Source organism: Octopus bimaculoides, chromosome 22 (assembly GCF_046866305.1).
Source record: "Octopus bimaculoides isolate indiv1 chromosome 22, ASM4686630v1, whole genome shotgun sequence".
In the NCBI taxonomy this organism is placed as follows: domain Eukaryota; kingdom Metazoa; phylum Mollusca; class Cephalopoda; order Octopoda; family Octopodidae; genus Octopus; species Octopus bimaculoides.
Genome location: NC_142949.1, coordinates 524,890 through 596,978, shown reverse-complemented (window position 1 = coordinate 596,978; position 72,089 = coordinate 524,890).

The window sequence follows — 72,089 nt, the reverse complement described above, 5'->3', positions numbered from 1 at the left end:
TCCTTTGCCTATACAAACGATCTTTTCTTTTGCTATACAAACGATCTTTCCTTTGGCTATACAAACGATCTTTCCTTTGGCTATACAAACGATCTTTCATATTGCTATACTAACGATCTTTTCTTTGCCTATAGAAACGATCTTCCCTTTAGCTATACAAACGATATTTCCTTTGGCTATAGAAACGATCTTTCCTTTTGCTATACGAACGATCTTTCCTTTGGCTATACAAACGATCTTCCCCGTGGCTATTTAAACGATCAGTCCTTTGGCTATACAAACGATCTGTCCTTTAGCTATACAACCGATCTTTCTTTGGCTATACAAACGATCTTTTCTTTATCTTCCCTTTATCTATACAAACGATCTTTCCTTTGGCTATACAAACGATCTTTGCTTCAGCTATACGAACGATTTTTCTTTTGGCTATACAAACGATCATTCTTTAGATATACAAACGATCTTTCCATTGGCTATACAAATGATCTTTCCTTTAGCTATACAAATGATCTTTCCTTTAGCTATACAAACGATCTTCCCTGTGGCTATTTAAACGATCAGTCCTTTGGCTATACAAACTATCATTCTTTAGATATACAAACGATCTTTCCATTGGCTATACAAATGATCTTTCCTTTAGCTACACAAACGACCTGTCCTTTAGCTATACAACCGATCTTTCCTTTAGCTATACAAACGATCTTCCCTTTAGCTATTCAAACGATCTTTACATTGGCTATACAAACGATCTTCCCTTTAGCTATACCAACGTTCTTCCATTTAGCTATACAAACGATCTTCCCTTTAGCTATAGAAACGATTTTCCCTTTGGTTATACAAACGATCTTCTTTTGCCTATAGAATCGACCTCTCAGTTAGCTATACAGACGATCTTTTCTGTAGCTATGCAAACGATCCTTCCTTTGGCTATACAAACGATCTTTCCTTTGGCTATACAGACGATCTTTCCTGTAGCTATACAAACGATCTTTCCTTTGGCTATACAAACGATCTTCCCTTTAGCTATACGAACGATCTGTCCTTTGGCTATACAAACGATCTTCTTTCTCGCTATACAAACGATCTTTCGGTTACCTATTCAAACGATCTTTCGTTTGGCTATGCAAACATTCTTTCCTCTAGCTATACAAACGATCATTCGTTTACCTATTCAAACGATATTTCCTTTAGCTATACAAACGATCTTCCCTTTATCTATACAAACGATCTTTCCTTTGCCTATACAAACGATCTTTCCTTTTGCTATACAAACGATCTTTCCTTTGGCAATACAAACGATCTTTCCTTTGGCTATACAAACGATCTTTGATATTGCTACACTAACGGTCTTTTCTTTGGCTATAGAAACGATCTTCACTTTAGCTATACAAACGATCTTTCCTTTGGCTATACAAACGATCTTTCCTTTGGCTATAGAAACGATCTTTCCTTTGGCTATAGAAACGATCTTTTCTTTGACTTTAGAAACGATCTTCCCTTTAGCTATACAAACGATCTTTCCTTTGGCTATACAAACGATCTTTCCTTCGGCTATAGAAACGATCTTCCCTTTAGCTATACAAACGATCTTTCCTTTGGCTATACAAACGATCTTTCCTTTGGCTATACAAACGATCTTTTCTTTGACTATAGAAACGATCTTCCCTTTAGCTATACAAACGATATTTCCTTTGGCTATACAAACGATCTTTCCTTTTGCTATACGAACGCTCTTTCCTTTAGCTATACAACCGATCTTTCTTTGGTTATACAAACGATTTTCCCTTTATCTATACAAACGATCTTTCCTTTGGCTATACAAACGATATTTGCTTTAGCTATACGAACGATCTTTCCTTTGGCTATACAAACGGTCATTCTTTAGATATACAAACGATCTTTCCATTGGCTATAGAAATGATCTTTCCTTTAGCTATACAAACGATTTTTCATTTGGCTATACAAACGATCTTCCCTTTAGCTATACCAACGTTCTTCCATTTAGCTATACAAACGACCTTTCGTTTGGCTATACCAACGTTCTTCCCTTTAGCTATACAAACGATCTTTCCTTTGGTTATACAAACGATCTTCCCTTTAGCTATACAAACGATCCTTCTTTTGCCTATAGAATCGAACCTTCATTTAGCTATACAAACGATCTTTCCTTTAGCTATACAAACGATCTTTCCTTTGGCTATACAAACAATCTTTCCTGTGGCGATACAAACGATCTTTCATTTAGCTATTCAAACGATCTTTACTTTGGCTATACAAACGATCTTTCCTTTGGCTATGCAGACGATCTTTTCTGTAGCTATCCAAATGATCTTTCCTTTGGCTATACAAACGGTCTTTCCTTTGGCTATACAGAGGATCTTTCCTGTAGCTATACAACCGATCTTTCCTTTGGCTATACAAACGATCTTCCCTTTAGCTATACGAACGATCTTTCGTTTACCTATTCAAACGATATTTCCTTTTGGTATACAAACGATCTTCCCTGTGGCTATTTAAACGATCATTCCTTTGGCTATACAAACGATCTTCCCTTTAGCTACACAAACGAACTGTCCTTTAGCTATACAACCGATCTTTCCTTTAGCTATACAAACGATCTTCCCTTTGGCTATACAAACGATCTTCCCTTTAGCTATACAAACGATCTTTCCCTTAGCTATACAAACGATCCTTCTTTTGGCTATAGAAAGGACCTTTCAGTTAGCTTTACAAACGATCTTTCCTTGAGCTATACAAACGTTCTTTCTTTTGGCTATACAAACGATCTTTCCTGTGGCTATACAAACGATCTTTCCCTTAGCTATACAGACGATCTTTTCATTAGCTATACAAACGATCTTTCCTTGAGCTATACAAACGTTCTTTCCTTTGGCTACACAAACGATGTTTCCTGCGGCTATACAAACGATCTTTCATTTAGCTATACAAACGATCATTACTTTGGCTATACAAACGATCTTTCTTTTGGCTATACAAACGATCTTCCCTTTAGCTATACGAACGATCTTTCCTTTGGCTATACAAACGATCGGCAATTTCGCGATGCAAACGATCTTTCGGTTACCTATTGAAACGATATTTCCTTTGGCTATACAAACGATCTTCCCTTTATCTATACAAACGATCTTTCCTTTGCCTATACAAACAATCTTTCCTTTGGCTATACAAACGATTTTTCCTTTGGCTATAGAAACGATCTTCCCTTTAGCTATACAAACGATCTTTCCTTTGTCTATACAAACGATCTTTCCTTTAGCTATATAAACGATCATTACTTTGGCTATACAAACGATCTTTCCTTTAGGTATACAAACAACCTTTCCTTTGGCTATACAAACGAGCTTTCCTTTAGCTATTCAAACGATCTTTCGTTTGGCTATAGAAACGATCTTTCCTTTAGCTATTCAAACGATTTTTCATTTGGCTATACAAACGATCTTCCCTTTAGCTATACAAACGATCTTTCCTTTGGCTATACAAACGATCTTTCCTTTAGCTATACAAACGGTCTTTCCTTTGGCTATACAAACGATCTTTCCTTTCGCTATAGAAACGATTTTTCCTTTAGCTATACAAACGATTTTTCATTTGGCTATACAAACGATCTTCCCTTTAGCTATTCAAACGATCTTTCCTTTGGCTATACAAACGATCTTCCCTTTGGCTATGCATACGATCTTCCCTTTAGCTATACAAACGATCTTCCCTGTATCTATACAAACGATCTTTCCTTTGCCTATACAAACGATCTTTCCTTTTGCTATACAAACGAACTTTCCTTTGGCTATACAAACGATCTTTCGTTTGGCTATACAAACGATCTTTCATTTTGCTATACAAACGATCTTCTCTTTGGCTATAGAAACGATCTTCCCTTTAGCTATACAAACGATCTTTCCTTTGACTATACAAACGATTTTTCCTTTGGCTATAGAAACGATCTTTCCTTTGGCTATACAAACGATCTTTCCTTTAGCTATACAAACGATCATTCGTTTGGCTATACAAACGATCTTTGCTTTAGCTATACGAACGATCACTCCTTTGGCTATACAAACGATCATTATTTAGATATACAAACGCTCTTTCCATTGACTATACAAATGATCTTTCCTTTAGCTATACAAACGATCTTTCCTTTAGCTATACAAACGATTTTTCATTTGGCTATACAAACGATCTTCCCTTTAGCTATTCAAACGATCTTTCCTTTGGTTATGCAAACGATCTTCCCTTTAGCTGTACCAACGTACTTCCTTTTAGCTATACAAGCGATCTTTCCTTTGGCTATACAAACGATCTTCCCTTTAGCTATACAAACGATCTTTCCTTTGGCTATACAAACGATCTTCCCTTTAGCTATACAAACGCCCTTTCGTTTGGCTATACCAACGTTTTTCCCTTTAGCTCTACAAACGATCTTTCCTTTGGCTATACAAACGATCTTCCCTTTAGCTATACAAACCATCTTTCCATTGGCTATACAAACGATCTTTCCGTTGGCTATACAAACAATCGTTCGTTTCGCTATAGAAACGATCATTTCTTTAGCTATACAAACGATCTTTTCTTTGGCAATACAAACGATCTTCCCTTTAGCTATACAAACGATCTGTCCTTTACCTATACAACCGATCTTTCCTTCGGCTATACAAACGATCTTCCCTTTAGCTATACAAACGATTTTCGCTTTCGCTATACAAACGATCTTCCCTTTAGCCATACAGACGATCTTTCGTTTACCTATTCAAACGATCCTTCTTTTGGCTATAGAATCGATCTTTCATTTAGCTATACAAACGATCTTTCCTTTGGCTATACAAACGATCTTTCCTTTGGCTATACAGACGATCTTTCCTGTAGCTATACATACGATCTTTCCTTTGGCTATACAAACGATCTTTCCTGTGGCTATACAAACGATCTTTCATTTAGCTATACAAACGATCTTTACTTTGGCTATACAAACGATCTTTCCTCTCGCTATACAAACGATCTTTCCTTTGGCTATACAAACGATCTTTCCTTTAGCTATACAAACGATCTTTCGTTTGGCTATACAAACGATCTTTCCTTTAGCTATACAGACGATCTTTTCTGTAGCTATACAAACGGTGTTTCCTTTGGCTATACAAACGATCTTCCCTTTAGCTATACGAACGATCTTTCTTTTGACTATACAAACGATCTGCAATTTCGCTATACAAACGATCTTTCGGTTACCTATTCAAACGATATTTCCTTTGGCTGTACAAACGATCTTCCCTTTATCTATACAAACGATCCTTCTTTTGACTATTGAATCGAACTTTCATTTAGCTATACAAACGATCTTTCCTTTAGCTATACATGCGATCTTTCCTTTGGCTATACAAACGATTTTTCCTGTGGCTATACAAACGCGCTTTCCTTTGGCTATACAAACGATCTTCCCTGTGGCTATTTAAACGATCATTCCTATTGGCTATACAAACGATCTTTCCTTTAGCTAAACAAACGATCCTTCTTTCGCCTATTGAATCGACCTCTCATTTAGCTATACAGACGATCTTTTCTCTAGCTATGCAAACGATCTTTCGGTTACCTATTCAAACGATATTTCCTTTTGCTATACAAACGATCTTTCGTTTACCTATTCAAACGATATTTCCTTTGGCTATACAGACGATCTTTCCTGTAGCTATACAAACGATCTTTCCTTTGGCTATACAAACGATCTTCCATTTAGCTATACGAACGATCTTTCCTTTGGCTATACAAACGATCTTCAATCTCGCTATACAAACGATCTTTCGGTTACCTATTCAAACGATCATTCGTTTACCTATTCAAACTATATTTCCTTTAGCTATACAAACGATCTTCCCTTTATCTATACAAACGATCTTTCCTTTGCCTATACAAACGATCTTTTCTTTTGCTATACAAACGATCTTTCCTTTGGCTATACAAACGATCTTTCCTTTGGCTATACAAACGATCTTTCATATTGCTATACTAACGATCTTTTCTTTGCCTATAGAAACGATCTTCCCTTTAGCTATACAAACGATCTTTCCTTTGGCTATACAAACGATCTTTCCTTTGGCTATACAACCGATCTGTCTTTGGCTATACAAACGATCTTCCCTTTATCTATACAAACGATCTTTCCTTTCGCTATACAAACGATCTTTGCTTTAGCTATACGAACGATCTTTCCTTTGGCTATACAATCGATCTTTCCTTTGACTATAGAAACGATCTTTCCTTTTGCTATACGAACGATCTTTCCTTTACCTATATAAACGTTCTATCCTTTAGCTTTACATACGATCTTTCATTTGGCTATACAAACGATCTTCCCTGTGGCTATTTAAACGATCATTCCTTTGGCTATACAAACGATCTGTCCTTTAGCTATACAACCGATCTTTCTTTGGCTATACAAACGGTCTTCCCTTTATCTATACAAACGATCATTCCTTTCGCTATACAAACGATCTTTGCTTTAGCTATACAAACGATCTTTCCTTTAGCTATACAAACGATCTTTCCTTTGGCTATACAAACGATCATTCTTTAGATATACAAACGATCTTTACATTGGCCATACAAACGATCTTTCCTTTGACTATACAAATGATCTTCCCTTTAGCTATACAAACGATCTTTCCTTTAGCTAAACAAACGATCCTTCTTTTGCCTATAGAATCGACCTTTCATTTAGCTATACAAACGATCTTTCCTTTAGCTACACAAACGATCTTTCCTTTGGCTATACAAACGTTCTTTCCTGTGGCGATACAAACAATCTTTACTTTCGCTATACAAACGATCTTTCCTCTCGCTATACAAACGTTCTTTCCTTTGGCTATACAATCGATCTTTCTTTTGTCTATACAAACGATCTTTCCTTTAGCTATACAAACGATCTTTCCTTTAGCTATGCAGACGATCTTTTCTGTAGCTATACAAACGATCTTTCCTTTCTCTATACAAACGATCTTTCCTTTAGCTAAACAAACGATCCTTCTTATGCCTATAGAATCGACCTTTCATTTAGCTATACAAACGATCTTTCCCTTAGCTATACAAACGATCTTTCCTTTGGCTATGCAGACGATCTTTCCTGTGGCGATACAAACGATCTTGCATTTAGCTATACAAACGATGTTTCCTTTAGCTATGCAGACGATGTTTCCTTTAGCTATGCAGACGATCTTTTCTGTAGCTATACAAACGATCTTTCCTTTGGCTATTCAAACGATATTTCCTTTAGCTATACAAACGATCTTCCCTTTATCTATACAAACGATCTTTCCTTTGCCTATACAAACGATTTTTCCTTTTGCTATACAAACGATCTTTTCTTTGGCTATACAAACGATCTTTCCTTTGGCTATAGAAACGATCTTCCCTTTAGCTATACAAACGATCTTTCCTTTGGCTATAGAAACGATCTTCCTTGTGGCTATTTAAACGATCATTCCTTTGGCTATACAAACGATCTGTCCTTTAGCTATACAACCGATCTTTCTTTGGCTATACAAACGATCTTCCCTTTATCTATAGAAACGATCTTTCTTTGGCTATACAAACGATCTTTCCATTGGCTATACAAATGATCTTTCCTTTAGTTATACAAACGATTTTTCATTTGGCTATACAAACGATCTTCCCTTTAGCTATTCAAACGATCTTTCCTTTGGCTATACAAACGATCTTCCCTTTATCTATACAAACGATCTTTCCTTTGCCTATACAAAAGATGTTTCCTTTTGCTATACAAACGATCTTCCCTGTGGCTATTTAAACGATCATTCCTTTGGCTATACAAACGATCTTCCCTTTAGCTACACAAACGATCTGTCCTTTAGCTATACAACCGACCTTTCCTTTAGCTATACAAAAGATCTTCCCTTTGGCTATACAAACTATCTTCCCTTTAGCTATACAAACGATCTTTCCTTTAGCTACACAAACGATCTTTCCTTTGGCTATACAAACGTTCTTTCCTGTGGCGATACAAACAGTCTTTCATTTAGCTATACAAACGATCTTTACTTTCGCTATACAAACGATCTTTCCTCTCGCTATACAAACGATCTTTCCTTTGGCTATACAATCGATCTTTCTTTTGGCTATACAAACGATCTTTCCTTTAGCTATACAAACGATCTTTCCTTTAGCTATGCAGAGGATCTTTTCTGTAGCTATACAAACGATCTTTCCTTTGGCTATACAAACGTTCTTTCCTTTGGCTATACAGACGATCTTTCCTGTAGATATACAAACGATCTTTCCTTTGGCTATACAAACGATCTTCCCTTTAGCTATACGAACGATCTTTCCTTTGGTTATACAAACGATCTGCAATTTCGCTATACAAACGATCTTTCTGTTACCTATTCAAACAATATTTCCTCTCGCTATACAAATGATCTTTCCTTTGGCTATACAATCGATCTTTCTTTTGGCTATACAAACGATCTTTCCTTTAGCTATACAAACGATCTTTCCTTTAGCTATGCAGACGATCTTTTCTGTAGCTATACAAACGATCTTTCCTTTGGCTATACAAACGATCTTTCCTTTGGCTATATAGACGATCTTTCCTGTAGCTATACAAAAGAACTTTCCTTTGGCTATACAAACGATCTTCGCTTTAGCTATACGAACGATTTTTCCTTTGGCTATACAAACGATCTTTTCTTTAGCTAAACAAACGATCCTTCTTTTGCCTATAGAATCGACCTTTCATTTAGCTATACAAACGATCCTTCCTTTAACTATACAAACTATCTTTCCTTTGGCTATACAAACGTTCTTTCCTGTGGCGATACAAACGATCTTTCATTTAGCTATACAAACGATCTTTACTTTGGCTATACAAACGATCTTTCCTCTCGCTATACAAACGTTCTTTCCTTTGGCTATACAATCTATCTTTCTTTTGGCTATACAAACGATCTTTCCTTTAGCTATACAAACGAAATTTTCCTTTCGCCATGCAGACGATCTTTTCTGTAGCTATACAAACGATCTTTCCTTTGGCTATTCAAACGATAATTCCTTTAGCTATACAAACGATCTTCCCTTTATCTATACAAACGATCTTTCCTATTGCTATACAAACGATCTTCCCTTTATCTATACAAACGATCTTTCCTTTCGCTAAACAAACGATCTTTGCATTAGCTATACGAACGATCTTTCCTTTGGCTATAAAAACGATCATTCTTTAGCTATACAAACGATCTTTACTTTAGCTATACAAACGATTTTTCATTTGGCTATACAAACGATCTTCCCTTTAGCTATTCAAACGATCTTTCCTTTGGCTATACAAACGATCTTCCCTTTAGCTACACAAACGATCTTTCCTTTGGCTATACAAACGTTCTTTCCTGTGGCGATACAAACGATCTTTCATTTAGCTATACAAACGATCTTTACTTTCGCTTTACAAACGATCTTTCCTCTCGCTATACAAACGATCTTTCTTTTGGCTATACAAACGATCTTTCCTTTAGCTATACAAACGATCTTTCCTTTAGCTATGCAGACCATCTTTTCTGTAGCTATACAAACGATCTTTCCTTTGGCTATTCAAACGATATTTCCTTTAGCTATACAAACGATCTTCCCTTTATCTATACAAACGATCTTTCCTATTGCTGTACAAACGATCTTTCCTTTGGCTATACAAACGATCTTTCCTTTGGCTATATAAACGTTCTATCCTTTAGCTTTACATACGATCATTCCTTTGGCTATACAAACGATCTTCCCTGTGGCTATTTAAACGATCATTCCTTTGGCCATACAAACGATCTGTCCTTTAGCTATACAACCGATCTTTCATTGGCTATACAAACGATCTTCCCTTTATCTATACAAACGATCTTTCCTTTCGCTATACAAACGATCTTTGCTTTAGCTATACGAACGATCTTTCCTTTGGTTATAAAAACGATCATTCTTTAGCTATACAAACGATTTTTCATTTGGCTATACAAACGATCTTCCCTTTAGCTATTCAAACGATCTTTCCTTTGGCTATACAAACGATCTTCCCTTTAGCTATACAAACGATATTTCCTTTGACTATACAAACGATCTTCCCATTAGCTATACAAACGATCTTTTCTTAGGCTATACAAACGATCTTTCCTCTCGCTATACAAACGTTCTTTCCTATGGCTATACAATCGATCTGTCTTTTGGCTATACAAACGATCTTTCCTTTAGCTATACAAACGATCTTTCCTTTAGCTATGCAGACGATCTTTTCTGTAGCTATACAAACGATCTTTCCTTTGGCTATACAAACGATCTTTCATTTAGCTATACAAACGATCCTTACTTTGGCTATACAAACGATCTTTCCTGTCGCTATACAAACGTTCTTTCCTATGGCTATACAATCGATCTGTCTTTTGGCTATACAAACGATCTTTCCTTTAGCTATACAAACGATCTTTCCTTTAGCTATGCAGACGATCTTTTCTGTAGCTATACAAACGATCTTTCCTTTGGCTATACAAACGATCTTTCCTTTTGCTATACAGACGATCTTTCCTGTAGCTATACACCCGATCTTTACTTTGGCTATAAAAACGATCTTCCCTTTAGCTATACGAACGATCTTTCCTTTGGCTATACAAACGATCTGCAATTTCGCTATACAAACGATCTTTCGGTTACCTATTCAAACGATCTTTCGTTTGGCTATTCAAAACAATATTTCCTCTCGCTATACAAACATTCTTTCCTTTGGCTATACAATCGATCTTTCTTTTGGCTATACAAACGATCTTTCCTTTAGCTATACAAACGATCTTTCCTTTAGCTATGCAGACGATCTTTTCTGTAGCTATACAAACGATCTTTCCTTTGGCTATACAATCGATCTTTCTTTTGGCTATACAAACGATCTTTCCTTTAGTTATACAAACGATCTTTCCTTTAGCTATGCAGACGATCTTTTCTGTAGCTATACAAACGATCTTTCCTTTCTCTATACAAACGATCTTTCCTTTAGCTAAACAAACGATCCTTCTTATGCCTATAGAATCGACCTTTCATTTAGCTATACAAACGATCTTTCCCTTAGCTATACAAACGATCTTTCCTTTGGCTATGCAGACGATCTTTCCTGTGGCGATACAAACGATCTTGCATTTAGCTATACAAACGATGTTTCCTTTAGCTATGCAGACGATGTTTCCTTTAGCTATGCAGACGATCTTTTCTGTAGCTATACAAACGATCTTTCCTTTGGCTATTCAAACGATATTTCCTTTAGCTATACAAACGATCTTCCCTTTATCTATACAAACGATCTTTCCTTTGCCTATACAAACGATTTTTCCTTTTGCTATACAAACGATCTTTTCTTTGGCTATACAAACGATCTTTCCTTTGGCTATACAAACGATCTTTCATATTGCTATACTAACGATCTTTTCTTTGACTATAGAAACGATCTTCCCTTTAGCTATACAAACGATCTTTCCTTTGGCTATAGAAACGATCTTCCTTGTGGCTATTTAAACGATCATTCCTTTGGCTATACAAACGATCTGTCCTTTAGCTATACAACCGATCTTTCTTTGGCTATACAAACGATCTTCCCTTTATCTATAGAAGCGATCTTTCTTTGGCTATACAAACGATCTTTCCATTGGCTATACAAATGATCTTTCCTTTAGTTATACAAACGATTTTTCATTTGGCTATACAAACGATCTTCCCTTTAGCTATTCAAACGATCTTTCCTTTGGCTATACAAACGATCTTCCCTTTATCTATACAAACGATCTTTCCTTTGCCTATACAAAAGATGTTTCCTTTTGCTATACAAACGATCTTCCCTGTGGCTATTTAAACGATCATTCCTTTGGCTATACAAACGATCTTCCCTTTAGCTACACAAACGATCTGTCCTTTAGCTATACAACCGACCTTTCCTTTAGCTATACAAAAGATCTTCCCTTTGGCTATACAAACTATCTTCCCTTTAGCTATACAAACGATCTTTCCTTTAGCTACACAAACGATCTTTCCTTTGGCTATACAAACGTTCTTTCCTGTGGCGATACAAACAGTCTTTCATTTAGCTATACAAACGATCTTTACTTTCGCTATACAAACGATCTTTCCTCTCGCTATACAAACGATCTTTCCTTTGGCTATACAATCGATCTTTCTTTTGGCTATACAAACGATCTTTCCTTTAGCTATACAAACGATCTTTCCTTTAGCTATGCAGAGGATCTTTTCTGTAGCTATACAAACGATCTTTCCTTTGGCTATACAAACGTTCTTTCCTTTGGCTATACAGACGATCTTTCCTGTAGATATACAAACGATCTTTCCTTTGGCTATACAAACGATCTTCCCTTTAGCTATACGAACGATCTTTCCTTTGGTTATACAAACGATCTGCAATTTCGCTATACAAACGATCTTTCTGTTACCTATTCAAACAATATTTCCTCTCGCTATACAAATGATCTTTCCTTTGGCTATACAATCGATCTTTCTTTTGGCTATACAAACGATCTTTCCTTTAGCTATACAAACGATCTTTCCTTTAGCTATGCAGACGATCTTTTCTGTAGCTATACAAACGATCTTTCCTTTGGCTATACAAACGATCTTTCCTTTGGCTATATAGACGATCTTTCCTGTAGCTATACAAAAGAACTTTCCTTTGGCTATACAAACGATCTTCGCTTTAGCTATACGAACGATTTTTCCTTTGGCTATACAAACGATCTTTTCTTTAGCTAAACAAACGATCCTTCTTTTGCCTATAGAATCGACCTTTCATTTAGCTATACAAACGATCCTTCCTTTAACTATACAAACTATCTTTCCTTTGGCTATACAAACGTTCTTTCCTGTGGCGATACAAACGATCTTTCATTTAGCTATACAAACGATCTTTACTTTGGCTATACAAACGATCTTTCCTCTCGCTATACAAACGTTCTTTCCTTTGGCTATACAATCTATCTTTCTTTTGGCTATACAAACGATCTTTCCTTTAGCTATACAAACGAAATTTTCCTTTCGCCATGCAGACGATCTTTTCTGTAGCTATACAAACGATCTTTCCTTTGGCTATTCAAACGATAATTCCTTTAGCTATACAAACGATCTTCCCTTTATCTATACAAACGATCTTTCCTATTGCTATACAAACGATCTTCCCTTTATCTATACAAACGATCTTTCCTTTCGCTAAACAAACGATCTTTGCATTAGCTATACGAACGATCTTTCCTTTGGCTATAAAAACGATCATTCTTTAGCTATACAAACGATCTTTACTTTAGCTATACAAACGATTTTTCATTTGGCTATACAAACGATCTTCCCTTTAGCTATTCAAACGATCTTTCCTTTGGCTATACAAACGATCTTCCCTTTAGCTACACAAACGATCTTTCCTTTGGCTATACAAACGTTCTTTCCTGTGGCGATACAAACGATCTTTCATTTAGCTATACAAACGATCTTTACTTTCGCTATACAAACGATCTTTCCTCTCGCTATACAAACGATCTTTCTTTTGGCTATACAAACGATCTTTCCTTTAGCTATACAAACGATCTTTCCTTTAGCTATGCAGACCATCTTTTCTGTAGCTATACAAACGATCTTTCCTTTGGCTATTCAAACGATATTTCCTTTAGCTATACAAACGATCTTCCCTTTATCTATACAAACGATCTTTCCTATTGCTGTACAAACGATCTTTCCTTTGGCTATACAAACGATCTTTCCTTTGGCTATATAAACGTTCTATCCTTTAGCTTTACATACGATCATTCCTTTGGCTATACAAACGATCTTCCCTGTGGCTATTTAAACGATCATTCCTTTGGCCATACAAACGATCTGTCCTTTAGCTATACAACCGATCTTTCATTGGCTATACAAACGATCTTCCCTTTATCTATACAAACGATCTTTCCTTTCGCTATACAAACGATCTTTGCTTTAGCTATACGAACGATCTTTCCTTTGGTTATAAAAACGATCATTCTTTAGCTATACAAACGATTTTTCATTTGGCTATACAAACGATCTTCCCTTTAGCTATTCAAACGATCTTTCCTTTGGCTATACAAACGATCTTCCCTTTAGCTATACAAACGATATTTCCTTTGACTATACAAACGATCTTCCCATTAGCTATACAAACGATCTTTTCTTAGGCTATACAAACGATCTTTCCTCTCGCTATACAAACGTTCTTTCCTATGGCTATACAATCGATCTGTCTTTTGGCTATACAAACGATCTTTCCTTTAGCTATACAAACGATCTTTCCTTTAGCTATGCAGACGATCTTTTCTGTAGCTATACAAACGATCTTTCCTTTGGCTATACAAACGATCTTTCATTTAGCTATACAAACGATCCTTACTTTGGCTATACAAACGATCTTTCCTGTCGCTATACAAACGTTCTTTCCTATGGCTATACAATCGATCTGTCTTTTGGCTATACAAACGATCTTTCCTTTAGCTATACAAACGATCTTTCCTTTAGCTATGCAGACGATCTTTTCTGTAGCTATACAAACGATCTTTCCTTTGGCTATACAAACGATCTTTCCTTTTGCTATACAGACGATCTTTCCTGTAGCTATACACCCGATCTTTACTTTGGCTATAAAAACGATCTTCCCTTTAGCTATACGAACGATCTTTCCTTTGGCTATACAAACGATCTGCAATTTCGCTATACAAACGATCTTTCGGTTACCTATTCAAACGATCTTTCGTTTGGCTATTCAAAACAATATTTCCTCTCGCTATACAAACATTCTTTCCTTTGGCTATACAATCGATCTTTCTTTTGGCTATACAAACGATCTTTCCTTTAGCTATACAAACGATCTTTCCTTTAGCTATGCAGACGATCTTTTCTGTAGCTATACAAACGATCTTTCCTTTGGCTATACAATCGATCTTTCTTTTGGCTATACAAACGATCTTTCCTTTAGTTATACAAACGATCTTTCCTTTAGCTATGCAGACGATCTTTTCTGTAGCTATACAAACGATCTTTCCTTTGGCTATACAAACGTTCTTTCCTTTGGCTATACAGACGATCTTTCCTGTAGCTATACAAACGATCTTTCCTTTGGCTATAAAAACGATCTTCCCTTTAGCTATACGAACGATCTTTCCTTTGGCTATACAAACGATCTGCAATTTCGCTATACAAACGATCTTTCGGTTACCTATTCAAACGATCTTTCGTTTGGCTATTCAAACAATATTTCCTCTCGCTATACAAACATTCTTTCCTTTGGCTATACAATCGATCTTTCTTTTGGCTATACAAACGATCTTTCCTTTAGCTATACAAACGATCTTTCCTTTAGCTATGCAGACGATCTTTTCTGTAGCTATACAAACGATCTTTCCTTTGGCTATACAAACGATCTTTCCTTTGGCTATACAGACGATCTTTCCTGTAGCTATACAAACGATCTTTCCTTTGGCTATACAAACGATCGGCAATTTCGCTATACAAACGATCTTTCCTTTGGCTATAGAAACGATCTTTCATATTGCTATACTAACGATCTTTTCTTTGGCTATAGAAACGATCTTCCCTTTAGCTATACGAACGATCTTTCCTTTGGCTATACAAACGATCATTCTTTAGATATACAAATGATCTTTCCTTTAGCTATACAAACGATCTTTCCTTTAGCTATACAAACGATCTTCCCTTTGGCTATACAAACGATCTTCCCTTTAGCTATACGAACGATCTATCTTTTGGCTATGCAAACGATCTTTCATTTAGCTATACAAAAAATCTTTCGTTCACCTATTCAAACGTTCGTTCCTTTGGCTACACAAACGATCTTTCCCTTAGCTATTCAAACGATCTTTCGTTTGGCTATGCAAACAATCTTTCCTTTCGCTATACAAACGATCTTTCGTTTACCTATTCAAACGACATTTCCTTTGGCAATAGAAACGATCTTCCCTTTATCTATACAAGCGTTCTTTCCTTTGGCTATACAAACGATCTTTCCTGTGGCTATAGAAACGATCTTTCCTTTAGCTATACAAACGATCTTTCCTTTAGCTATACAAACGATCTTTCTATTGGCTATACAAACGATCTTTCCTTTAGCTATAAAACGATCTTTCTATTGGTTATACAAACGATCTTTCCTTTAGCTATACAAACGATCTTACTTCAGCTATACAAACGATCGTTCCTATAGCTATACAGACGATCTTTTCTGTAGCTATACAAACGATCTTTCCTTTGGCTATACAAACGATCTTTCCTTTAGCTATACAAACGATCTTTCGTTTACCTACTCAAACGATTGTTCCTTTGGCTATAGAAACGATCTTCCCTTTATCTATGCAAACGATCTTTCCTTTGCCTATACAAACGATCTTTCCTTTTGCTATACAAACGATATTTCCTTTGGCTATACAAACGAACTTTCCTTTGGCTATACAAACGATCTTTCTTTTGGCTATACAATCGATCTTTGTTTTGGCTATACAAACGATCTTTCCTTTAGCTATACACACGACCATTCCTTTAGCTATACAGACGATCTTTTCTGTAGCTATACAAACGATCTTTCTTTTGGCTATACAAACGATTTTTCCTTTGGCTATACAAACGATCTGCAATTTCGCTATACTAACGATTTTTCCTTTGGCTATAGAAACGATCTTCCCTTTAGCTATACAAACGAGCTTTCCTTTGGCTATACAAACGATCTTTCCTTTGGCTATAGAAACGATCTTTCCTTTGGCAATACAAACGATCTTTCCTTTAGCTATCCAAACGATCCTTCATTTGGCTATAGAAACGACCTTTCATTTAACTATGCAAACGATCTTTCCTTTAGCTATACAAACGATCTTTCCTTTGGCTATACAAACGATCTTTCCTGTGGCTATACAAACGATCTTTCATTTAGCTATACAAACGATCTTTACTTTGGCTATACAAACGATCTTTCCTCTCGCTACACAAACGATCTTTCATTTAGCTATACGAACGATCTTTCCTTTGGCTATACAAACGATCATTCTTTAGATATACAAACGATCTTTCCATTGGCTATACAAACGATCTTTCGTTTGGGTATACAAACGATTTTTCATTTGGCTATACAAACGATCTTTCCTTTAGCTATTCAAACGATCTTTACATTGGCTATACAAACGATCTTCCCTTTAGCTATACCAACGTTCTTCCATTTAGCTATACAAGCGATCTTTCCTTTGGCTATACAAACGATCTTCCCTTTAGCTATACAAACGATCTTTCGTTTGGCTATAGAAACGATCTGCAATTTAGCTATACAAACGATCTTTCGTTTACATATTCAAACGATCTATCTTTTGGCTATGCAAACGATCTTTCATTTAGCTATACAAAAAATCTTTCGTTCACCTATTCAAACGTTCTTTCCTTTGGCTACACAAACGATCTTTCCCTTAGCTATTCAAACGATCTTTCGTTTGGCTATGCAAACAATCTTTCCTTTAGCTATACAAACGATCTTTCGTTTACCTATTCAAACGATATTTCCTTTGGCAATAGAAACGATCTTCCCTTTATCTATACAAGCGATCTTTCCTTTGGCTATACAAACGATCTTTCTTGTGGCTATAGAAACGATCTTTCCTTTCGCTATACAGACGATCTTTCCTGTTGCTATGCAAACGATCTTTCCTTTGGCTATACAAACAATCTTTCCTCTCGCTATACAAACGATCTTTCCTTTAGCTATACAAACGATCTTTCGTTTAGCTATTCAAACGATCTTTCTATTGGCTATACAAACGATCTTTCCTTTAGCTATGCAGACGATCTTTTCTGTAGCTATACAAACGATCTTTCCTTTGGCTATACAATCGATCTTTCTTTTGGCTATACAAACGATCTTTCCTTTAGTTATACAAACGATCTTTCCTTTAGCTATGCAGACGATCTTTTCTGTAGCTATAAAAACGATCTTCCCTTTAGCTATACGAACGATCTTTCCTTTGGCTATAGAAACGATCTGCAATTTCGCTATACAAACGATCTTTCGGTTACCTATTCAAACGATCTTTCGTTTGGCTATTCAAACAATATTTCCTCTCGCATATACAAACATTCTTTCCTTTGGCTATACAATCGATCTTTCTTTTGGCTATACAAACGATCTTTCCTTTAGCTATACAAACGATCTTTCCTTTTGCTATACAAACGATATTTCCTTTGGCTATACAAACGAACTTTCCTTTGGCTATACAAACGATCTTTCTTTTGGCTATACAATCGATCTTTGTTTTGGCTATACAAACGATCTTTCCTTTAGCTATACACACGACCATTCCTTTAGCTATACAGACGATCTTTTCTGTAGCTATACAAACGATCTTTCTTTTGGCTATACAAACGATTTTTCCTTTGGCTATACAAACGATCTGCAATTTCGCTATACTAACGATTTTTCCTTTGGCTATAGAAACGATCTTCCCTTTAGCTATACAAACGAGCTTTCCTTTGGCTATACAAACGATCTTTCCTTTGGCTATAGAAACGATCTTTCCTTTGGCAATACAAACGATCTTTCCTTTAGCTATCCAAACGATCCTTCATTTGGCTATAGAAACGACCTTTCATTTAACTATGCAAACGATCTTTCCTTTAGCTATACAAACGATCTTTCCTTTGGCTATACAAACGATCTTTCCTGTGGCTATACAAACGATCTTTCATTTAGCTATACAAACGATCTTTACTTTGGCTATACAAACGATCTTTCCTCTCGCTACACAAACGATCTTTCATTTAGCTATACGAACGATCTTTCCTTTGGCTATACAAACGATCATTCTTTAGATATACAAACGATCTTTCCATTGGCTATACAAACGATCTTTCGTTTGGGTATACAAACGATTTTTCATTTGGCTATACAAACGATCTTTCCTTTAGCTATTCAAACGATCTTTACATTGGCTATACAAACGATCTTCCCTTTAGCTATACCAACGTTCTTCCATTTAGCTATACAAGCGATCTTTCCTTTGGCTATACAAACGATCTTCCCTTTAGCTATACAAACGATCTTTCGTTTGGCTATAGAAACGATCTGCAATTTAGCTATACAAACGATCTTTCGTTTACATATTCAAACGATCTATCTTTTGGCTATGCAAACGATCTTTCATTTAGCTATACAAAAAATCTTTCGTTCACCTATTCAAACGTTCTTTCCTTTGGCTACACAAACGATCTTTCCCTTAGCTATTCAAACGATCTTTCGTTTGGCTATGCAAACAATCTTTCCTTTAGCTATACAAACGATCTTTCGTTTACCTATTCAAACGATATTTCCTTTGGCAATAGAAACGATCTTCCCTTTATCTATACAAGCGATCTTTCCTTTGGCTATACAAACGATCTTTCTTGTGGCTATAGAAACGATCTTTCCTTTCGCTATACAGACGATCTTTCCTGTTGCTATGCAAACGATCTTTCCTTTGGCTATACAAACAATCTTTCCTCTCGCTATACAAACGATCTTTCCTTTAGCTATACAAACGATCTTTCGTTTAGCTATTCAAACGATCTTTCTATTGGCTATACAAACGATCTTTCCTTTAGCTATGCAGACGATCTTTTCTGTAGCTATACAAACGATCTTTCCTTTGGCTATACAATCGATCTTTCTTTTGGCTATACAAACGATCTTTCCTTTAGTTATACAAACGATCTTTCCTTTAGCTATGCAGACGATCTTTTCTGTAGCTATAAAAACGATCTTCCCTTTAGCTATACGAACGATCTTTCCTTTGGCTATAGAAACGATCTGCAATTTCGCTATACAAACGATCTTTCGGTTACCTATTCAAACGATCTTTCGTTTGGCTATTCAAACAATATTTCCTCTCGCATATACAAACATTCTTTCCTTTGGCTATACAATCGATCTTTCTTTTGGCTATACAAACGATCTTTCCTTTAGCTATACAAACGATCTTTCCTTTAGCTATGCAGACGATCTTTTCTGTAGCTATACAAACGATCTTTCCTTTGGCTATACAAACGATCTTTCCTTTGGCTATACAGACCATCTTTCCTGTAGCTATACAAACGATCTTTCCTTTGGCTATACAAACGATCGGCAATTTCGCTATACAAACGATCTTTCCTTTGGCTATAGAAACGATCTTTCATATTGCTATACTAACGATCTTTTCTTTGGCTATAGAAACGATCTTCCCTTTAGCTATACGAACGATCTTTCCTTTGGCTATACAAACGATCATTCTTTAGATATACAAATGATCTTTCCTTTAGCTATACAAACGATCTTTCCTTTAGCTATACAAACGATCTTCCCTTTGGCTATACAAACGATCTTCCCTTTAGCTATACGAACGATCTATCTTTTGGCTATGCAAACGATCTTTCATTTAGCTATACAAAAAATCTTTCGTTCACCTATTCAAACGTTCGTTCCTTTGGCTACACAAACGATCTTTCCCTTAGCTATTCAAACGATCTTTCGTTTGGCTATGCAAACAATCTTTCCTTTCGCTATACAAACGATCTTTCGTTTACCTATTCAAACGACATTTCCTTTGGCAATAGAAACGATCTTCCCTTTATCTATACAAGCGTTCTTTCCTTTGGCTATACAAACGATCTTTCCTGTGGCTATAGAAACGATCTTTCCTTTAGCTATACAAACGATCTTTCCTTTAGCTATACAAACGATCTTTCTATTGGCTATACAAACGATCTTTCCTTTAGCTATAAAACGATCTTTCTATTGGTTATACAAACGATCTTTCCTTTAGCTATACAAACGATCGTTCCTATAGCTATACAGACGATCTTTTCTGTAGCTATACAAACGATCTTTCCTTTGGCTATACAAACGATCTTTCCTTTAGCTATACAAACGATCTTTCGTTTACCTACTCAAACGATAGTTCCTTTGGCTATAGAAACGATCTTCCCTTTATCTATGCAAACGATCTTTCCTTTGCCTATACAAACGATCTTTCCTTTTGCTATACAAACGATATTTCCTTTGGCTATACAAACGAACTTTCCTTTGGCTATACAAACGATCTTTCTTTTGGCTATACAATCGATCTTTGTTTTGGCTATACAAACGATCTTTCCTTTAGCTATACACACGACCATTCCTTTAGCTATACAGACGATCTTTTCTGTAGCTATACAAACGATCTTTCTTTTGGCTATACAAACGATTTTTCCTTTGGCTATACAAACGATCTGCAATTTCGCTATACTAACGATCTTTCCTTTGGCTATAGAAACGATCTTCCCTTTAGCTATACAAACGAGCTTTCCTTTGGCTATACAAACGATCTTTCCTTTGGCTATAGAAACGATCTTTCCTTTGGCAATACAAACGATCTTTCCTTTAGCTATCCAAACGATCCTTCATTTGGCTATAGAAACGACCTTTCATTTAACTATGCAAACGATCTTTCCTTTAGCTATACAAACGATCTTTCCTTTGGCTATACAAACGATCTTTCCTGTGGCTATACAAACGATCTTTCATTTAGCTATACAAACGATCTTTACTTTGGCTATACAAACGATCTTTCCTCTCGCTACACAAACGATCTTTCATTTAGCTATACAAACGATCTTTCCTTTAGCTATACAATCGAACTTTCTTTTGGCTATAGAAACGATCTTTCCTTTAGCTATACAAACGATCTTTCCTTTAGCTATACAGACGATCTTTTCTGTAGCTATACGAACGATCTTTCCTTTGGCTATACAAACGATCTGCAATTTCGCTATACAAACGAGCTTTCGGTTACCTATTCAAACGATCTTTCGTTTGGCTATGCAAACGACCTTTCCTTTAGCTATACAAACGATCTTTCGTTTACCTATTCAAACGATATTTCCTTTGGCTATAGAAACGATCTTTCCTTTTGCTATGTAAACGATCTATCCTTTAGCTATGTAAACGATCTATCCTTTAGCTTTACATACGAACTTTCCTTTGGCTATACAAACGATCTTCCCTTTAGCTATACAAACGAGTTGTCCTTTAGCTATACAACCGATCTTTCCTCTGGCTATACAAACGATCTTTGCTTTAGCTATACGAACGATCTTTCCTTTGGCTATACAAACGATCATTCTTTAGATATACAAACGATCTTTCCATTGGCTATACAAACGATCTTTCGTTTGGGTATACAAACGATTTTTCATTTGGCTATACAAACGATCTTTCCTTTAGCTATTCAAACGATCTTTACATTGGCTATACAAACGATCTTCCCTTTAGCTATACCAACGTTCTTCCATTTAGCTATACAAGCGATCTTTCCTTTGGCTATACAAACGATCTTCCCTTTAGCTATACAAACGATCTTTCGTTTGGCTATAGAAACGATCTGCAATTTAGCTATACAAACGATCTTTCGTTTACATATTCAAACGATCTATCTTTTGGCTATGCAAACGATCTTTCATTTAGCTATACAAAAAATCTTTCGTTCACCTATTCAAACGTTCTTTCCTTTGGCTACACAAACGATCTTTCCCTTAGCTATTCAAACGATCTTTCGTTTGGCTATGCAAACAATCTTTCCTTTAGCTATACAAACGATCTTTCGTTTACCTATTCAAACGATATTTCCTTTGGCAATAGAAACGATCTTCCCTTTATCTATACAAGCGATCTTTCCTTTGGCTATACAAACGATCTTTCTTGTGGCTATAGAAACGATCTTTCCTTTCGCTATACAGACGATCTTTCCTGTTGCTATGCAAACGATCTTTCCTTTGGCTATACAAACAATCTTTCCTCTCGCTATACAAACGATCTTTCCTTTAGCTATTCAAACGATCTTTCTATTGGCTATACAAACGATCTTTCCTTTAGCTATACAAACGATCGTTCCTTTAGCTATACAGACGATCTTTTCTGTAGCTATACAAACGATCTTTCCTTTGGCTATACAAACGATCTTGCCTTTGGTTATACAGACGATCTTTCCTGTAGCTATACAAACGATCTTTCCTTTGGCTTTACAAACGATCTTCCCTTTAGCTATACGACCGATCTTTCCTTTGGCTATACAAACGATCTGCAAATTCGCTATACAAACGATCTTTAGGTTACCTATTCAAACGATCTTTCGTTTGGCTATGCAAACGATCTTTCCTTTAGCTATACAAACGATCTTTCGTTTACCTACTCAAACGATAGTTCCTTTGGCTATAGAAACGATCTTTCCTTTGCCTATACAAACGATCTTTCCTTTTGCTATACAAACGATATTTCCTTTGGCTATACAAACGAACTTTCCTTTGGCTATACAAACGATCTTTCCTTTGGCTATACAATCGATCTTTCTTTTGGCTATACAAACGATCTTTCCTTTAGCTATACAAACGACCATTCCTTTGGCTATACAAACGATCTTTCATATTGCTATACTAACGATCTTTTCTTTGGCTATACAAACGATCTTCCCTTTATCTATACAAACCATCTTTCCTTTGCCTATAAAAACGATCTTTCCTTTGGCTATACAAACGATCTTTCCTTTGGCTATACAAACGATCTTTCCTTTGGCTATACAAACGATCTTTCATATTGCTATACTAAGGATCTTTTCTTTGGCTATACAAACGATCTTCCCTTTATCTATACAAACCATCTTTCCTTTGCCTATAAAAACGATCTTTCCTTTGGCTATACAAACGATCTTTCCTTTGGCTATACAAACGATCTTCCCTTTAGCTACACAAACGATCTGTCCTTTAGCTATACAACCGATCTTTCCTTTGGCTATACAAACGATCTTTCCTTTAGCTATACAAACGATTTTCCCTTTGGCTATACAAACGATCTTCCCTTTAGCTATACGAACGATCTTTCCTTTGGCTATACAAACGATCTTCTTTCTCGATATACAAACGATCTTTCGGTTACCTATTCAAACGATCTTTCGTTTGGCTATGCAAACGGTCTTTCCTTTAGTTATACAAATGATCTTTCGTTTACCTATTCAAACAATATTTCCTTTGGCTATACAAACTATCTTTCCTTTGCTTATACAAACGATCTTTCCTTTTGCTATACAAACGATCTTCACTGTGGCTATTTAAACGATCATTCCTTTGGCTATACAAACGACCTTCCCTTTAGCTACACAAACGATCTGTCCTTTAGCTATACAACCGATCTTTCCTTTGGCTATACAAACGATCTTTCCTTTAGCTATAGAAACGATTTTCCCTTTGGTTATACAAACGATCTTCCCTTTAGCTATAGAAACGATTTTCCCATTGGTTATACAAACGATCTTCCCTTTAGCTATACAAACGATCTTTCCTGTAGCTAAACAAACGATCCTTCTTTTGCCTATAGAATCGACCTTTCATTTAGCTATACAAACGATCTTTCCTTTAGCTATACAAACGATCTTCCCTGTGACGATACAAACGATGTTTCATTTAGCTATACAAACGATCTTTCCTCTCGCTATACAATCGATCTTTCTTTTGGTTATACAAACGATCTTTCCTTTAGCTATACAAACGATCTTTCCTTTAGCTATGCAGACGATCTTTTCTGTAGCTATACAAACGATCTTTCCTTTGGCTATACAAACGATCTTTCCTTTGGCTATGCAGACGATCTTCCCTTTAGCTACACAAACGATCTGTCCTTTAGCTATACAACCGATCTTTCCTTTAGCTATACAAACGATCTTTCCTTTAGCTATGCAAACGATCTTTACTTAAGCTATACAAACGATTTTTACTTTGGCTGTACAAACGATCTTTCCTCTCGCTATACAAACGATCATTCCTTTGGCTATACAAACGATCCTACCTTTAGCTATACAAACGATCTTTCTTTTGGCTATACAAACGATCTTTCCTTTAGCTATACAAACGATCTTTCCTTTAGCTATACAGACGATCTTTTCTGTAGCTATACAAACGATCTTTGCTTTGTCTATACAAACGATCTTTCCTTTGGCTATACAGACGATCTGCAATTTCGCTATACAAACGATCTTTCGGTTACCTATCAAACAATCTTTCGTTTTGCTATACAAACGATGTTTCCTTTAGCTATACAAACGATCTTTCGTTTACCTATTCAAACGATATTTCCTTTTGCTATACAAACAATCTTTCCTTTGGCTATACAAACGATTTTTCCTTTGGCTATACAAACGATCTTTCATTTTGCTATACTAACGATCTTTTCTTTGGCTATAGAAACGATCTTCCCTTTAGCTATACAAACGATCTTTCCTTTGTCTATACAAACGATCTTTCCTTTGGCTATAGAAACGATATTTCCTTTTGCTATACAAACGATCTTTCCTCTAGCTATATAAACGATCTTTCCTTTGGCTATACAAACGATCATTCCTTTAGCTATACAAACGATCTTTCGTTTGGGTATACAAAAGATCTTTCCTTTAGCTATACAAACGATCTTTCGTTTAGCTATACAAACGATCTTTCCTTTGGCTTTACAAACGATCTTCCCTTTAGCTATACGAACGATCTTTCCTTTGGCTATACAAACGATCTGCAATTTCGCTATACAAACGATCTTTCCTTTAGCTATACAAACGATCTATCTTTAGCTATACAAACGATCTTCCATTTAGCTATACAAACGATCTTTCCTTTGGCTATACAAACGATCTTTGCTTTAGCTATACGAACGATCTTTCCTTTGGCTATACAAACGATCATTCTTTAGATATACAAGCGATCTTTCCGTTGGCTATACAAATGATCTTTCCTTTAGCTATACAAACGATCTTTCCTTTAGCTATACAAACGATTTTTCATTTGGCTATACAAACGATCTTCCCTTTGGCTATACAAACGATCTTACCTTTAGCTATAGAAACGATTTTCCATTTAGCTATACAAGCGATCTTTCCTTTGGCTATACAAACGATCTTCCCTTTAGCTATACAAACGACCTTTCGTTTGGCTATACCAACGTTCTTCCCTTTAGCTATACAAACGATCTTCCCTTTGGCTATACAAACGATCTTACCTTTAGCTATAGAAACGATTTTCCCTTTGGTTATACAAACGATCATCCATTTAGCTATACAAACGATCTTTCCTTTAGCTAAACAAACGATCTTTCCTTTAGCTATACAAACGATCTTTCGTTTGACTATACAAACGATCTTTCCTTTAGCTATGCAGACGATCTTTTCTCAAGCTATAGAAACGATCTTTCCTTTGGCTATACAACCGATCTTTACTTTGGCTATACAAACGATCTTTCGTTTGACTATACAAACGATCTTTCCTTTAGCTATGCAGACGATCTTTTCTCAAGCTATAGAAACGATCTTTCCTTTGGCTATACAAACGAACTTTCCTTTGGCTATGCAGACGATCTTTCCTGTAGCTATACAAACGATTTTTCCTTTGTCTATACAAACGATCTGCAATTTCGCTATACAAACGATCTTTCGTTTACCTATTCAAACAATCTTTCGTTTGGCTATGCAAACGGTCTTTCCTTTAGCTATATAACCGATCTTTCGTATAGCTATACAAACGATCTTTCCTTTGCCTATACAAACGATCTTTCCTTTTGCTATACAAACGATCTTCCATGTGGCTATTTAAACGATCATTCCTTTGGCTATACAAACGTTCTTCCCTTTGGCTATACAAACGTTCTTCCCTTTGGCTATAGAAACGATCTTCCCTTTAGCTATGCAAACGATCTTTCCTTTAGCTATACAAACGATCCTTCTTTTTGCTATAGAAACGACTTTTCAGTTAGCTATACAAACGATCTTTCCTTGCACTATACAAACGTTCTTTCCTTTGGCTATACAAACGATCTTTCCTGTGGCTATATAAACGATCTTTCATTTAGCTATACAAACGATCTTTACTTTGGCTATACAAACGATCTTTCCTCTCGCTATACAAACGATCTTTCCTTTGGCTATACAAACGATCTTTCCTCTCGCTATACAAACGATCTTTCCTTTGGCTATACAAACGATCTTTCCTTTAGCTATACAAACGATCTTTCTTTTAGCTATACAAACGATCTTTCCTTTAGCTATACAAACGATCTTTCCTTTAGCTATACAGACGATCTTTTCTGTAGCTATACAAACGATCTTTGCTTTGGCTATACAAACGATCTTTCCTTTGGCTATACAGACGATCTTTCCCGTAGCTATAAAGACGATCTTTCTTTTGGCTATACAAACGATCTTCCCTTTAGCTATACGAGCGATCTTTCCTTTGGCTATACAAACGATCTGCAATTTCGCTATACAAACGATCTTTCGGTTACCTATTCAAACAATCTTTCGTTTGGCTATACAAACGACTTTTCCTTTGGCTATACAAACGATCTTCCCTTTAGCTATACAAACGATCTTTCCTTTGTCTATACAAACGATCTTTCCTTTGGCTATAGAAACGATCTTTCCTTTTGCTATACAAACGATCTTTCCTTTAGCTATATAAACGATCTTTCCTTTGGCTATACAAACGATCTTCCCTTTAGCTATACAAACGATCTTTCGTTTACCTATTCAAACGGTCTTTCGTTTGGCTATGCAAACGATCTTTCCTTTGGCTATTCAAACGATCTTTCGTTTACCTATTCAAACGATCTATCTTTTGGCTATGCAAACGATCTTTCCTTTAGCTATACAAACAATCTTTCCTTCACCTATTCAAACGTTCTTTCCTTTGGCTACACAAACGATCTTTCCTTCTTGCTATTCAAACGATCTTTCGTTTACCTATTCAAACGATATTTCCTTTGGCTATAGAAACGATCTTCCCTTTATCTATACAAACGATCTTTCCTTTGCCTATACAAACGATCTTTCTTTTTGCTATACAAACGATCTTTCCTTTGGCTATTGAAACGATCTTCCCTTTAGCTATACAAATGAGCTTTCCTTTGGCTATACAAACGATCTTCCCTTTGGCTATACAAACGATCTTCCCTTAAGCTATACGAACGATCTTTCCTTTGGCTATAGAAACGATCTGCAATTTAGCTATACAAACGATCTTTCGTTTACCTATTCAAACGATCTATCTTTTGGCTATGCAAACGATCTTTCCTTTAGCTATACAAAAAATCTTTCGTTCACCTATTCAAACGTTCTTTCCTTTGGCTACACAAACGATCTTTCCCTTAGCTATTCAAACGATCTTTCGTTTGGCTATGGAAAGGATCTTTCCTTTAGCTATACAAACGATCTTTCGTTTACCTAATCAAACGATATTTCCTTTGGCTATAGAAACGATCTTCCCTTTAGCTATACAAACGATCTTTCCTTTGTCTATACAAACGATCTTTCCTTTGGTTATAGAAACGATCTTTCCTTTTGCTATACAAGCGATCTTTCCTTTAGCTATATAAACGATCTTTCCTTTGGCTATACAAAAGATCTTTCCTTTTGCTATACAAACGATCTTTCGTTTACCTATTCAAACGGTCTTTCGTTTGGCTATGCAAACGATCTTTCCTTTGGCTATACAAACGATCTTCCCTTTAGCTGTACAAACGATCTTTCGTTTACCTATTCAAACGGTCTTTCGTTTGGCTATGCAAACGATCTTTCCTTTGGCTATACAAACGATCTTCCCTTTAGCTATACGAACGAGCTTTCCTTTGGCTATACAAACGATCTGCAATTTAGCTATACAAACGATCTTTCGTTTACCTATTCAAACGACCTATCTTTTGGCTATGCAAACGATCTTTCCTTTAGCTATACAAACAATCTTTCCTTCACCTATTCAAACGTTCTTTCCTCTGGCTACACAAACGATCTTTCCTTTAGCTATTCAAACGATCTTTCGTTTGGCTATGCAAACGATCTTTCCTTTAGCTATACAAACGATCTTTCGTTTACCTATTCAAACGATATTTCCTTTGGCTATAGAAACGATCTTCCCTTTATCTATACAAACGATCTTTCCTTTGCCTATACAAACGATCTTTCCTTTTGCTATACAATCGATCTTTCCTTTGGCTATAGAAACGATCTTCCCTTTAGCTATACAAACGAGCTCTCCTTTGGCTATACAAACGATCTTCCCTTTGGCTATACAAACGATCTTCCCTTAAGCTATACGAACGATCTTCCGTTTACCTATTCAAACGATCTATCTTTTGGCTATGCAAACGATCTTTCCTTTAGCTATACAAAAAATCTTTCGTTCACCTATTCAAACGTTCTTTCCTTTGGCTACACAAACGATCTTTCCCTTAGCTATTCAAACGATCTTTCGTTTGGCTATGGAAACGATCTTTCCTTTAGCTATACAAACGATCTTTCGTTTACCTATTCAAACGATATTTCCTTTGGCTATAGAAACGATCTTCCCTTTATCTATACCAACAATCCTTCCTTTGGCTATTCAAACGATCTTTCCTGTGGCTATACAAACGATCTTTCCTTTCGCTATACAGACGATCTTTCGTTTGGCTATGCAAACGATCTTTAATTTGGCTATACAAACGATCTTTCCTCTCGCTATACAAACGATCTTTCCTTTAGCTATCCAAACGATCTTTCCTTTAGCTATACAAACGATCTTTCTATTGGCTATACAAACGATCTTTCCTTTAGCTATACAGACGATCTTTTCTGTAGCTATACAAACGATCTTTCCTTTGGCTTTACAAACGATCTTCCCTTTAGCTATACGAACGATCTTTCCTTTGGCTATACAAACGATCTGCAATTTCGCTATACAAACAATCTTTCGTTTGGCTATGCAAACGATCTTTCCTTTAGCTATACAAACGATCTTTCGTTTACCTATTCAAACGATATTTCCTTTGGCTATACAAACGATCTTCCCTTTAGCTATGCAAACGATCTTTCCTTTAGCTATACAAACGATCCTTCTTTTGGCTATAGAAACGACTTTTCAGTTAGCTATACAAACGATCTTTCCTTGGGCTATACAAACGTTCTTTCCTTTGGCTATACAAACGATCTTTCCTGTGGCTATACAAACGATCTGCAATTTAGCTATACAAACAATCTTTACTTTGGCAATACAAACGATCTTTCCTCTCGCTATACAAACGATCTTTCCTTTGGCTATACAAACGATCTTTCCTTTAGCTATACAAACGATCTTTCTTTTAGCTATACAAACGATCTTTCCTTTAGCTATACAGACGATCTTTTCTGTAGCTATACAAACGATCTTTGCTTTGGCTATACAAACGATCTTTCCTTTGGCTATACAGACCATCTTTCCCGTAGCTATAAAGACGATCTTTCTTTTGGCTATACAAACGATCTTCCCTTTAGCTATAAGAGCGATCTTTCCTTTGGCTATACAAACGATCTGCAATTTCGCTATACAAACGATCTGCAATTTCGCTATACAAACGATCTTTCGGTTACCTATTCAAACAATCTTTCGTTTGGCTATACAAATGATTTTTCCTTTGGCTATACAAACGATCTTCCCTTTAGCTATACAAACGATCTTTCCTTTGTCTATACAAACGATCTTTCCTTTGGCTATAGAAACGATCTTTCCTTTTGCTATACAAACGATCTTTCCTTTAGCTATATAAACGATCTTTCCTTTGGCTATACAAACGATCTTCCCTTTAGCTATACAAACGATCTTTCGTTTACCTATTCAAACGGTCTTTCGTTTGGCTATGCAAACGATCTTTCCTTTGGCTATACAAACGATCTTTCGTTTACCTATTCAAACGATATTTCCTTTGGCTATACAAACGATCTTTCCCTTAGCTATTCAAACGATCTTTCGTTTGGCTATGGAAAGGATCTTCCCTTTATCTATACAAACGATCTTTCCTTTTGCTATACAAACGATCTTTCCTTTGGCTATAGAAACGATCTTCCCTTTAGCTATACAAACGAGCTTTCCTTTGGCTATACAAACGATCTTACCTTTGGCTATACAAACGATCTTCCCTTAAGCTATACGAACGATCTTTCCTTTGGCTATAGAAACGATCTGCAATTTAGCTATACAAACGATCTTTCGTTTACCTATTCAAACGATCTATCTTTTGGCTATGCAAACGATCTTTCCTTTAGCTATACAAAAAATCTTTCGTTGACCTATTCAAACGTTCTTTCCTTTGGCTACACAAACGATCTTTCCCTTAGCTATTCAAACGATCTTTCGTTTGGCTATGGAAAGGATCTTTCCTTTAGCTATACAAACGATCTTTCGTTTACCTATTCAAACGATATTTCCTTTGGCTATAGAAACGATCTTCCCTTTAGCTATACAAACGATCTTTCCTTTGTCTATACAAACGATCTTTCCTTTGGCTATAGAAACGATCTTTCCTTTTGCTATACAAACGATCTTTCCTTTAGCTATATAAACGATCTTTCCTTTGGCTATACAATGATCTTTCCTTTCGCTATACAAACGATCTTTCGTTTACCTATTCAAACGGTCTTTCGTTTGGCTATGCAAACGATCTTTCCTTTGGCTATACAAACGATCTTCCCTTTAGCTATACGAACGAGCTTTCCTTTGGCTATACAAACGATCTGCAATTTAGCTATACAAACGATCTTTCGTTTACCTATTCAAACGATCTATCTTTTGGCTATGCAAACGATCTTTCCTTTAGCTATACAAACAATCTTTCCTTCACCTATTCAAACGTTCTTTCCTCTGGCTACACAAACGATCTTTCCTTTAGCTATTCAAACGATCTTTCGTTTGGCTATGCAAACGATCTTTCCTTTAGCTATACAAACGATCTTTCGTTTACCTATTCAAACGATATTTCCTTTGGCTATAGAAACGATCTTCCCTTTATCTATACAAACGATCTTTCCTTTGCCTATACAAACGATCTTTCCTTTTGCTATACAATCGATCTTTCCTTTGGCTATAGAAACGATCTTCCCTTTAGCTATACAAACGAGCTCTCCTTTGGCTATACAAACGATCTTCCCTTTGGCTATACAAACGATCTTCCCTTAAGCTATACGAACGATCTTTCGTTTACCTATTCAAACGATCTATCTTTTGGCTATGCAAACGATCTTTCCTTTAGCTATACAAAAAATCTTTCGTTCACCTATTCAAACGTTCTTTCCTTTGGCTACACAAACGATCTTTCCCTTAGCTATTCAAACGATCTTTCGTTTGGCTATGGAAACGATCTTTCCTTTAGCTATACAAACGATCTTTCGTTTACCTATTCAAACGATATTTCCTTTGGCTATAGAAACGATCTTCCCTTTATCTATACCAACAATCCTTCCTTTGGCTATACAAACGATCTTTCCTGTGGCTATACAAACGATCTTTCCTTTCGCTATACAGACGATCTTTCGTTTGGCTATGCAAACGATCTTTAATTTGGCTATACAAACGATCTTTCCTCTCGCTATACAAACGATCTTTCCTTTAGCTATCCAAACGATCTTTCCTTTAGCTATACAAACGATCTTTCTATTGGCTATACAAACGATCTTTCCTTTAGCTATACAAACGATCTTTCCTTTAGCTATACAGACGATCTTTTCTGTAGCTATACAAACGATCTTTCCTTTGGCTTTACAAACGATCTTCCCTTTAGCTATACGAACGATCTTTCCTTTGGCTATACAAACGATCTGCAATTTCGCTATACAAACAATCTTTCGTTTGGCTATGCAAACGATCTTTCCTTTAGCTATACAAACGATCTTTCGTTTACCTATTCAAACGATATTTCCTTTGGCTATACAAACGATCTTCCCTTTAGCTATGCAAACGATCTTTCCTTTAGCTATACAAACGATCCTTCTTTTGGCTATAGAAACGACTTTTCAGTTAGCTATACAAACGATCTTTCCTTGGGCTATACAAACGTTCTTTCCTTTGGCTATACAAACGATCTTTCCTGTGGCTATACAAACGATCTGCAATTTAGCTATACAAACGATCTTTACTTTGGCTATACAAACGATCTTTCCTCTCGCTATACAAACGATCTTTCCTTTGGCTATACAAACGATCTTTCCTTTAGCTATACAAACGATCTTTCTTTTAGCTATACAAACGATCTTTCCTTTAGCTATACAGACGATCTTTTCTGTAGCTATACAAACGATCTTTGCTTTGGCTATACAAACGATCTTTCCTTTGGCTATACAGACCATCTTTCCCGTAGCTATAAAGACGATCTTTCTTTTGGCTATACAAACGATCTTCCCTTTAGCTATAAGAGCGATCTTTCCTTTGGCTATACAAACGATCTGCAATTTCGCTATACAAACGATCTTTCGGTTACCTATTCAAACAATCTTTCGTTTGGCTATACAAACGATTTTTCCTTTGGCTATACAAACGATCTTCCCTTTAGCTATACAAACGATCTTTCCTTTGTCTATACAAACGATCTTTCCTTTGGCTATAGAAACGATCTTTCCTTTTGCTATACAAACGATCTTTCCTTTAGCTATATAAACGATCTTTCCTTTGGCTATACAAACGATCTTCCCTTTAGCTATACAAACGATCTTTCGTTTACCTATTCAAACGGTCTTTCGTTTGGCTATGCAAACGATCTTTCCTTTGGCTATACAAACGATCTTTCGTTTACCTATTCAAACGATATTTCCTTTGGCTATACAAACGATCTTTCCCTTAGCTATTCAAACGATCTTTCGTTTGGCTATGGAAAGGATCTTCCCTTTATCTATACAAACGATCTTTCCTTTGCCTATACAAAGGATCTTTCCTTTTGCTATACAAACGATCTTTCCTTTGGCTATAGAAACGATCTTCCCTTTAGCTATACAAACGAGCTTTCCTTTGGCTATACAAACGATCTTCCCTTTGGCTATACAAACGATCTTCCCTTAAGCTATACGAACGATCTTTCCTTTGGCTATAGAATCGATCTGCAATTTAGCTATACAAACGATCTTTCGTTTACCTATTCAAACGATCTATCTTTTGGCTATGCAAACGATCTTTCCTTTAGCTATACAAAAAATCTTTCGTTCACCTATTCAAACGTTCTTTCGCTATACAGACGATCTTTCGTTTGGCTATGCAAACGATCTTTAATTTGGCTATACAAACGATCTTTCCTCTCGCTATACAAACGATCTTTCCTTTAGCTATCCAAACGATCTTTCCTTTGGCTATACAAACGATCTTTCCTTTGGCTACACAAACGATATTTTCTTTAGCTATACAAACGATCTTTCCTTTAGCTATACAAACGATCTTTCCTTTAGCTATACAGACGATCTTTTCTGTAGCTATACAAACGATCTTTCCTTTGGCTTTACAAACGATCTTCCCTTTAGCTATACGAACGATCTTTCCTTTGGCTATACAAACGATCTGCAATTTCGCTATACAAACAATCTTTCGTTTGGCTATGCAAACGATCTTTCCTTTAGCTATACAAACGATCTTTCGTTTACCTATTCAAACGATATTTCCTTTGGCTATACAAACGATCTTCCCTTTAGCTATGCAAACGATCTTTCCTTTAGCTATACAAACGATCCTTCTTTTGGCTATAGAAACGACTTTTCAGTTAGCTATACAAACGATCTTTCCTTGGGCTATACAAACGTTCTTTCCTTTGGCTATACAAACGATCTTTCCTGTGGCTATACAAACGATCTGCAATTTAGCTATACAAACGATCTTTACTTTGGCTATACAAACGATCTTTCCTCTCGCTATACAAACGATCTTTCCTTTGGCTATACAAACGATCTTTCCTTTAGCTATACAAACGATCTTTCTTTTAGCTATACAAACGATCTTTCCTTTAGCTATACAGACGATCTTTTCTGTAGCTATACAAACGATCTTTGCTTTGGCTATACAAACGATCTTTCCTTTGGCTATACAGACCATCTTTCCCGTATCTATAAAGACGATCTTTCTTTTGGCTATACAAACGATCTTCCCTTTAGCTATACGAGCGATCTTTCCTTTGGTTATACAAACGATCTGCAATTTCGCTATACAAACGATCTTTCGGTTACCTATTCAAACAATCTTTCGTTTGGCTATACAAACGATTTTTCCTTTGGCTATACAAACGATCTTCCCTTTAGCTATACAAACGATCTTTCCTTTGTCTATACAAACGATCTTTCCTTTGGCTATAGAAACGATCTTTCCTTTTGCTACACAAACGATCTTTCCTTTAGCTATTCAAACGATCTTTCGTTTGGCTATGCAAACGATCTTTCCTTTAGCTATACAAACGATCTTTCGTTTACCTATTCAAACGATATTTCCTTTGGCTATAGAAACGATCTTCCCTTTATCTATACAAACGATCTTTCCTTTGCCTATACAAACGATCTTTCCTTTTGCTATACAATCGATCTTTCCTTTGGCTATAGAAACGATCTTCCCTTTAGCTATACAAACGAGCTCTCCTTTGGCTATACAAACGATCTTCCCTTTGGCTATACAAACGATCTTCCCTTAAGCTATACGAACGATCTTTCGTTTACCTATTCAAACGATCTATCTTTTGGCTATGCAAACGATCTTTCCTTTAGCTATACAAAAATCTTTCGTTCACCTATTCAAACGTTCTTTCCTTTGGCTACACAAACGATCTTTCCCTTAGCTATTCAAACGATCTTTCGTTTGGCTATGGAAACGATCTTTCCTTTAGCTATACAAACGATCTTTCGTTTACCTATTCAAACGATATTTCCTTTGGCTATAGAAACGATCTTCCCTTTATCTATACCAACAATCCTTCCTTTGGCTATACAAAGGATCTTTCCTGTGGCTATACAAACGATCTTTCCTTTCGCTATACAGACGATCTTTCGTTTGGCTATGCAAACGATCTTTAATTTGGCTATACAAACGATCTTTCCTCTCGCTATACAAACGATCTTTCCTTTAGCTATCCAAACGATCTTTCCTTTGGCTATACAAACGATCTTTCCTTTGGCTACACAAACGATATTTTCTTTAGCTATACAAACGATCTTTCCTTTAGCTATACAAACGATCTTTTCTGTAGCTATACAAACGATCTTTCCTTTGGCTTTACAAACGATCTTCCCTTTAGCTATACGAACGATCTTTCCTTTGGCTATACAAACGATCTGCAATTTCGCTATACAAACAATCTTTCGTTTGGCTATGCAAACGATCTTTCCTTTAGCTATACAAACGATCTTTCGTTTACCTATTCAAACGATATTTCCTTTGGCTATACAAACGATCTTCCCTTTAGCTATGCAAACGATCTTTCCTTTAGCTATACAAACGATCCTTCTTTTGGCTATAGAAACGACTTTTCAGTTAGCTATACAAACGATCTTTCCTTGGGCTATACAAACGTTCTTTCCTTTGGCTATACAAACGATCTTTCCTGTGGCTATACAAACGATCTGCAATTTAGCTATACAAACGATCTTTACTTTGGCTATACAAACGATCTTTCCTCTCGCTATACAAACGATCTTTCCTTTGGCTATACAAACGATCTTTCCTTTAGCTATACAAACGATCTTTCTTTTAGCTATACAAACGATCTTTCCTTTAGCTATACAGACGATCTTTTCTGTAGCTATACAAACGATCTTTGCTTTGGCTATACAAACGATCTTTCCTTTGGCTATACAGACCATCTTTCCCGTATCTATAAAGACGATCTTTCTTTTGGCTATACAAACGATCTTCCCTTTAGCTATACGAGCGATCTTTCCTTTGGCTATACAAACGATCTGCAATTTCGCTATACAAACGATCTTTCGGTTACCTATTCAAACAATCTTTCGTTTGGCTATACAAACGATTTTTCCTTTGGCTATACAAACGATCTTCCCTTTAGCTATACAAACGATCTTTCCTTTGTCTATACAAACGATCTTTCCTTTGGCTATAGAAACGATCTTTCCTTTTGCTATACAAACGATCTTTCCTTTAGCTATACAAACGATCTTCCCTTTATCTATACAAACGATCTTTCCTTTGCCTATACGAACGATCTTTCCTTTTGCTATACAAACGATCTTCCCTGTGGCTATTTAAACGATCATTCCTTTGGCTATACAAACGATCTTCCCTTTAGCTACACAAAGGATCTGTCCTTTAGCTATACAACCGATCTTTCCTGTGGCTATACAAACGATCTTTCCTTTAGCTATACAAACGATCTTTCCTTTAGCTATACAAACGATCTTTCGGTTACCTATTCAAACGATATTTCCTTTGGCTATACAAATGATCTTTCCTTTGGCTATAGAAACGATCTTTCCTTTTGCTATACAAACGATCTTTCCTTTAGCTATATAAACGATCTTTCCTTTGGGTATACAAACGATCATTCCTTTAGCTATACAAACGATCTTTCGTTTGGGTATACAAACGATCTTTCCTTTAGCTATACATACGATCATTCCTGTAGCTATACAAACGATCTTTCCTTTCGCTATACAAACGATCTTTCCTTTGGCTATACAAACGATCTTCCCTTTAACTATACAAACGATCTTTCGTTTACCTATTCAAACATTCTTTCGTTTGGCTATGCAAACGATCTTTCCTTTGGCTATACAAACGATCTGCAATTTCGCTATACAAACGATCTTTCGGTTACCTATTCAAACAATCTTTCGTTTGGCTATGCAAACGGTCTTTCCTTTAGTTATACAAACGATCTTTCGTTTACCTATTCAAACAATATTTCCTTTGGCTATACAAACGATCTTCCCTTTATCTATACAAACAATCTTTCGTTTACCTATTCAAACGATATTTCCTTTGGCTATACAAACGATCTTTCATTTTACTATACTAAGGATCTTTTCTTTGGCTATAGAAACGATCTTTCCTTTTGCTATACAAACGATCTTTCCTTTAGCTATATAAACGATCTTTCCTTTGGGTTTACAAACGATCATTCCTTTAGCTATACAAACGATCTTTCGTTTGGGTATTCAAACGATCTTTCATTTAGCTATACAAACGATCTTTCCTTTAACTATACATACGATCATTCCTGTAGCTATACAAACGATCTTTCCTTTCGCTATACAAACGATCTTTCCTTTGGCTATACAAACGATCTTCCCTTTAGCTATACAAACGATCTTTCGTTTACCTATTCAAACGGTCTTTCGTTTGGCTATGCAAACGATCTTTCCTTTGGCTATACAAACGATCTGCAATTTAGCTATACAAACGATCTGTCCTTTAGCTATACAACCGATCTTTCCCTTATCTATACAAAAGATCTTTCCTTTGCCTATACGAACGATCTTTCCTTTTGCTATACAAACGATCTTCCCTGTGGCTATTTAAACGATCATACCTTTGGCTATACAAACGATCTTCCCTTTAGTTACACAAACGATCTGTCATTTAGCTATACAACCGATCTTTCCTTTGGCTATATAAACGATCTTTCCTTTAGCTATACAAACGATTTTCCCTTTGGCTATACAAACGATCTTCCCTTTAGCTATCCAAACGATCTCTCCTTTAGCTATACAAACGATCCTTCTTTTGGCTATAGAAACGACCTTTCAGTTAGCTATACAAACGATCTTTCCTTTAGCTATACAAACGATCTTTCCTTTAGCTATACAAACGATCTTTCGGTTACCTATTCAAACGATCTTTGCTTTGGCTATACAAACGATCTTTCCTTTAGCTATACAAACGATCTTTCGGTAACCTATTCAAACGATCTTTGCTTTGGCTATACAAACGATTTTTCCTTTGGCTATACAAACGATCTTTCATTTTACTATACTAACGATGTTTTCTTTGGCTATAGAAACGATCTTCCCTTTAGCTATACAAATGATCTTTCCTTTGTCTATACAAACGATCTTTCCTTTGGCTATACAAACGATCTTTCCTTTAGCTATATAAACGATCTTTCCTTTGGGTATACATACGATCATTCCTTTAGCTATACAAACGATCTTTCGTTTGGGTATACAAACGATCTTTCCTTTAGCTATACAAACGATCTTTCCTTTAGCTATACACACGATCATTCCTGTAGCTATACAAACGATATTTCCTTTGGCTATACAAACGATCTTTCCTTTCGCTATACAAACGATCTTTCCTTTGGCTATACAAACGATCTTCCCTTTAGCTATACGAATGAGCTTTCCTTTGGCTATACAAACGATCTTCCCTTTGGCTATACAGACGTTCTTCCCTTAAGCTATACGAACGATCTTTCCTTTGGCTATACAAACGATCTGCAATTTAGCTATACAAACGATCTTTCGTTTACCTATTCAAACGTTCTTTCCTTTGGCTACACAAACGATCTTTCCCTTAGCTATTCAAACGATCTTTCGTTTTGCTATGGAAACGATCTTTCCTTTAGCTATACAAACGATCTTTCATTTACCTATTCAAACGATATTTCCTTTGGCTATAGAAACGATCTTCCCTTTATCTATACAAACAATCTTTCCTTTGACTATACAAACGATCTTTCCTGTGGCTATACAAACGATCTTTCCTTTCGCTATACAGACGATCTTTCGTTTGGCTATGCAAACGATCTTTAATTTGGCTATACAAACGATCTTTCCTCTCGCTATACAAACGATCTTTCCTTTGGCTATATAAACGATCTTCCATTTAGCTATACAAACGATCTTTCCTTTGGCTATACAAACGATCATTCTTTAGATATACAAGCGATCTTTCCGTTGGCTATACAAATGATCTTTCCTTTAGCTATACAAACGATCTTTCCTTTAGCTATATAAACGATTTTTCATTTGGATATACAAACGATCTTCCCTTTGGCTATACAAACGATCATTCTTTAGATATACAAGCGATCTTTCCGTTGGCTATACAAATGATCTTTCCTTTAGCTATACAAACGATCTTCCCTTAAGCTATACGAACGATCTTTCCTTTGGCTATAGAAACGATCTGCAATTTAGCTATACAAACGATCTTTCGTTTACCTATTCAAACGATCTATCTTTTGGCTATGCAAACGATCTTTCCTTTAGCTATACAAACAATCTTTCCTTCACCTATTCAAACGTTCTTTCCTTTGGCTACACAAACGATCTTTCCTTTAGCTATTCAAACGATCTTTCGTTTACCTATTCAAACGATATTTCCTTTGGCTATAGAAACGATCTTCCCTTTATCTATACAAACGATCTTTCCTTTGCCTATACAAACGATCTTTCTTTTTGCTATACAAACGATCTTTCCATTGGCTATAGAAACGATCTTCCCTTTAGCTATACAAACGAGCTTTCCTTTGGCTATACAAACGATCTTCCCTTTGGCTATACAAACGATCTTCCCTTAAGCTATACGAACGATCTTTCCTTTGGCTATAGAAACGATCTGCAATTTAGCTATACAAACGATCTTTCGTTTACCTATTCAAACGATCTATCTTTTGGCTATGCAAACGATCTTTCCTTTAGCTATACAAAAAATCTTTCGTTCACCTATTCAAACGTTCTTTCCTTTGGCTACACAAACGATCTTTCCCTTAGCTATTCAAACGATCTTTCGTTTGGCTATGGAAAGGATCTTTCCTTTAGCTATGCAAACGATCTTTCGTTTACCTATTCAAACGATATTTCCTTTGGCTATAGAAACGATCTTCCCTGTAGCTATACAAACGATCTTTCCTTTGTCTATATAAACGATCTTTCCTTTGGCTATACAAAAGATCTTTCCTTTTGCTATACAAACGATCTTTCGTTTACCTATTCAAACGGTCTTTCGTTTGGCTATGCAAACGATCTTTCCTTTGGCTATACAAACGATCTTCCCTTTAGCTATACAAACGATCTTTCGTTTACCTATTCAAACGGTCTTTCGTTTGGCTATGCAAACGATCTTTCCTTTGGCTATACAAACGATCTTCCCTTTAGCTATACGAACGAGCTTTCCTTTGGCTATACAAACGATCTGCAATTTAGCTATACAAACGATCTTTCGTTTACCTATTCAAACGATCTATCTTTTGGCTATGCAAACGATCTTTCCTTTAGCTATACAAACGATCTTTCGTTTACCTATTCAAACGTTCTTTCCTCTGGCTACACAAACGATCTTTCCTTTAGCTATTCAAACGATCTTTCGTTTACCTATTCAAACGATATTTCCTTTGGCTATAGAAACGATCTTCCCTTTATCTATACAAACGATCTTTCCTTTGCCTATACAAACGATCTTTCCTTTTGCTATACAATCGATCTTTCCTTTGGCTATAGAAACGATCTTCCCTTTATCTATACAAACGAGCTCTCCTTTGGCTATACAAACGATCTTCCCTTTGGCTATACAAACGATCTTCCCTTAAGCTATACGAACGATCTTTCGTTTACCTATTCAAACGATTTATCTTTTGGCTATGCAAACGATCTTTCCTTTAGCTATACAAAAAATCTTTCCTTCACCTATTCAAACGTTCTTTCCTTTGGCTACACAAACGATCTTTCCCTTAGCTATTCAAACGATCTTTCGTTTGGCTATGGAAACGATCTTTCCTTTACCTATACAAACGATCTTTCGTTTACATATTCAAACGATATTTCCTTTGGCTATAGAAACGATCTTCCCTTTATCTATACAAACAATCTTTCCTTTGGCTATACAAACGATCTTTCCTGTGGCTATACAAACGATCTTTCCTTTCGCTATACAGACGATCTTTCGTTTGGCTATGCAAACGATCTTTAATTTGGCTATACAAACGATCTTTCCTCTCGCTATACAAACGATCTTTCCTTTAGCTATCCAAACGATCTTTCCTTTAGCTATACAAACGATCTTTCTATTGGCTATACAAACGATCTTTCCTTTAGCTATACAAACGATCTTTCCTTTAGCTATACAGACGATCTTTTCTGTAGCTATACAAACGATCTTTCCTTTGGCTTTACAAACGATCTTCCCTTTAGCTATACGAACGATCTTTCCTTTGGCTATACAAACGATCTGCAATTTCGCTATACAAACAATCTTTCGTTTGGCTATGCAAACGGTGTTTCCTTTAGTTATACAAACGATCTTTCGTTTACCTATTCAAACAATATTTCCTTTGGCTATACAAACGATCTTCCCTTTATCTATACAAACGATCTTTCCTTTGCCTATACGAACGATCTTTCCTTTTGCTATACAAACGATCTTCCCTGTGGCTATTTAAACGATCATTCCTTTGGCTATACAAACGATCTTCCCTTTAGCTACACAAACGATCTTCTCTTTAGCTATACAACCGATCTTTCCTTTGGCTATACAAACGATCTTTCCTTTAGCTATACAAACGATTTTCCCTTTGGCTATACAAACGATCTTCCCTTTAGCTATACGAACGATCTTTCCTTTGGCTATACAAACGATCTGCAATTTCGCTATACAAACGATCTTTCGGTTACCTATTCAAACGATCTTTCGTTTGGCTATGCAAACGGTCTTTCCTTTAGTTATACAAACGATCTTTCGTTTACCTATTCAAACAATATTTCCTTTGGCTATACAAACGATCTTCCCTTTATCTATACAAACGATCTTTCCTTTGCCTATACTAACGATCTTTTCTTTTCCTATACAAACGATCTTCCCTGTGGCTATTTAAACGATTATTCCTTTGGCTATACAAACGATCTTCCCTTTAGCTACACAAAGGATCTGTCCTTTAGCTATGCAACCGATCTTTCCTTTGGCTATACAAACGATCTTTCCTTTAGCTATACAAACGATCTTTCCTTTAGCTATACAAACGATCTTTCGGTTACCTATTCAAACGATATTTCCTTTGGCTATACAAATGATCTTTCCTTTGGCTATAGAAACGATCTTTCCTTTTGCTATACAAACGATCTTTCCTTTAGCTATACAAACGATCTTTCCTTTGGGTATACAAACGATCATTCCTTTACCTATTCAAACGGTCTTTCGTTTGGCTATGCAAACGATCTTTCCTTTGGCTATACAAACGATCTGCAATTTAGCTATACAAACGATCTGTCCTTTAGCTATACAACCGATCTTTCCCTTATCTATACAAACGATCTTTCCTTTGCCTATACGAACGATCTTTCCTTTTGCTATACAAACGATCTTCCCTTTAGCTATACGAACGATCTTTCCTTTGGCTATACAAACGATCTGCAATTTCGCTATACAAACGATCTTTCGGTTACCTATTCAAACAATCTTTCGTTTGGCTATGCAAACGGTCTTTCCTTTAGTTATACAAACGATCTTTCGTTTACCTATTCAAACAATATTTCCTTTGGCTATACAAACGATCTTCCCTTTATCTATACAAACGATCTTTCGTTTACCTATTCAAACGATATTTCCTTTGGCTATACAAACGATCTTTCCTTTAGCTATACAAACGATCTTTCCTTTAGCTATACAAACGATCTTTCGGTTACCTATTCAAACGATATTTCCTTTGGCTATACAAACGATCTTTCATTTTACTATACTAAGGATCTTTCCTTTAGCTATATAAACGATCTTTCCTTTGGGTATACAAACGATCATTCCTTTAGCTATACAAACGATCTTTCGTTTGGGTATACAAACGATCTTTCATTTAGCTATACAACCGATCTTTCCCTTATCTATACAAACGATCTTTTCTTTGCCTATACGAACGATCTTTCCTTTTGCTATACAAACGATCTTCCCTGTGGCTATTTAAACGATCATTCCTTTGGCTATACAAACGATCTTCCCTTTAGTTACACAAACGATCTGTCATTTAGCTATACAACCGATCTTTCCTTTGGCTATACAAACGATCTTTCCTTTAGCTATACAAACGATTTTCCCTTTGGCTATACAAACGATCTTCCCTTTAGCTATCCAAACGATCTCTCCTTTAGCTATACAAACGATCCTTCTTTTGGCTATAGAAACGACTTTTCAGTTAGCTATACAAACGATCTTTCCTTTAGCTATACAAACGATCTTTCCTTTCGGTTACCTATTCAAACGATCTTTGCTTTGGCTATACAAACGATCTTTCCTTTAGCTATACAAACGATCTTTTCTTTGGCTATAGAAACGATCTTCCCTTTAGCTATATAAACGATCTTTCCTTTGTCTATACAAACGATCTTTCCTTTGGCTATACAAACGATCTTTCCTTTAGCTATATAAACGATCTTTCCTTTGGGTATACAAACGATCATTCCTTTAGCTATACAAACGATCTTTCGTTTGGGTATACAAACGATCTTTCCTTTAGCTATACAAACGATCTTTCCTTTAGCTATACACACGATCATTCCTGTAGCTATACAAACGATATTTCCGTTGGCTATACAAACGATCTTTCCTTTCGCTATACAAACGATCTTTCCTTTGGCTATACAAACGATCTTCCCTTTAGCTATACAAAAGATCTTTCGTTTACCTATTCAAACGGTCTTTCGTTTGTCTATGCAAACGATCTTTCCTTTGGCTATACAAACGATCTTCCCTTTAGCTATACGAATGAGCTTTCCTTTGGCTATACAAACGATCTTCCCTTTGGCTATACAGACTTTCTTCCCTTAAGCTATAGGAACGATCTTTCCTTTGGCTATACAAACGATCTGCAATTTAGCTATACAAACGATCTTTCGTTTACGTATTCAAACGATCTATCTTTTGGCTATGCAAACGATCTTTCCTTTAGCTATACAAAAAATCTTTCGTTCACCTATACAAACGTTCTTTCCTTTGGCTACACAAACGATCTTTCATTTACCTATTCAAACGATATTTCCTTTGGCTATAGAAACGATCTTCCCTTTATCTATACAAACGATCTTTCCTTTCGCTATACAGACGATCTTTCGTTTGGCTATGCAAACGATCTTTAATTTGGCTATACAAACGATCTTTCCTCTCGCTATACAAACGATCTTTCCTTTAGCTATCCAAGCGATCTTTCCTTTAGCTATACAAACGATCTTTCTATTGGCTATACAAACGATCTTTCCTTTAGCTATATAAACGATCTTTCCTTTAGCTATACAAACGATCTTTCCTTTGGCTATACAAACGATCTGCAATTTCGCTATACAAACGATCTTTCGTTTGGCTATGCAAACGATCTTTCCTTTAGCTATACAAACGATCTTTCTTTTACTTATTCAAACGATATTTCCTTTGGCTATACAAACGATCTTCCCTTTATCTATACAAACGATCTTTCCTTTGCCTATACGAACGATCTTTCCTTTTGCTATACAAACGATCTTCCCTGTGGCTATTTAATCGATCATTCCTTAGGCTATACAAACGATCTTCCCTTTAGCTACACAAACTATCTGTCCTTTAGCTATACAACCGATCTTTCCTTTGGCTATACAAACGATCTTTCCTTTAGCTATACAAACGATTTTCCCTTTGGCTATACAAACGATCTTCCCTTTAGCTATACGAACGATCTTTCCTTTGGCTATACAAACGATCTGCAATTTCGCTATACAAACGATCTTTCTGTTACCTATTCAAACGATCTTTCGTTTGGCTATGCAAACGGTCTTTCCTTTAGTTATACAAACGATCTTTCGTTTACCTATTCAAACAATATTTCCTTTGGCTATACAAACGATCTTCCCTTTATCTATACAAACGATCTTTCCTTTGCCTATACAAACGATCTTTCCTTTTGCTATACAAACGATCTTCCCTGTGGCCATTTAAACGATCATTCCTTTGGCTATACAAACGATCTTCCCTTTAGCTACACAAACGATCTGTCCTTTAGCTATACAACCGATCTTTCCTTTGGCTATACAAACGATCTTTCCTTTAGCTAAACAAACGATCCTTCTTTCGCCTATTGAATCGACCTCTCATTTAGCTATACAGACGATCTTTTCTCTAGCTATGCAAACGATCTTTCGGTTACCTATTCAAACGATATTTCCTTTTGCTATACAAACGATCTTTCGTTTACCTATTCAAACGATATTTCCTTTGGCTATACAGACGATCTTTCCTGTAGCTATACAAACGATCTTTCCTTTGGCTATACAAACGATCTTCCATTTAGCTATACGAACGATCTTTCCTTTGGCTATACAAACGATCTTCAATCTCGCTATACAAACGATCTTTCGGTTACCTATTCAAACGATCATTCGTTTACCTATTCAAACTATATTTCCTTTAGCTATACAAACGATCTTCCCTTTATCTATACAAACGATCTTTCCTTTGCCTATACAAACGATCTTTTCTTTTGCTATACAAACGATCTTTCCTTTGGCTATACAAACGATCTTTCCTTTGGCTATACAAACGATCTTTCATATTGCTATACTAACGATCTTTTCTTTGCCTATAGAAACGATCTTCCCTTTAGCTATACAAACGATCTTTCCTTTGGCTATACAAACGATCTTTCCTTTGGCTATACAACCGATCTGTCTTTGGCTATACAAACGATCTTCCCTTTATCTATACAAACGATCTTTCCTTTCGCTATACAAACGATCTTTGCTTTAGCTATACGAACGATCTTTCCTTTGGCTATACAATCGATCTTTCCTTTGACTATAGAAACGATCTTTCCTTTTGCTATACGAACGATCTTTCCTTTACCTATATAAACGTTCTATCCTTTAGCTTTACATACGATCTTTCATTTGGCTATACAAACGATCTTCCCTGTGGCTATTTAAACGATCATTCCTTTGGCTATACAAACGATCTGTCCTTTAGCTATACAACCGATCTTTCTTTGGCTATACAAACGGTCTTCCCTTTATCTATACAAACGATCATTCCTTTCGCTATACAAACGATCTTTGCTTTAGCTATACAAACGATCTTTCCTTTAGCTATACAAACGATCTTTCCTTTGGCTATACAAACGATCATTCTTTAGATATACAAACGATCTTTACATTGGCCATACAAACGATCTTTCCTTTGACTATACAAATGATCTTCCCTTTAGCTATACAAACGATCTTTCCTTTAGCTAAACAAACGATCCTTCTTTTGCCTATAGAATCGACCTTTCATTTAGCTATACAAACGATCTTTCCTTTAGCTACACAAACGATCTTTCCTTTGGCTATACAAACGTTCTTTCCTGTGGCGATACAAACAATCTTTACTTTCGCTATACAAACGATCTTTCCTCTCGCTATACAAACGTTCTTTCCTTTGGCTATACAATCGATCTTTCTTTTGTCTATACAAACGATCTTTCCTTTAGCTATACAAACGATCTTTCCTTTAGCTATGCAGACGATCTTTTCTGTAGCTATACAAACGATCTTTCCTTTCTCTATACAAACGATCTTTCCTTTAGCTAAACAAACGATCCTTCTTATGCCTATAGAATCGACCTTTCATTTAGCTATACAAACGATCTTTCCCTTAGCTATACAAACGATCTTTCCTTTGGCTATGCAGACGATCTTTCCTGTGGCGATACAAACGATCTTGCATTTAGCTATACAAACGATGTTTCCTTTAGCTATGCAGACGATGTTTCCTTTAGCTATGCAGACGATCTTTTCTGTAGCTATACAAACGATCTTTCCTTTGGCTATTCAAACGATATTTCCTTTAGCTATACAAACGATCTTCCCTTTATCTATACAAACGATCTTTCCTTTGCCTATACAAACGATTTTTCCTTTTGCTATACAAACGATCTTTTCTTTGGCTATACAAACGATCTTTCCTTTGGCTATAGAAACGATCTTCCCTTTAGCTATACAAACGATCTTTCCTTTGGCTATAGAAACGATCTTCCTTGTGGCTATTTAAACGATCATTCCTTTGGCTATACAAACGATCTGTCCTTTAGCTATACAACCGATCTTTCTTTGGCTATACAAACGATCTTCCCTTTATCTATAGAAACGATCTTTCTTTGGCTATACAAACGATCTTTCCATTGGCTATACAAATGATCTTTCCTTTAGTTATACAAACGATTTTTCATTTGGCTATACAAACGATCTTCCCTTTAGCTATTCAAACGATCTTTCCTTTGGCTATACAAACGATCTTCCCTTTATCTATACAAACGATCTTTCCTTTGCCTATACAAAAGATGTTTCCTTTTGCTATACAAACGATCTTCCCTGTGGCTATTTAAACGATCATTCCTTTGGCTATACAAACGATCTTCCCTTTAGCTACACAAACGATCTGTCCTTTAGCTATACAACCGACCTTTCCTTTAGCTATACAAAAGATCTTCCCTTTGGCTATACAAACTATCTTCCCTTTAGCTATACAAACGATCTTTCCTTTAGCTACACAAACGATCTTTCCTTTGGCTATACAAACGTTCTTTCCTGTGGCGATACAAACAGTCTTTCATTTAGCTATACAAACGATCTTTACTTTCGCTATACAAACGATCTTTCCTCTCGCTATACAAACGATCTTTCCTTTGGCTATACAATCGATCTTTCTTTTGGCTATACAAACGATCTTTCCTTTAGCTATACAAACGATCTTTCCTTTAGCTATGCAGAGGATCTTTTCTGTAGCTATACAAACGATCTTTCCTTTGGCTATACAAACGTTCTTTCCTTTGGCTATACAGACGATCTTTCCTGTAGATATACAAACGATCTTTCCTTTGGCTATACAAACGATCTTCCCTTTAGCTATACGAACGATCTTTCCTTTGGTTATACAAACGATCTGCAATTTCGCTATACAAACGATCTTTCTGTTACCTATTCAAACAATATTTCCTCTCGCTATACAAATGATCTTTCCTTTGGCTATACAATCGATCTTTCTTTTGGCTATACAAACGATCTTTCCTTTAGCTATACAAACGATCTTTCCTTTAGCTATGCAGACGATCTTTTCTGTAGCTATACAAACGATCTTTCCTTTGGCTATACAAACGATCTTTCCTTTGGCTATATAGACGATCTTTCCTGTAGCTATACAAAAGAACTTTCCTTTGGCTATACAAACGATCTTCGCTTTAGCTATACGAACGATTTTTCCTTTGGCTATACAAACGATCTTTTCTTTAGCTAAACAAACGATCCTTCTTTTGCCTATAGAATCGACCTTTCATTTAGCTATACAAACGATCCTTCCTTTAACTATACAAACTATCTTTCCTTTGGCTATACAAACGTTCTTTCCTGTGGCGATACAAACGATCTTTCATTTAGCTATACAAACGATCTTTACTTTGGCTATACAAACGATCTTTCCTCTCGCTATACAAACGTTCTTTCCTTTGGCTATACAATCTATCTTTCTTTTGGCTATACAAACGATCTTTCCTTTAGCTATACAAACGAAATTTTCCTTTCGCCATGCAGACGATCTTTTCTGTAGCTATACAAACGATCTTTCCTTTGGCTATTCAAACGATAATTCCTTTAGCTATACAAACGATCTTCCCTTTATCTATACAAACGATCTTTCCTATTGCTATACAAACGATCTTCCCTTTATCTATACAAACGATCTTTCCTTTCGCTAAACAAACGATCTTTGCATTAGCTATACGAACGATCTTTCCTTTGGCTATAAAAACGATCATTCTTTAGCTATACAAACGATCTTTACTTTAGCTATACAAACGATTTTTCATTTGGCTATACAAACGATCTTCCCTTTAGCTATTCAAACGATCTTTCCTTTGGCTATACAAACGATCTTCCCTTTAGCTACACAAACGATCTTTCCTTTGGCTATACAAACGTTCTTTCCTGTGGCGATACAAACGATCTTTCATTTAGCTATACAAACGATCTTTACTTTCGCTTTACAAACGATCTTTCCTCTCGCTATACAAACGATCTTTCTTTTGGCTATACAAACGATCTTTCCTTTAGCTATACAAACGATCTTTCCTTTAGCTATGCAGACCATCTTTTCTGTAGCTATACAAACGATCTTTCCTTTGGCTATTCAAACGATATTTCCTTTAGCTATACAAACGATCTTCCCTTTATCTATACAAACGATCTTTCCTATTGCTGTACAAACGATCTTTCCTTTGGCTATACAAACGATCTTTCCTTTGGCTATATAAACGTTCTATCCTTTAGCTTTACATACGATCATTCCTTTGGCTATACAAACGATCTTCCCTGTGGCTATTTAAACGATCATTCCTTTGGCCATACAAACGATCTGTCCTTTAGCTATACAACCGATCTTTCATTGGCTATACAAACGATCTTCCCTTTATCTATACAAACGATCTTTCCTTTCGCTATACAAACGATCTTTGCTTTAGCTATACGAACGATCTTTCCTTTGGTTATAAAAACGATCATTCTTTAGCTATACAAACGATTTTTCATTTGGCTATACAAACGATCTTCCCTTTAGCTATTCAAACGATCTTTCCTTTGGCTATACAAACGATCTTCCCTTTAGCTATACAAACGATATTTCCTTTGACTATACAAACGATCTTCCCATTAGCTATACAAACGATCTTTTCTTAGGCTATACAAACGATCTTTCCTCTCGCTATACAAACGTTCTTTCCTATGGCTATACAATCGATCTGTCTTTTGGCTATACAAACGATCTTTCCTTTAGCTATACAAACGATCTTTCCTTTAGCTATGCAGACGATCTTTTCTGTAGCTATACAAACGATCTTTCCTTTGGCTATACAAACGATCTTTCATTTAGCTATACAAACGATCCTTACTTTGGCTATACAAACGATCTTTCCTGTCGCTATACAAACGTTCTTTCCTATGGCTATACAATCGATCTGTCTTTTGGCTATACAAACGATCTTTCCTTTAGCTATACAAACGATCTTTCCTTTAGCTATGCAGACGATCTTTTCTGTAGCTATACAAACGATCTTTCCTTTGGCTATACAAACGATCTTTCCTTTTGCTATACAGACGATCTTTCCTGTAGCTATACACCCGATCTTTACTTTGGCTATAAAAACGATCTTCCCTTTAGCTATACGAACGATCTTTCCTTTGGCTATACAAACGATCTGCAATTTCGCTATACAAACGATCTTTCGGTTACCTATTCAAACGATCTTTCGTTTGGCTATTCAAAACAATATTTCCTCTCGCTATACAAACATTCTTTCCTTTGGCTATACAATCGATCTTTCTTTTGGCTATACAAACGATCTTTCCTTTAGCTATACAAACGATCTTTCCTTTAGCTATGCAGACGATCTTTTCTGTAGCTATACAAACGATCTTTCCTTTGGCTATACAATCGATCTTTCTTTTGGCTATACAAACGATCTTTCCTTTAGTTATACAAACGATCTTTCCTTTAGCTATGCAGACGATCTTTTCTGTAGCTATACAAACGATCTTTCCTTTCTCTATACAAACGATCTTTCCTTTAGCTAAACAAACGATCCTTCTTATGCCTATAGAATCGACCTTTCATTTAGCTATACAAACGATCTTTCCCTTAGCTATACAAACGATCTTTCCTTTGGCTATGCAGACGATCTTTCCTGTGGCGATACAAACGATCTTGCATTTAGCTATACAAACGATGTTTCCTTTAGCTATGCAGACGATGTTTCCTTTAGCTATGCAGACGATCTTTTCTGTAGCTATACAAACGATCTTTCCTTTGGCTATTCAAACGATATTTCCTTTAGCTATACAAACGATCTTCCCTTTATCTATACAAACGATCTTTCCTTTGCCTATACAAACGATTTTTCCTTTTGCTATACAAACGATCTTTTCTTTGGCTATACAAACGATCTTTCCTTTGGCTATACAAACGATCTTTCATATTGCTATACTAACGATCTTTTCTTTGACTATAGAAACGATCTTCCCTTTAGCTATACAAACGATCTTTCCTTTGGCTATAGAAACGATCTTCCTTGTGGCTATTTAAACGATCATTCCTTTGGCTATACAAACGATCTGTCCTTTAGCTATACAACCGATCTTTCTTTGGCTATACAAACGATCTTCCCTTTATCTATAGAAGCGATCTTTCTTTGGCTATACAAACGATCTTTCCATTGGCTATACAAATGATCTTTCCTTTAGTTATACAAACGATTTTTCATTTGGCTATACAAACGATCTTCCCTTTAGCTATTCAAACGATCTTTCCTTTGGCTATACAAACGATCTTCCCTTTATCTATACAAACGATCTTTCCTTTGCCTATACAAAAGATGTTTCCTTTTGCTATACAAACGATCTTCCCTGTGGCTATTTAAACGATCATTCCTTTGGCTATACAAACGATCTTCCCTTTAGCTACACAAACGATCTGTCCTTTAGCTATACAACCGACCTTTCCTTTAGCTATACAAAAGATCTTCCCTTTGGCTATACAAACTATCTTCCCTTTAGCTATACAAACGATCTTTCCTTTAGCTACACAAACGATCTTTCCTTTGGCTATACAAACGTTCTTTCCTGTGGCGATACAAACAGTCTTTCATTTAGCTATACAAACGATCTTTACTTTCGCTATACAAACGATCTTTCCTCTCGCTATACAAACGATCTTTCCTTTGGCTATACAATCGATCTTTCTTTTGGCTATACAAACGATCTTTCCTTTAGCTATACAAACGATCTTTCCTTTAGCTATGCAGAGGATCTTTTCTGTAGCTATACAAACGATCTTTCCTTTGGCTATACAAACGTTCTTTCCTTTGGCTATACAGACGATCTTTCCTGTAGATATACAAACGATCTTTCCTTTGGCTATACAAACGATCTTCCCTTTAGCTATACGAACGATCTTTCCTTTGGTTATACAAACGATCTGCAATTTCGCTATACAAACGATCTTTCTGTTACCTATTCAAACAATATTTCCTCTCGCTATACAAATGATCTTTCCTTTGGCTATACAATCGATCTTTCTTTTGGCTATACAAACGATCTTTCCTTTAGCTATACAAACGATCTTTCCTTTAGCTATGCAGACGATCTTTTCTGTAGCTATACAAACGATCTTTCCTTTGGCTATACAAACGATCTTTCCTTTGGCTATATAGACGATCTTTCCTGTAGCTATACAAAAGAACTTTCCTTTGGCTATACAAACGATCTTCGCTTTAGCTATACGAACGATTTTTCCTTTGGCTATACAAACGATCTTTTCTTTAGCTAAACAAACGATCCTTCTTTTGCCTATAGAATCGACCTTTCATTTAGCTATACAAACGATCCTTCCTTTAACTATACAAACTATCTTTCCTTTGGCTATACAAACGTTCTTTCCTGTGGCGATACAAACGATCTTTCATTTAGCTATACAAACGATCTTTACTTTGGCTATACAAACGATCTTTCCTCTCGCTATACAAACGTTCTTTCCTTTGGCTATACAATCTATCTTTCTTTTGGCTATACAAACGATCTTTCCTTTAGCTATACAAACGAAATTTTCCTTTCGCCATGCAGACGATCTTTTCTGTAGCTATACAAACGATCTTTCCTTTGGCTATTCAAACGATAATTCCTTTAGCTATACAAACGATCTTCCCTTTATCTATACAAACGATCTTTCCTATTGCTATACAAACGATCTTCCCTTTATCTATACAAACGATCTTTCCTTTCGCTAAACAAACGATCTTTGCATTAGCTATACGAACGATCTTTCCTTTGGCTATAAAAACGATCATTCTTTAGCTATACAAACGATCTTTACTTTAGCTATACAAACGATTTTTCATTTGGCTATACAAACGATCTTCCCTTTAGCTATTCAAACGATCTTTCCTTTGGCTATACAAACGATCTTCCCTTTAGCTACACAAACGATCTTTCCTTTGGCTATACAAACGTTCTTTCCTGTGGCGATACAAACGATCTTTCATTTAGCTATACAAACGATCTTTACTTTCGCTATACAAACGATCTTTCCTCTCGCTATACAAACGATCTTTCTTTTGGCTATACAAACGATCTTTCCTTTAGCTATACAAACGATCTTTCCTTTAGCTATGCAGACCATCTTTTCTGTAGCTATACAAACGATCTTTCCTTTGGCTATTCAAACGATATTTCCTTTAGCTATACAAACGATCTTCCCTTTATCTATACAAACGATCTTTCCTATTGCTGTACAAACGATCTTTCCTTTGGCTATACAAACGATCTTTCCTTTGGCTATATAAACGTTCTATCCTTTAGCTTTACATACGATCATTCCTTTGGCTATACAAACGATCTTCCCTGTGGCTATTTAAACGATCATTCCTTTGGCCATACAAACGATCTGTCCTTTAGCTATACAACCGATCTTTCATTGGCTATACAAACGATCTTCCCTTTATCTATACAAACGATCTTTCCTTTCGCTATACAAACGATCTTTGCTTTAGCTATACGAACGATCTTTCCTTTGGTTATAAAAACGATCATTCTTTAGCTATACAAACGATTTTTCATTTGGCTATACAAACGATCTTCCCTTTAGCTATTCAAACGATCTTTCCTTTGGCTATACAAACGATCTTCCCTTTAGCTATACAAACGATATTTCCTTTGACTATACAAACGATCTTCCCATTAGCTATACAAACGATCTTTTCTTAGGCTATACAAACGATCTTTCCTCTCGCTATACAAACGTTCTTTCCTATGGCTATACAATCGATCTGTCTTTTGGCTATACAAACGATCTTTCCTTTAGCTATACAAACGATCTTTCCTTTAGCTATGCAGACGATCTTTTCTGTAGCTATACAAACGATCTTTCCTTTGGCTATACAAACGATCTTTCATTTAGCTATACAAACGATCCTTACTTTGGCTATACAAACGATCTTTCCTGTCGCTATACAAACGTTCTTTCCTATGGCTATACAATCGATCTGTCTTTTGGCTATACAAACGATCTTTCCTTTAGCTATACAAACGATCTTTCCTTTAGCTATGCAGACGATCTTTTCTGTAGCTATACAAACGATCTTTCCTTTGGCTATACAAACGATCTTTCCTTTTGCTATACAGACGATCTTTCCTGTAGCTATACACCCGATCTTTACTTTGGCTATAAAAACGATCTTCCCTTTAGCTATACGAACGATCTTTCCTTTGGCTATACAAACGATCTGCAATTTCGCTATACAAACGATCTTTCGGTTACCTATTCAAACGATCTTTCGTTTGGCTATTCAAAACAATATTTCCTCTCGCTATACAAACATTCTTTCCTTTGGCTATACAATCGATCTTTCTTTTGGCTATACAAACGATCTTTCCTTTAGCTATACAAACGATCTTTCCTTTAGCTATGCAGACGATCTTTTCTGTAGCTATACAAACGATCTTTCCTTTGGCTATACAATCGATCTTTCTTTTGGCTATACAAACGATCTTTCCTTTAGTTATACAAACGATCTTTCCTTTAGCTATGCAGACGATCTTTTCTGTAGCTATACAAACGATCTTTCCTTTGGCTATACAAACGTTCTTTCCTTTGGCTATACAGACGATCTTTCCTGTAGCTATACAAACGATCTTTCCTTTGGCTATAAAAACGATCTTCCCTTTAGCTATACGAACGATCTTTCCTTTGGCTATACAAACGATCTGCAATTTCGCTATACAAACGATCTTTCGGTTACCTATTCAAACGATCTTTCGTTTGGCTATTCAAACAATATTTCCTCTCGCTATACAAACATTCTTTCCTTTGGCTATACAATCGATCTTTCTTTTGGCTATACAAACGATCTTTCCTTTAGCTATACAAACGATCTTTCCTTTAGCTATGCAGACGATCTTTTCTGTAGCTATACAAACGATCTTTCCTTTGGCTATACAAACGATCTTTCCTTTGGCTATACAGACGATCTTTCCTGTAGCTATACAAACGATCTTTCCTTTGGCTATACAAACGATCGGCAATTTCGCTATACAAACGATCTTTCCTTTGGCTATAGAAACGATCTTTCATATTGCTATACTAACGATCTTTTCTTTGGCTATAGAAACGATCTTCCCTTTAGCTATACGAACGATCTTTCCTTTGGCTATACAAACGATCATTCTTTAGATATACAAATGATCTTTCCTTTAGCTATACAAACGATCTTTCCTTTAGCTATACAAACGATCTTCCCTTTGGCTATACAAACGATCTTCCCTTTAGCTATACGAACGATCTATCTTTTGGCTATGCAAACGATCTTTCATTTAGCTATACAAAAAATCTTTCGTTCACCTATTCAAACGTTCGTTCCTTTGGCTACACAAACGATCTTTCCCTTAGCTATTCAAACGATCTTTCGTTTGGCTATGCAAACAATCTTTCCTTTCGCTATACAAACGATCTTTCGTTTACCTATTCAAACGACATTTCCTTTGGCAATAGAAACGATCTTCCCTTTATCTATACAAGCGTTCTTTCCTTTGGCTATACAAACGATCTTTCCTGTGGCTATAGAAACGATCTTTCCTTTAGCTATACAAACGATCTTTCCTTTAGCTATACAAACGATCTTTCTATTGGCTATACAAACGATCTTTCCTTTAGCTATAAAACGATCTTTCTATTGGTTATACAAACGATCTTTCCTTTAGCTATACAAACGATCTTACTTCAGCTATACAAACGATCGTTCCTATAGCTATACAGACGATCTTTTCTGTAGCTATACAAACGATCTTTCCTTTGGCTATACAAACGATCTTTCCTTTAGCTATACAAACGATCTTTCGTTTACCTACTCAAACGATTGTTCCTTTGGCTATAGAAACGATCTTCCCTTTATCTATGCAAACGATCTTTCCTTTGCCTATACAAACGATCTTTCCTTTTGCTATACAAACGATATTTCCTTTGGCTATACAAACGAACTTTCCTTTGGCTATACAAACGATCTTTCTTTTGGCTATACAATCGATCTTTGTTTTGGCTATACAAACGATCTTTCCTTTAGCTATACACACGACCATTCCTTTAGCTATACAGACGATCTTTTCTGTAGCTATACAAACGATCTTTCTTTTGGCTATACAAACGATTTTTCCTTTGGCTATACAAACGATCTGCAATTTCGCTATACTAACGATTTTTCCTTTGGCTATAGAAACGATCTTCCCTTTAGCTATACAAACGAGCTTTCCTTTGGCTATACAAACGATCTTTCCTTTGGCTATAGAAACGATCTTTCCTTTGGCAATACAAACGATCTTTCCTTTAGCTATCCAAACGATCCTTCATTTGGCTATAGAAACGACCTTTCATTTAACTATGCAAACGATCTTTCCTTTAGCTATACAAACGATCTTTCCTTTGGCTATACAAACGATCTTTCCTGTGGCTATACAAACGATCTTTCATTTAGCTATACAAACGATCTTTACTTTGGCTATACAAACGATCTTTCCTCTCGCTACACAAACGATCTTTCATTTAGCTATACGAACGATCTTTCCTTTGGCTATACAAACGATCATTCTTTAGATATACAAACGATCTTTCCATTGGCTATACAAACGATCTTTCGTTTGGGTATACAAACGATTTTTCATTTGGCTATACAAACGATCTTTCCTTTAGCTATTCAAACGATCTTTACATTGGCTATACAAACGATCTTCCCTTTAGCTATACCAACGTTCTTCCATTTAGCTATACAAGCGATCTTTCCTTTGGCTATACAAACGATCTTCCCTTTAGCTATACAAACGATCTTTCGTTTGGCTATAGAAACGATCTGCAATTTAGCTATACAAACGATCTTTCGTTTACATATTCAAACGATCTATCTTTTGGCTATGCAAACGATCTTTCATTTAGCTATACAAAAAATCTTTCGTTCACCTATTCAAACGTTCTTTCCTTTGGCTACACAAACGATCTTTCCCTTAGCTATTCAAACGATCTTTCGTTTGGCTATGCAAACAATCTTTCCTTTAGCTATACAAACGATCTTTCGTTTACCTATTCAAACGATATTTCCTTTGGCAATAGAAACGATCTTCCCTTTATCTATACAAGCGATCTTTCCTTTGGCTATACAAACGATCTTTCTTGTGGCTATAGAAACGATCTTTCCTTTCGCTATACAGACGATCTTTCCTGTTGCTATGCAAACGATCTTTCCTTTGGCTATACAAACAATCTTTCCTCTCGCTATACAAACGATCTTTCCTTTAGCTATACAAACGATCTTTCGTTTAGCTATTCAAACGATCTTTCTATTGGCTATACAAACGATCTTTCCTTTAGCTATGCAGACGATCTTTTCTGTAGCTATACAAACGATCTTTCCTTTGGCTATACAATCGATCTTTCTTTTGGCTATACAAACGATCTTTCCTTTAGTTATACAAACGATCTTTCCTCTAGCTATGCAGACGATCTTTTCTGTAGCTATAAAAACGATCTTCCCTTTAGCTATACGAACGATCTTTCCTTTGGCTATAGAAACGATCTGCAATTTCGCTATACAAACGATCTTTCGGTTACCTATTCAAACGATCTTTCGTTTGGCTATTCAAACAATATTTCCTCTCGCATATACAAACATTCTTTCCTTTGGCTATACAATCGATCTTTCTTTTGGCTATACAAACGATCTTTCCTTTAGCTATACAAACGATCTTTCCTTTTGCTATACAAACGATATTTCCTTTGGCTATACAAACGAACTTTCCTTTGGCTATACAAACGATCTTTCTTTTGGCTATACAATCGATCTTTGTTTTGGCTATACAAACGATCTTTCCTTTAGCTATACACACGACCATTCCTTTAGCTATACAGACGATCTTTTCTGTAGCTATACAAACGATCTTTCTTTTGGCTATACAAACGATTTTTCCTTTGGCTATACAAACGATCTGCAATTTCGCTATACTAACGATTTTTCCTTTGGCTATAGAAACGATCTTCCCTTTAGCTATACAAACGAGCTTTCCTTTGGCTATACAAACGATCTTTCCTTTGGCTATAGAAACGATCTTTCCTTTGGCAATACAAACGATCTTTCCTTTAGCTATCCAAACGATCCTTCATTTGGCTATAGAAACGACCTTTCATTTAACTATGCAAACGATCTTTCCTTTAGCTATACAAACGATCTTTCCTTTGGCTATACAAACGATCTTTCCTGTGGCTATACAAACGATCTTTCATTTAGCTATACAAACGATCTTTACTTTGGCTATACAAACGATCTTTCCTCTCGCTACACAAACGATCTTTCATTTAGCTATACGAACGATCTTTCCTTTGGCTATACAAACGATCATTCTTTAGATATACAAACGATCTTTCCATTGGCTATACAAACGATCTTTCGTTTGGGTATACAAACGATTTTTCATTTGGCTATACAAACGATCTTTCCTTTAGCTATTCAAACGATCTTTACATTGGCTATACAAACGATCTTCCCTTTAGCTATACCAACGTTCTTCCATTTAGCTATACAAGCGATCTTTCCTTTGGCTATACAAACGATCTTCCCTTTAGCTATACAAACGATCTTTCGTTTGGCTATAGAAACGATCTGCAATTTAGCTATACAAACGATCTTTCGTTTACATATTCAAACGATCTATCTTTTGGCTATGCAAACGATCTTTCATTTAGCTATACAAAAAATCTTTCGTTCACCTATTCAAACGTTCTTTCCTTTGGCTACACAAACGATCTTTCCCTTAGCTATTCAAACGATCTTTCGTTTGGCTATGCAAACAATCTTTCCTTTAGCTATACAAACGATCTTTCGTTTACCTATTCAAACGATATTTCCTTTGGCAATAGAAACGATCTTCCCTTTATCTATACAAGCGATCTTTCCTTTGGCTATACAAACGATCTTTCTTGTGGCTATAGAAACGATCTTTCCTTTCGCTATACAGACGATCTTTCCTGTTGCTATGCAAACGATCTTTCCTTTGGCTATACAAACAATCTTTCCTCTCGCTATACAAACGATCTTTCCTTTAGCTATACAAACGATCTTTCGTTTAGCTATTCAAACGATCTTTCTATTGGCTATACAAACGATCTTTCCTTTAGCTATGCAGACGATCTTTTCTGTAGCTATACAAACGATCTTTCCTTTGGCTATACAATCGATCTTTCTTTTGGCTATACAAACGATCTTTCCTTTAGTTATACAAACGATCTTTCCTTTAGCTATGCAGACGATCTTTTCTGTAGCTATAAAAACGATCTTCCCTTTAGCTATACGAACGATCTTTCCTTTGGCTATAGAAACGATCTGCAATTTCGCTATACAAACGATCTTTCGGTTACCTATTCAAACGATCTTTCGTTTGGCTATTCAAACAATATTTCCTCTCGCATATACAAACATTCTTTCCTTTGGCTATACAATCGATCTTTCTTTTGGCTATACAAACGATCTTTCCTTTAGCTATACAAACGATCTTTCCTTTAGCTATGCAGACGATCTTTTCTGTAGCTATACAAACGATCTTTCCTTTGGCTATACAAACGATCTTTCCTTTGGCTATACAGACCATCTTTCCTGTAGCTATACAAACGATCTTTCCTTTGGCTATACAAACGATCGGCAATTTCGCTATACAAACGATCTTTCCTTTGGCTATAGAAACGATCTTTCATATTGCTATACTAACGATCTTTTCTTTGGCTATAGAAACGATCTTCCCTTTAGCTATACGAACGATCTTTCCTTTGGCTATACAAACGATCATTCTTTAGATATACAAATGATCTTTCCTTTAGCTATACAAACGATCTTTCCTTTAGCTATACAAACGATCTTCCCTTTGGCTATACAAACGATCTTCCCTTTAGCTATACGAACGATCTATCTTTTGGCTATGCAAACGATCTTTCATTTAGCTATACAAAAAATCTTTCGTTCACCTATTCAAACGTTCGTTCCTTTGGCTACACAAACGATCTTTCCCTTAGCTATTCAAACGATCTTTCGTTTGGCTATGCAAACAATCTTTCCTTTCGCTATACAAACGATCTTTCGTTTACCTATTCAAACGACATTTCCTTTGGCAATAGAAACGATCTTCCCTTTATCTATACAAGCGTTCTTTCCTTTGGCTATACAAACGATCTTTCCTGTGGCTATAGAAACGATCTTTCCTTTAGCTATACAAACGATCTTTCCTTTAGCTATACAAACGATCTTTCTATTGGCTATACAAACGATCTTTCCTTTAGCTATAAAACGATCTTTCTATTGGTTATACAAACGATCTTTCCTTTAGCTATACAAACGATCGTTCCTATAGCTATACAGACGATCTTTTCTGTAGCTATACAAACGATCTTTCCTTTGGCTATACAAACGATCTTTCCTTTAGCTATACAAACGATCTTTCGTTTACCTACTCAAACGATAGTTCCTTTGGCTATAGAAACGATCTTCCCTTTATCTATGCAAACGATCTTTCCTTTGCCTATACAAACGATCTTTCCTTTTGCTATACAAACGATATTTCCTTTGGCTATACAAACGAACTTTCCTTTGGCTATACAAACGATCTTTCTTTTGGCTATACAATCGATCTTTGTTTTGGCTATACAAACGATCTTTCCTTTAGCTATACACACGACCATTCCTTTAGCTATACAGACGATCTTTTCTGTAGCTATACAAACGATCTTTCTTTTGGCTATACAAACGATTTTTCCTTTGGCTATACAAACGATCTGCAATTTCGCTATACTAACGATCTTTCCTTTGGCTATAGAAACGATCTTCCCTTTAGCTATACAAACGAGCTTTCCTTTGGCTATACAAACGATCTTTCCTTTGGCTATAGAAACGATCTTTCCTTTGGCAATACAAACGATCTTTCCTTTAGCTATCCAAACGATCCTTCATTTGGCTATAGAAACGACCTTTCATTTAACTATGCAAACGATCTTTCCTTTAGCTATACAAACGATCTTTCCTTTGGCTATACAAACGATCTTTCCTGTGGCTATACAAACGATCTTTCATTTAGCTATACAAACGATCTTTACTTTGGCTATACAAACGATCTTTCCTCTCGCTACACAAACGATCTTTCATTTAGCTATACAAACGATCTTTCCTTTAGCTATACAATCGAACTTTCTTTTGGCTATAGAAACGATCTTTCCTTTAGCTATACAAACGATCTTTCCTTTAGCTATACAGACGATCTTTTCTGTAGCTATACGAACGATCTTTCCTTTGGCTATACAAACGATCTGCAATTTCGCTATACAAACGAGCTTTCGGTTACCTATTCAAACGATCTTTCGTTTGGCTATGCAAACGACCTTTCCTTTAGCTATACAAACGATCTTTCGTTTACCTATTCAAACGATATTTCCTTTGGCTATAGAAACGATCTTTCCTTTTGCTATGTAAACGATCTATCCTTTAGCTATGTAAACGATCTATCCTTTAGCTTTACATACGAACTTTCCTTTGGCTATACAAACGATCTTCCCTTTAGCTATACAAACGAGTTGTCCTTTAGCTATACAACCGATCTTTCCTCTGGCTATACAAACGATCTTTGCTTTAGCTATACGAACGATCTTTCCTTTGGCTATACAAACGATCATTCTTTAGATATACAAACGATCTTTCCATTGGCTATACAAACGATCTTTCGTTTGGGTATACAAACGATTTTTCATTTGGCTATACAAACGATCTTTCCTTTAGCTATTCAAACGATCTTTACATTGGCTATACAAACGATCTTCCCTTTAGCTATACCAACGTTCTTCCATTTAGCTATACAAGCGATCTTTCCTTTGGCTATACAAACGATCTTCCCTTTAGCTATACAAACGATCTTTCGTTTGGCTATAGAAACGATCTGCAATTTAGCTATACAAACGATCTTTCGTTTACATATTCAAACGATCTATCTTTTGGCTATGCAAACGATCTTTCATTTAGCTATACAAAAAATCTTTCGTTCACCTATTCAAAAGTTCTTTCCTTTGGCTACACAAACGATCTTTCCCTTAGCTATTCAAACGATCTTTCGTTTGGCTATGCAAACAATCTTTCCTTTAGCTATACAAACGATCTTTCGTTTACCTATTCAAACGATATTTCCTTTGGCAATAGAAACGATCTTCCCTTTATCTATACAAGCGATCTTTCCTTTGGCTATACAAACGATCTTTCTTGTGGCTATAGAAACGATCTTTCCTTTCGCTATACAGACGATCTTTCCTGTTGCTATGCAAACGATCTTTCCTTTGGCTATACAAACAATCTTTCCTCTCGCTATACAAACGATCTTTCCTTTAGCTATTCAAACGATCTTTCTATTGGCTATACAAACGATCTTTCCTTTAGCTATACAAACGATCGTTCCTTTAGCTATACAGACGATCTTTTCTGTAGCTATACAAACGATCTTTCCTTTGGCTATACAAACGATCTTGCCTTTGGTTATACAGACGATCTTTCCTGTAGCTATACAAACGATCTTTCCTTTGGCTTTACAAACGATCTTCCCTTTAGCTATACGACCGATCTTTCCTTTGGCTATACAAACGATCTGCAAATTCGCTATACAAACGATCTTTAGGTTACCTATTCAAACGATCTTTCGTTTGGCTATGCAAACGATCTTTCCTTTAGCTATACAAACGATCTTTCGTTTACCTACTCAAACGATAGTTCCTTTGGCTATAGAAACGATCTTTCCTTTGCCTATACAAACGATCTTTCCTTTTGCTATACAAACGATATTTCCTTTGGCTATACAAACGAACTTTCCTTTGGCTATACAAACGATCTTTCCTTTGGCTATACAATCGATCTTTCTTTTGGCTATACAAACGATCTTTCCTTTAGCTATACAAACGACCATTCCTTTGGCTATACAAACGATCTTTCATATTGCTATACTAACGATCTTTTCTTTGGCTATACAAACGATCTTCCCTTTATCTATACAAACCATCTTTCCTTTGCCTATAAAAACGATCTTTCCTTTGGCTATACAAACGATCTTTCCTTTGGCTATACAAACGATCTTTCCTTTGGCTATACAAACGATCTTTCATATTGCTATACTAAGGATCTTTTCTTTGGCTATACAAACGATCTTCCCTTTATCTATACAAACCATCTTTCCTTTGCCTATAAAAACGATCTTTCCTTTGGCTATACAAACGATCTTTCCTTTGGCTATACAAACGATCTTCCCTTTAGCTACACAAACGATCTGTCCTTTAGCTATACAACCGATCTTTCCTTTGGCTATACAAACGATCTTTCCTTTAGCTATACAAACGATTTTCCCTTTGGCTATACAAACGATCTTCCCTTTAGCTATACGAACGATCTTTCCTTTGGCTATACAAACGATCTTCTTTCTCGATATACAAACGATCTTTCGGTTACCTATTCAAACGATCTTTCGTTTGGCTATGCAAACGGTCTTTCCTTTAGTTATACAAATGATCTTTCGTTTACCTATTCAAACAATATTTCCTTTGGCTATACAAACTATCTTTCCTTTGCTTATACAAACGATCTTTCCTTTTGCTATACAAACGATCTTCACTGTGGCTATTTAAACGATCATTCCTTTGGCTATACAAACGACCTTCCCTTTAGCTACACAAACGATCTGTCCTTTAGCTATACAACCGATCTTTCCTTTGGCTATACAAACGATCTTTCCTTTAGCTATAGAAACGATTTTCCCTTTGGTTATACAAACGATCTTCCCTTTAGCTATAGAAACGATTTTCCCATTGGTTATACAAACGATCTTCCCTTTAGCTATACAAACGATCTTTCCTGTAGCTAAACAAACGATCCTTCTTTTGCCTATAGAATCGACCTTTCATTTAGCTATACAAACGATCTTTCCTTTAGCTATACAAACGATCTTCCCTGTGACGATACAAACGATGTTTCATTTAGCTATACAAACGATCTTTCCTCTCGCTATACAATCGATCTTTCTTTTGGTTATACAAACGATCTTTCCTTTAGCTATACAAACGATCTTTCCTTTAGCTATGCAGACGATCTTTTCTGTAGCTATACAAACGATCTTTCCTTTGGCTATACAAACGATCTTTCCTTTGGCTATGCAGACGATCTTCCCTTTAGCTACACAAACGATCTGTCCTTTAGCTATACAACCGATCTTTCCTTTAGCTATACAAACGATCTTTCCTTTAGCTATGCAAACGATCTTTACTTAAGCTATACAAACGATTTTTACTTTGGCTGTACAAACGATCTTTCCTCTCGCTATACAAACGATCATTCCTTTGGCTATACAAACGATCCTACCTTTAGCTATACAAACGATCTTTCTTTTGGCTATACAAACGATCTTTCCTTTAGCTATACAAACGATCTTTCCTTTAGCTATACAGACGATCTTTTCTGTAGCTATACAAACGATCTTTGCTTTGTCTATACAAACGATCTTTCCTTTGGCTATACAGACGATCTGCAATTTCGCTATACAAACGATCTTTCGGTTACCTATCAAACAATCTTTCGTTTTGCTATACAAACGATGTTTCCTTTAGCTATACAAACGATCTTTCGTTTACCTATTCAAACGATATTTCCTTTTGCTATACAAACAATCTTTCCTTTGGCTATACAAACGATTTTTCCTTTGGCTATACAAACGATCTTTCATTTTGCTATACTAACGATCTTTTCTTTGGCTATAGAAACGATCTTCCCTTTAGCTATACAAACGATCTTTCCTTTGTCTATACAAACGATCTTTCCTTTGGCTATAGAAACGATATTTCCTTTTGCTATACAAACGATCTTTCCTCTAGCTATATAAACGATCTTTCCTTTGGCTATACAAACGATCATTCCTTTAGCTATACAAACGATCTTTCGTTTGGGTATACAAAAGATCTTTCCTTTAGCTATACAAACGATCTTTCGTTTAGCTATACAAACGATCTTTCCTTTGGCTTTACAAACGATCTTCCCTTTAGCTATACGAACGATCTTTCCTTTGGCTATACAAACGATCTGCAATTTCGCTATACAAACGATCTTTCCTTTAGCTATACAAACGATCTATCTTTAGCTATACAAACGATCTTCCATTTAGCTATACAAACGATCTTTCCTTTGGCTATACAAACGATCTTTGCTTTAGCTATACGAACGATCTTTCCTTTGGCTATACAAACGATCATTCTTTAGATATACAAGCGATCTTTCCGTTGGCTATACAAATGATCTTTCCTTTAGCTATACAAACGATCTTTCCTTTAGCTATACAAACGATTTTTCATTTGGCTATACAAACGATCTTCCCTTTGGCTATACAAACGATCTTACCTTTAGCTATAGAAACGATTTTCCATTTAGCTATACAAGCGATCTTTCCTTTGGCTATACAAACGATCTTCCCTTTAGCTATACAAACGACCTTTCGTTTGGCTATACCAACGTTCTTCCCTTTAGCTATACAAACGATCTTCCCTTTGGCTATACAAACGATCTTACCTTTAGCTATAGAAACGATTTTCCCTTTGGTTATACAAACGATCATCCATTTAGCTATACAAACGATCTTTCCTTTAGCTAAACAAACGATCTTTCCTTTAGCTATACAAACGATCTTTCGTTTGACTATACAAACGATCTTTCCTTTAGCTATGCAGACGATCTTTTCTCAAGCTATAGAAACGATCTTTCCTTTGGCTATACAACCGATCTTTACTTTGGCTATACAAACGATCTTTCGTTTGACTATACAAACGATCTTTCCTTTAGCTATGCAGACGATCTTTTCTCAAGCTATAGAAACGATCTTTCCTTTGGCTATACAAACGAACTTTCCTTTGGCTATGCAGACGATCTTTCCTGTAGCTATACAAACGATTTTTCCTTTGTCTATACAAACGATCTGCAATTTCGCTATACAAACGATCTTTCGTTTACCTATTCAAACAATCTTTCGTTTGGCTATGCAAACGGTCTTTCCTTTAGCTATATAACCGATCTTTCGTATAGCTATACAAACGATCTTTCCTTTGCCTATACAAACGATCTTTCCTTTTGCTATACAAACGATCTTCCATGTGGCTATTTAAACGATCATTCCTTTGGCTATACAAACGTTCTTCCCTTTGGCTATACAAACGTTCTTCCCTTTGGCTATAGAAACGATCTTCCCTTTAGCTATGCAAACGATCTTTCCTTTAGCTATACAAACGATCCTTCTTTTTGCTATAGAAACGACTTTTCAGTTAGCTATACAAACGATCTTTCCTTGCACTATACAAACGTTCTTTCCTTTGGCTATACAAACGATCTTTCCTGTGGCTATATAAACGATCTTTCATTTAGCTATACAAACGATCTTTACTTTGGCTATACAAACGATCTTTCCTCTCGCTATACAAACGATCTTTCCTTTGGCTATACAAACGATCTTTCCTCTCGCTATACAAACGATCTTTCCTTTGGCTATACAAACGATCTTTCCTTTAGCTATACAAACGATCTTTCTTTTAGCTATACAAACGATCTTTCCTTTAGCTATACAAACGATCTTTCCTTTAGCTATACAGACGATCTTTTCTGTAGCTATACAAACGATCTTTGCTTTGGCTATACAAACGATCTTTCCTTTGGCTATACAGACGATCTTTCCCGTAGCTATAAAGACGATCTTTCTTTTGGCTATACAAACGATCTTCCCTTTAGCTATACGAGCGATCTTTCCTTTGGCTATACAAACGATCTGCAATTTCGCTATACAAACGATCTTTCGGTTACCTATTCAAACAATCTTTCGTTTGGCTATACAAACGACTTTTCCTTTGGCTATACAAACGATCTTCCCTTTAGCTATACAAACGATCTTTCCTTTGTCTATACAAACGATCTTTCCTTTGGCTATAGAAACGATCTTTCCTTTTGCTATACAAACGATCTTTCCTTTAGCTATATAAACGATCTTTCCTTTGGCTATACAAACGATCTTCCCTTTAGCTATACAAACGATCTTTCGTTTACCTATTCAAACGGTCTTTCGTTTGGCTATGCAAACGATCTTTCCTTTGGCTATTCAAACGATCTTTCGTTTACCTATTCAAACGATCTATCTTTTGGCTATGCAAACGATCTTTCCTTTAGCTATACAAACAATCTTTCCTTCACCTATTCAAACGTTCTTTCCTTTGGCTACACAAACGATCTTTCCTTCTTGCTATTCAAACGATCTTTCGTTTACCTATTCAAACGATATTTCCTTTGGCTATAGAAACGATCTTCCCTTTATCTATACAAACGATCTTTCCTTTGCCTATACAAACGATCTTTCTTTTTGCTATACAAACGATCTTTCCTTTGGCTATTGAAACGATCTTCCCTTTAGCTATACAAATGAGCTTTCCTTTGGCTATACAAACGATCTTCCCTTTGGCTATACAAACGATCTTCCCTTAAGCTATACGAACGATCTTTCCTTTGGCTATAGAAACGATCTGCAATTTAGCTATACAAACGATCTTTCGTTTACCTATTCAAACGATCTATCTTTTGGCTATGCAAACGATCTTTCCTTTAGCTATACAAAAAATCTTTCGTTCACCTATTCAAACGTTCTTTCCTTTGGCTACACAAACGATCTTTCCCTTAGCTATTCAAACGATCTTTCGTTTGGCTATGGAAAGGATCTTTCCTTTAGCTATACAAACGATCTTTCGTTTACCTAATCAAACGATATTTCCTTTGGCTATAGAAACGATCTTCCCTTTAGCTATACAAACGATCTTTCCTTTGTCTATACAAACGATCTTTCCTTTGGTTATAGAAACGATCTTTCCTTTTGCTATACAAGCGATCTTTCCTTTAGCTATATAAACGATCTTTCCTTTGGCTATACAAAAGATCTTTCCTTTTGCTATACAAACGATCTTTCGTTTACCTATTCAAACGGTCTTTCGTTTGGCTATGCAAACGATCTTTCCTTTGGCTATACAAACGATCTTCCCTTTAGCTGTACAAACGATCTTTCGTTTACCTATTCAAACGGTCTTTCGTTTGGCTATGCAAACGATCTTTCCTTTGGCTATACAAACGATCTTCCCTTTAGCTATACGAACGAGCTTTCCTTTGGCTATACAAACGATCTGCAATTTAGCTATACAAACGATCTTTCGTTTACCTATTCAAACGACCTATCTTTTGGCTATGCAAACGATCTTTCCTTTAGCTATACAAACAATCTTTCCTTCACCTATTCAAACGTTCTTTCCTCTGGCTACACAAACGATCTTTCCTTTAGCTATTCAAACGATCTTTCGTTTGGCTATGCAAACGATCTTTCCTTTAGCTATACAAACGATCTTTCGTTTACCTATTCAAACGATATTTCCTTTGGCTATAGAAACGATCTTCCCTTTATCTATACAAACGATCTTTCCTTTGCCTATACAAACGATCTTTCCTTTTGCTATACAATCGATCTTTCCTTTGGCTATAGAAACGATCTTCCCTTTAGCTATACAAACGAGCTCTCCTTTGGCTATACAAACGATCTTCCCTTTGGCTATACAAACGATCTTCCCTTAAGCTATACGAACGATCTTCCGTTTACCTATTCAAACGATCTATCTTTTGGCTATGCAAACGATCTTTCCTTTAGCTATACAAAAAATCTTTCGTTCACCTATTCAAACGTTCTTTCCTTTGGCTACACAAACGATCTTTCCCTTAGCTATTCAAACGATCTTTCGTTTGGCTATGGAAACGATCTTTCCTTTAGCTATACAAACGATCTTTCGTTTACCTATTCAAACGATATTTCCTTTGGCTATAGAAACGATCTTCCCTTTATCTATACCAACAATCCTTCCTTTGGCTATTCAAACGATCTTTCCTGTGGCTATACAAACGATCTTTCCTTTCGCTATACAGACGATCTTTCGTTTGGCTATGCAAACGATCTTTAATTTGGCTATACAAACGATCTTTCCTCTCGCTATACAAACGATCTTTCCTTTAGCTATCCAAACGATCTTTCCTTTAGCTATACAAACGATCTTTCTATTGGCTATACAAACGATCTTTCCTTTAGCTATACAGACGATCTTTTCTGTAGCTATACAAACGATCTTTCCTTTGGCTTTACAAACGATCTTCCCTTTAGCTATACGAACGATCTTTCCTTTGGCTATACAAACGATCTGCAATTTCGCTATACAAACAATCTTTCGTTTGGCTATGCAAACGATCTTTCCTTTAGCTATACAAACGATCTTTCGTTTACCTATTCAAACGATATTTCCTTTGGCTATACAAACGATCTTCCCTTTAGCTATGCAAACGATCTTTCCTTTAGCTATACAAACGATCCTTCTTTTGGCTATAGAAACGACTTTTCAGTTAGCTATACAAACGATCTTTCCTTGGGCTATACAAACGTTCTTTCCTTTGGCTATACAAACGATCTTTCCTGTGGCTATACAAACGATCTGCAATTTAGCTATACAAACAATCTTTACTTTGGCAATACAAACGATCTTTCCTCTCGCTATACAAACGATCTTTCCTTTGGCTATACAAACGATCTTTCCTTTAGCTATACAAACGATCTTTCTTTTAGCTATACAAACGATCTTTCCTTTAGCTATACAGACGATCTTTTCTGTAGCTATACAAACGATCTTTGCTTTGGCTATACAAACGATCTTTCCTTTGGCTATACAGACCATCTTTCCCGTAGCTATAAAGACGATCTTTCTTTTGGCTATACAAACGATCTTCCCTTTAGCTATAAGAGCGATCTTTCCTTTGGCTATACAAACGATCTGCAATTTCGCTATACAAACGATCTGCAATTTCGCTATACAAACGATCTTTCGGTTACCTATTCAAACAATCTTTCGTTTGGCTATACAAATGATTTTTCCTTTGGCTATACAAACGATCTTCCCTTTAGCTATACAAACGATCTTTCCTTTGTCTATACAAACGATCTTTCCTTTGGCTATAGAAACGATCTTTCCTTTTGCTATACAAACGATCTTTCCTTTAGCTATATAAACGATCTTTCCTTTGGCTATACAAACGATCTTCCCTTTAGCTATACAAACGATCTTTCGTTTACCTATTCAAACGGTCTTTCGTTTGGCTATGCAAACGATCTTTCCTTTGGCTATACAAACGATCTTTCGTTTACCTATTCAAACGATATTTCCTTTGGCTATACAAACGATCTTTCCCTTAGCTATTCAAACGATCTTTCGTTTGGCTATGGAAAGGATCTTCCCTTTATCTATACAAACGATCTTTCCTTTTGCTATACAAACGATCTTTCCTTTGGCTATAGAAACGATCTTCCCTTTAGCTATACAAACGAGCTTTCCTTTGGCTATACAAACGATCTTACCTTTGGCTATACAAACGATCTTCCCTTAAGCTATACGAACGATCTTTCCTTTGGCTATAGAAACGATCTGCAATTTAGCTATACAAACGATCTTTCGTTTACCTATTCAAACGATCTATCTTTTGGCTATGCAAACGATCTTTCCTTTAGCTATACAAAAAATCTTTCGTTGACCTATTCAAACGTTCTTTCCTTTGGCTACACAAACGATCTTTCCCTTAGCTATTCAAACGATCTTTCGTTTGGCTATGGAAAGGATCTTTCCTTTAGCTATACAAACGATCTTTCGTTTACCTATTCAAACGATATTTCCTTTGGCTATAGAAACGATCTTCCCTTTAGCTATACAAACGATCTTTCCTTTGTCTATACAAACGATCTTTCCTTTGGCTATAGAAACGATCTTTCCTTTTGCTATACAAACGATCTTTCCTTTAGCTATATAAACGATCTTTCCTTTGGCTATACAATGATCTTTCCTTTCGCTATACAAACGATCTTTCGTTTACCTATTCAAACGGTCTTTCGTTTGGCTATGCAAACGATCTTTCCTTTGGCTATACAAACGATCTTCCCTTTAGCTATACGAACGAGCTTTCCTTTGGCTATACAAACGATCTGCAATTTAGCTATACAAACGATCTTTCGTTTACCTATTCAAACGATCTATCTTTTGGCTATGCAAACGATCTTTCC